The 60948-nt window shown below is 42.8% G+C and overlaps 2 protein-coding genes across 3 annotated transcripts; one reads left to right on the top strand and one right to left on the bottom strand.

The window, feature by feature from the left end:
* The first annotated feature begins 41141 nt into the window (after nucleotides 1–41141).
* On the top strand, nucleotides 41142–42408 carry LOC136665262 (ras-related protein Rap-1b-like). The gene has a single exon (XM_066642826.1). It carries the CDS (start codon nucleotides 41142–41144, stop codon nucleotides 41766–41768), a length of 627 nt encoding a protein of 208 aa, XP_066498923.1. The 3' UTR covers nucleotides 41769–42408.
* Nucleotides 42409–45575: 3167 nt separating this feature from the next.
* LOC136665460 (phosphoribosyl pyrophosphate synthase-associated protein 1) lies at nucleotides 45576–59866 on the bottom strand. Of its 2 annotated transcripts, none has more exons than XM_066643104.1 (10): nucleotides 59813–59866; nucleotides 56899–56951; nucleotides 56698–56764; nucleotides 56318–56490; nucleotides 55734–55849; nucleotides 55585–55640; nucleotides 54100–54245; nucleotides 50483–50553; nucleotides 49628–49774; nucleotides 45576–48034 (listed from the first exon to the last, which is right to left on the bottom strand). In XM_066643104.1, the coding sequence occupies exons 4-10, from the start codon at nucleotides 56469–56471 to the stop codon at nucleotides 47876–47878; spliced, it is 849 nt and encodes a 282-aa protein (XP_066499201.1). In that variant the 5' UTR covers nucleotides 56472–56490; nucleotides 56698–56764; nucleotides 56899–56951; nucleotides 59813–59866; the 3' UTR covers nucleotides 45576–47875. The 2 variants fall into 2 exon arrangements, with proteins under 2 accessions (XP_066499201.1, XP_066499200.1); XM_066643103.1 differs by lacking the exon at nucleotides 59813–59866 and adding an exon at nucleotides 59486–59805.
* Between the last annotated feature and the right edge of the window lie 1082 nt (nucleotides 59867–60948).

Raw genomic sequence — 60948 nt, forward strand, 5'->3', positions numbered from 1 at the left:
CAAACCCAGGATGATTCTGGCAGGTGAACTGACTGGCGGGAGGTTACTGAGTTCAGCCAGAGAAGTGGACTTGCACTGTGGGAGATCTGAGTTTCTCACTAGAATATTCAGACAGGGGAGGTTCAGGGCATCAAGTTCTTTGACATGTATTTGTCTTGAATTATGGCCATTTATTTTGGGGAAAATACATTACATGATCAAAGGTTTGGAAACAATTTAAGAGTCCTGGAAATTTACGGTGCTCCGGCTGAACACAGATATTCTGTAGGTCCATAAACACGCATTCAATTCATTATTAAATTTTAGAAAAGCTGTGCCTGGACCTGTGTGTGCCTGGTCAGTAAGGTCAGAATGTCCAAAGCCAGAGGTTTATAAAGCCCTTTAACACTGAAGCATTTTGGAGCTTGATTGAAATGGTGCTGTTTTAATATAATTGGAAAGAGTTGGAGTGCAGGTCAGATGTTTTTGTTCAACATAAATAAGAACCCCACTAATGTCACAGGAATGAATGCCATCAAATCTTTACAGAAATGTTCTAACAGCTAATATAAAATAATATAAAATTGAGTCTCCAATCCACCTACCAACGTGTGTTTTTGGAGCATGGGAAGAAACCCACGCAGACACGAGGAGAACGCACCACACTACTCACAGAGAGTCACCCAGAGGAAACCCACGCAGACACAGAGAGAACACACCACACTCCTCACAGACAGTCACCCGGAGGAAACCCACACAGACACAGGGAGAACACACCACACTCCTCACAGACAGTCACCCGGAGGAAACCCACACAGACACAGGGAGAACACACCACACTCCTCACAGACAGTCACCCGGAGGAAACCCACACAGACACAGAGAGAACACACCACACTCCTCAGAGACAGTCACCCGGAGGAAACCCACACAGACACAGGGAGAACACACCACACTCCTCACAGACATTCACCCGGAGGAAACCCACACAGACATAGAGAGAACACACCACACTCCTCACAGAGAGTCACCCGGAGGAAACCCACACAGACACAGGGAGAATACACCAACTCCTCACAGACAGTCACCCAGAGGAAATCCACGCAGAAACAGAGAGAACACACCACACTCCTCACAGACAGTCACCCGGAGGAAACCCACACAGACACAAGGAGAACACACCACACTCTTCACAGACAGTCACCCGGAGGAAACCCACGCAGACACAGGGAGAACACACCACACTCCTCACAGACAGTCACCCGGAGAAAACCCACGCAGACACAGGAAGAACACACCAACTCCTCACAGACAGTCACCCGGAGGAAACCCACGCAGACACAGGGAGAACACACCACACTCCTCATAGACAGTCACCCGGAGGAAACCCACGCAGAAACAGGGAGAACACACCACACTCCTCACAGACAGTCACCCGGAGGAAACCCACACAGACACAGGGATAACACACCACACTCCTCACAGACAGTCACCCGGAGGAAACCCACACAGACACAGGAAGAACACACCACACTCCTCACAGTCAGTCACCCGGAGAAAACCCATGCAGACACAGAGAGAACACACCACACTCCTCACAGTCACCCGGAGGAAACCCACACAGACACAGGGAGAACACACCACACTCCTCACAGACAGTTACCCAGAGCAGGACTCAAACCCACAACCTCCAGGACCCTGGAGCTGTGTGACTGCGACACCTACCTGCTGCTCCACCGTGCCGCTCCATGCCCCACGTATCACAGCCAATTCATTAAGAAGATAAGATTTAAGTGCTGATTATTTTTTTTAGCTCTGTATTTTCAGCAAAATAATGTTATACACTCATTTTACTGTATTATAATCCCCCAAGGAGTCTTAGGCCAAACAATGTTAAGAAAGCACTTATTTATAAAATAAAAACCTTTTAATTAGGCAGTTGTATTCATTTTGTACGGGTGATTATAATGATTTCGTGCCAACTCTTCTCCTCCTCCGGTGTAATGAACTAAAACTCACAGGTAGAAGCACTGACTAAGGGGAGACCGAGTGGGGAGTTCTTCTCAGAAGTGTCCCTCGCTCCATTAAACATGTTGTCTCAGGAATACAGCTGCTCACCGAAGTGACAGGCCATCACAGAGCCTCTCAAAGCGCTCCCAACAATCCTGTCTCCGCTTCCACTTACGGACGCCCGAGTCCTGTCTTCTTAGAGTGGGTCATTACGCATGCACACTGCCCACATACATCCACAGGCAGCTTGAAGACAGACACAATGACTGTGATTGCTGTGACGACTAAGAGCACAGGGAAACTAATTGCGATACATCTGCCAAAGGGCAGTTTCTTTAACGGAAAGACAAATCCCGCTGTCTCTTGCAAATGTCTGTGTAATTGAAAAATTCTTAGAACTGAGATGTCAAGGCGTTGATGGTGTATTGTCTGTGGAAAGGAACCATGCTGAACTTTCTTTTATACCCCTCCTCTCCCTGTTCCTAGAAACCTGCAGAAACTTCAGGTGATATACGGCTACAGAACACATACACATCTATACACAAATCTAATATTGATTCCTAAGAGAAAAGAAGTACACAGGCTAAGATTCTAAGTGTGAACTGGTGTGTACCTGAGCGAGAGAGTTACAAATCAGTTTAATTAATGTGCTCTGTGCAAATGTCATATGCAGAGGACAGAGAATGAAGGCTTCAAACAAAAAGAGGCTGGGTGATTTCTTACAGGTAAATGAGATATGAGGTCGGTGGATGGTGTGGGATAGCATGGTTGTGTAGCATGGCGTTAAACTTCAATTTAATGGTGTTTAGAAGTCACTAGTCTTACATGAACGCTGACAGAGCACAAAAGAATTTCGGTGTGAAGCACCCAGGGGTGTTAAAAAAGCAGACCTGACACAATAGCCATTCTTAGTGGTGGATGTATTGTCCCAGAAATAATTGTGATAGACGCTAATACTGTCATTTTCAGCCCAAGTCATGCCACTGTTTTAATAACAATACCATAATAATGCAATTAAACCCCTTTTAAAAAGCAATTCCTTTTTGGCAAACAGGTATATGTCTGAACTCTATTATATTAAATATCTTAAATAAATAACAAAAAAGCAATATTAATAATAAACAGAAATAATAATGGTAATGTCAATATGTTTTATGATTAATCGATAATGTCAATATTGTGACAGGTACATGTCAGTCACCTCTGTCACATGACTGAAGCAGTAGGAACATTAAGCAATAGCTGAGCTTTTGAACACTTTATGCTTTCAGGGTAAAGGGGTGAGTCAAACTGTTCTAGGATCAGTCCTCAGTAGGTTAATATACACACATTGTTTATGGATATCACATTTCACACAATGATTTCAAAGTGCATATTGAAACCTGAGCCCTTTAAACAAATAAAACCCAGAGCCCAGGACTATAGAAAAATAAAATACATGTACTGGCAATTTTAAAAATAATTTAGCTCTAGTTTGAAACTTACTCTCACATACTTTCCCTCGTTCACTCAACGCTTAACAAAGAGCTTCACCGGGGGCATTACTGAGAGCTTCGTGTCAAAGACACTCTGTGTCCGTGTTCTACGTTATATAACATGCTCAAACATTTGTTTTTTTGCATGTCATTGTTTACACATTAAATACAAGCAGCAACAGCATTGGTTTAATCCTTGCCTCGAGTCTGAGAGGAGTTTGGCTTGTTCTCTTCAAGTCTGTAGGGAGAACACATGTTGCCCTACAATGTTCCTCTCTGGGGTGTTATAGAAGCTGAATGAAGAAATGAATGAACAACAGCATTTTGAAACTGAGCTATTAATGTAAAGTATGACAAACAGAAGCAGACATTTGTGTCAGTCTTTGGGATTATTTTGAAAATCCTTTCCAAATGTGACAAATAATCTCTATCACACGAGACGTCCACAATCCTCTACTCCTCTGGATGCTCAACTTGAACCTGATTTAACCAATGTAAAGAGTGCACGGGAAAGAGATCAGGCTGTGCATAAACATCGCCTTTGAGATTCAAATGACTGGAGAGTGGAGGGGATAATTTCCCTGTGCTGAGACTGAACACCCAGGTGGGTAAACACAGGGCTTTGTTGTTGGGTTGACACGGCCTGTTTGTCAAATAGCACAAGGTGGCAAAAGTCAACATTAAGCGCCATTAAGACGGCCACAACTCTACTTCTTTTGAGGGTCGTTATCCGCTTAGCGGTAATCCTCTCATTCCTCGACTGGATGTTACGCAAGCAAAAGATTACCTTATGTAACCGCTGCTCATTCCCCTACCTTTTCTGCAGCTCACCTTTCCATTATCTTTCAATTCATACAGCCCCCGCTCCCCCCACCCGGCCCCCTTCAGCCGTTCATGTTCAGAATGTTCCTCTCATTTCACTCAAGGCCTTGAATGAATAGAAGAAAATGGGGCTCGGACAGAACAATAGATACATCCAGCACAATGGTGGCTGCATAAGGAGACTGATTGGGCTGGAGCAGCACATGTGGATCCAATTAAGGTGCTTAAAAACTTCTAAGTTGCTTTGAAATGAGTTCATGTCTGAGTACAATTCAACTTTACATTGGCTTCATGCCACAAAGATGAGACTAGAAAATGAATACCAGTTTCTCTTTGGTAGTTTCCATCAGAGATAATACACATTGGAAGAGAGGTCATCCACGAAACCCATTAGGCATTAACATGGCTCAAAATATTTAAATAGATATATAAAATATGAATATCAGCTGTTACACAAGCTCACATCATGTTAAATGTTGAAGTTAACCTGGAGTAATTACTTGACAGCTAAGGATACAGGCCGTTCATTCATTGTCGGTAAGCTCTTACACAGTTAAGGGTTGTGGTGGTTCTGGAGCCTACCCGGAATCACTGGGCGCAAGGTGGGAACACACCCTGGAGGGGGCGCCAGTCCTTCACCGGGCAACACACACTCACACATTCACTCACACTTACGGACACTTTTGAGTCTCCAATCCACCTACCAACGTGTGTTTTAGGAGCGTGGGAGGAAACCGGAGCACCCGGAGGAAACCCACGCAGACACAGGGAGAACACACCACACGCCTCACAGACAGTCACCCGGAGGAAACCCACGCAGTCACAGAGAGAACACACCACACGCCTCACAGACAGTCACCCGGAGGAAACCCACGCAGTCACAGAGAGAACACACCACACTCCTCACAGACAGTCACCCGGAGGAAACCCACGCAGTCACAGAGAGAACACACCACACTCCTCACAGACAGTCACCCGGAGGAAACCCACGCAGTCACTGAGAGAACACACCACACTCCTCACAGACAGTCACCCAGAGGAAACCCACGCAGACACAGAGAACACACCACACTCCTCACAGACAGTCACCCGGAGGAAACCCACGCAGACACAGAGAGAACACACCACACTCCTTACAGACAGTCACCCGGAGGAAACCCACACAGACACAGAGAGAACACACCACACTCCTTACAGACAGTCACCCGGAGCGGGACTCGAACCCACAACCTCCAGGACCCTGAAGATGTGTGACTGCGACACTCTTATTATATAATTAATTCTGATGAATAAAAATTATTTCTCTTTGAGTATTGACATAAGAGACGTAGAATACCTTTCTGATTTGTCTGATTAAATTAGTTTTAAACTTATAACAAAGCAACTTCCCTGTTGTCTATAAATAATTGAATTCTGTTATAAAAAGCTACTCCAGAGGGGACTGTTCAGCTTATGAAGATGAAGCTTATGTCATATGAAGATGTTGCATGAAACAGCAACTACTGGTCAGAACTATTAGTATTTGTGACCAAAAATGAAGCAATAATTCATGAAAACATTTAATTCATTATCAATATCAACTGGATAAAGGCAAGGCTTTTATCCTTTACATTCTGCACGTTTAATAAAGCCAGAGAAGTGCATTTGGAGATCCTTCACAGCATTTACCCAAATAATCAGATGCAAACAAGATTCCAAAGGAACAAGCTGCACCTTCTGCCGAGTGGAATGTGAATCTGTACGTCATTTATTTGTCAGCTTTTCCACTGAATTTCTTTACAAAGAAAAACAAATGGTAAATACACCTTTGATTTGAACCTGGTAATTTGTTGATGCAATCTGCGATTTCTTGTTCACTCTTTCAGATGTGAAATACACTGTATATATTATGATCCTAATGGGAATATACCGTATACACAAATGCAAATGGTCTCCCTTCTTACTTGACTGGGCCACACTTTTATAGTCTTTCTGATCAAGGACTGATAAATGTTTAGACACCAACAGAATGCATGATATTATAAATCCCATATGAATATTATTATTAGCAAACCATTCTTTTTTCCTTCTCTTTCGTCTTTCTCTGTTACTGTATTATTCATTTGAAATGTAACTGAAATTAAATTTTTGTTTGTTGGTTTTTATTATAGAATTATAGAATATACTGTCATTCAGTATGTGATGTGTTTCTGTGCATGTTGGAAATTGTTAATTACAAAAAAATAAAATTAAATTAAAAGGTAGTGCAAGTTTTAACTGATTATCCAGTTCAGGGTCGCGCTGGGTCCAGAGCCCACCCGTAATCACAGGGCACAAGGCGGGAATACACACTTGAGGGGGCGCCAGTCCTTCACAGGATGACACACACACATTCACTCACACACACAGACACTTTTGAGTCTCCAATCCACCTACCAAGGTCTGTTTTAGGAGCGTGGGAGGAAACCGGAGCACCCGGAGGAAACCCACGCAGACACAGAGAGAACACACCACACTCCTCACAGACTGTCACTCTGAGGAAACCCACGCAGACACAGGGAGAACACACCACACTCCTCACAGACAGTCACCCGGAGGAAACCCACGCAGACACAGAGAGAACAAACCACACTCCTCACAGACAGTCACCCGGAGGAAACCCACGCAGACACAGGGAGAACACACCACACTCCTCACAGACAGTCACCCGGAGGAAACCCACGCAGACACAGGGAGAACACACCACACTCCTCACAGACAGTCACCCGGAGGAAACCCACGCAGACACAGAGAGAACAAACCACACTCCTCACAGACAGTCACCCGGAGGAAACCCACGCAGACACAGGGAGAACACACCACACTCCTCACAGACAGTCACCCGGAGGAAACCCACGCAGACACAGGGAGAACACACCACACTCCTCACAGACAGTCACCCGGAGGAAACCCACGCAGACACAGGGAGAACACACCACACTCCTCACAGACAGTCACCCGGAGGAAACCCACGCAGACACAGGGAGAAAACACCACACTCCTCACAGACAGTCACCAGGAGGACACCCACACAGACACAGGGAGAACACACCACACTCCTCACAGACAGTCACCCAGAGCGGGACTCGAACCCACAACCTCTAGGACCCTGGAGCTGTGTGACTGCGACACGCTAGAGCAATGACTGTTAGTTACAGGTCACATTCCTCCATTACTTCCTGAATTAACCATGGCTTTTACCCTGAACTCCTAACCTTTGTTTTACAAAAGTCATTTTCCAACAGATCAGTGGTTCTCAGTCCTGATCCCGGTGGGCCACTGTCCTGCGTGGTTCAGCTTTCTTCTCATAACACCCACCTCAACTTTGCAAGGGGTTGTTAATGAGCTCATTAGTTGCATCAGGTTTGTTGGGAGCAGAGGAGTTTCTAAAATGTGCAGGACTGAGAAACACTGCAGTAGACTGGTCCAAACCAGTCTATTTCTAAATGTTTCTGTGAGAAAAGATATATCACTGATCAGGCATTAGCCAGGGGAAGCTATTATCACCATCAAAAAACATCCCAAAAAAATTATAACAAAATAGAGGCATCTTAAACAGTGTTCGATACAAAGAAAAGAAACATCAGCAGTGAAAACTGAACTAAAAAGGACTGAAAAAAGTATTCAGCTTGTGGAAATGTGTGAAGTGGACTCCTTAAAAAAATCATACTAAACTATCTCTGACCTACAATATCTATCCATCCCCAACTGCACAGATTCTACAGCTCTACACACACAGGCCACTGATCACGAGTCAATGAAATCTCATTTTCTCTTATTTATTTTATCATGTCATTGACAGAAATAATACAAGCTCAATGTCGTATATCCTTCAATGAGTTCAGCGAACAAATCAATTCAAAAGACTTCCCCAACAGGCTTCAGTGAGGAACTGCTCTGTAAATGAACACCAGCCCCAGGACCCTGGGAAAATATGCTGCAAATCAATGCACTGCCTTCTAAATGTGTATGAAAATTAAAAGCACACAGGGCTCTCATGTGGGTGAGACTCACTCAGTGAGAAAAGCCAACCAGATCCATGGAAACCAGCAACGTAGGATATCTTTAGAATCATAATGAGAAGCCACTTTCACACTCCACAGTGAAATTACCAGTGTTAGAAACCCCCATAAAAAGGTGTAACATTGACTTTTAACACGTTTTATTTTAATTTAATAACCATCATATATGGGTGATTTAATTGTGCATCTTATATTATAAATAAATAAAAAACCCGGTGCCCAGTGTAAAGTGTGGCACAGCCTTGAAATACATTAAAATAATGACTTGGCTTTTCATGATTATGACTAGCATTGTACACTTTTGCTGCTTCAGCATATCATCGCTATTGTATACCTACGTTATCGTAAAAGATATTGCCAATAAAAAAGACTATATTTTGTGCTCCTTCTCTTTATGTTATCACAGCCATAACATTTGAGATGACACGCTCCCTTGTGTTCTGTCAGTCCAAATATTTTGCATGACTTATTAAATTGCTGTATATTTTTTCAAGTGGCAGAAAGGGCCTTTCATTGCACAGTCTATAACACCCATATATTCATTCATTGTCCGTAACCCTTATCCAGTTCAGGGTCACGGTGGGTCCGGAGCCTACCCGGAATCACTGGGCGCAAGGTAGGACACACCCTGGAGGGGGCGCCAGTCCTTCACAGGGCGACACACACATAGACACATTCATTCATATATTAGTTTGTTACATTTTTGTGCAGATTTATTAGCTGATGTTTTTCACGCTTTCTTTACACACACACACATACATATATATGAATGGAATTTGCTTAAAATAGAGCACTGTAAATGTCTTTACTAATATTGTAAGTTGTGTGACAATGTCCTAACATGACTCTGTGTCTTAGAACTCAATGTGCTTCTGCACTGTGTACTTTTAGGATCAAACAATCACATGGAACAACTCCTTGAACAAGCAGTGGAAACTGCAGGGTGAGAAGGAAAACAGACTTGGGGCCAGCATCTCATCACTGGTTCCTCACCAGCCGTGAATGTCAAACACTCATTATTTGCACATTTGCCACCATCAGGGCCAGTTTGTCTATGTCCATGTCTCTCTCTCTCTCTCTCTCTCTCTCTCTCTCTCTCTGTGTGTGTGTAAAATTATTGAAGCTATTTTCTGCAAGCATCTGGAGGCCAGAAGAAGAAGAACAAAATGGTAAAAGCCACTCGTGGCTGAATGGCTTTATTTGTTCTTGAGCTACTGCAGTTAAAAAAAGACTTGACACTTTGTCGAAATCCTCAATAAACCGTGGCCTGCTGAAGGTCCCTCTCTTTATATTCACTCCATATACTTAACTCCTGTTAATAACTCCCACAGTTCAACAAGCAAGGGCATACTCCACACTTCTTCTGAGCAGTAATCCAACGAGAAACAAATACAACCAAAAAGCGTTCTCTAACACCAACATATCCCTTCACTGCATACACTGTTTATATTCAAAGTGCCCAAATTCACAGCTTCTGTTTGAGAACTGGAGGAAAACTACCCTGAGTAATCGGAGTAGTTTAAAATGTAGTAAAGTTGTGCAGTGTTAAAATAAGGCCAATTGCTTCATTAGGTGAATCCATCCATCCATTATCTGTAACTGATTATCCAGTTCAGGGTCACGGTGGGTCCAGAGCCCACCTGGAATCATTGGGCGCAAGGCGGGAATACACCCTGAAGGGGGCGCCAGTCCTTCACAGGGCAACACACACACACTCACACATTCACTCACACGCTCACACATACGGACACTTTTGAGTCGCCAATCAACCTACTGATGTGTATTTTTGGACTGTGGGAGGAAACCAGAACACCCGGAGGAAACCCACGCAGACACAGGGAGGATACACCACACTCATCACAGATAGTCACCCAGAGGAAACCCACGCAGACACAGGGAGAACACACCAACTCCTCACAGACAGTCACCCGGAGGGAACCCACGCAGACACAGGGACAACACACCACACTCCTCACAGACAGTCACCCGGAGGAAACCCACACAGACACAGAGAGAACACACCAACTCCTCACAGACATTCACCTGGAGAAAACCTACGCAGACACAGGGAGAACACACCACACTCCTCACAGACAGTCACCCGGAGGAAACCCACGCAGACACAGGGAGAACACACCACACTCCTCACAGACAGTCACCCGGAGGAAACCCACGCAGACACAGGGAGAACACACCACACTCCTCACAGACAGTCACCCGGAGGAAACCCACGCAGACACAGGGAGAACACACCACACTCCTCACAGACAGTCACCCGGAGGAAACCCACGCAGACACAGGGAGAACACACCACACTCCTCACAGACAGTCACCCAGAGGAAATCATTTTTGTAAAAGTGTCTTCTCTGTTATAAACATAAGGTTCTGATTTAAAAACATTTGGAAATTCATAACTGTATCACCACCAATTTGTGCTTTTTTCTCTCTTTTTCTCATTGTTAAAAGGATATACTAGGTTATCTGACCACAAGTGGCTGCAAGCATCTGGAGGCCAGAAGAAGAAGAACGAAATGGTAAAAGCCACTCGTGGTTGAATGGCTTTATTTGTTCTTGAGCTACTGCAGTTAAAAAAAGACTTGACACTTGACAGTTGTGTTCCCTAAAGGTACATTACATTCTCAGCTTTCATTATACAAACCTGATTCCAAAAAAGTTGGGACACTAAACAAATTGTGAATAAAAACTGAATGCAATGATGTGGAGGCGTCAACATCTAATATTTTATTCCGAATACAACACAAATCAAAAGTTTAAACTGAGAGAATGTATCGTTTTAAGGGAAAAATATGTTGTTTCAAAATTTCATGGCGTCAACAAATCCCCAAAAAATTGGGACAAGGCCATTTTTTACCACTGTGTGGCATCCCCCCTTCTTCTTACAACACTCAACAGACGTCTGGGGACAGAGGAGACCAGTTTCTCAAGTTTAGAAATAGGAATGCTCTCCCATTCATGTCTAATACAGGCCTGTAACTGTTCAATCGTCTTGGGCCTTCTGTGTTGCACCTTCCTCTTTATGATGCGCCAAATGTTCTCTATAGGTGAAAGATCTGGACTGCAGGCGGCCATTTCAGTCCCCGGATCCTTCTCCTACGTAGCCATGATGTTTTGATTGCTGCAGAATGTGGTCTGGCATCATCTTGTTGAAAAATGCAGGGTCCTCCCTGAAAGAGATGACGTCTAGATGGGAGCAGATGTTGTTCTAGAACCTGAACATAGTTCTCTGCATTAATGGTGCCTTTCCAGACATGCAAGCAAATCGTGACTCATCTGACCACAGAACAGTCTTCCATTTTGCCACACTCCATTTTAAAAGACCCCTGGCCCAAAGCAGACGTCTGAGCTTGTGGAGCTTGCTTAGAAATGGCTTCCTCTTTGCACTGTAGAGTTTCAGCTGGCAACGGCGGATGGCACGGTGGATTGTGTTCACTGACAATGCTTTCTGGAAGTATTCCTGAGCTCTCTCTGTTATTTCCTTGACTGTGGCATTCCTGTTTGAGGTGCAGTGACGTTTAAGGGCCCGGAGATCACGAGCATCCAGTAGAGTTTTACGGCCTTGACCCTTACGCACAGCAATTGTTCCAGATTCTCTGAATCTTTTGATGATGTTATGCACGGTTGATGATGATAACTTAAAAGTCTTTGCTATTTTACACTGGGTAACACCATTCTGGTATCGCTGCACTATCTTTCTGCGCAACAATGGTGGAATTGATGATCCTCTTACCATCTTGGCTTCAGAGAGACACTGACACTCTGAGAAGCTCTTTTTATACCCAGTCATGTTGTCAATTGACCTAATTAGTGTTAATTGGTCTTCCAGCTGTTCATTATATGCTAAATTTCCTTTTTCCAGCCACTTATTGCTACTTGTCCCAACATTTTTGGGACTTGGTGACACTGTGAAATTTTGAATCAACACATTTTTCCTTTAAATGTTACATTTACTCAGATTAAACTTTTGATCTGTCATCTATGTTCTATTACAAATAAAATATTGACATTTGCCACCTCCACATCATTGCATTCAGTTTTTATTCACAATTTGTTTAGTGTCCCAACTTTTATGGAATCCGGTTTGTAGAACAGTGTCAAACAAAATAAGCACAATCAATACAGATTGTACATTTATATATCTACAATTAATAGAGAATATGGTACAGTTAGTGACCTAACTAAAATGACAGCCTTGAGGGTACCACCACAGTTTTCTGACAAAATTGGACAGAATATAGGGTTTAGTTTTTTTTTTTTTTAAATAAGTACATAACCTGTTGTTGGTGTCAAAAACAATAATCACACTAATTGTATAGAGCTTGTTCTGTGCTTGTTATTACACAATAAATATTCTGTTCATTTAAACAGCTGTACTATGATATGTGACTCTGAACTCAAGCAGAGTGTTCGCTTTGTTGTGTGACCGTGTCTCAACTCAAAAGTTTGCATCACAGCTCACAGAGTCCATTTATACGCCACATTACACAAGCAAACATCAAGCATCTGAAAAAACCCAAACATGAGCCACTAGGGTCCACAACTCTGTTTACAATGACGCAAAAGCAGAGCTTTCAGGAACCTCCTCACCTCTACAACCGTGGCTGTTTGTTTTGGTGCTGATCACACGCCATGTGTCGGTCAGGTGACTTTAGTATCTGATCGTGAGCATGTGCTTGTGTGTCAAAGCCCTTCAGACTGCCTTTATAACAATATCCCAAAGGTAAAACCCTAGGGCTATGTTTCCTAAATATAAATGTTTAATTTTCTGGTTTATTTTGACAGAATTCAGATTTATAAACTCCATTTATATTCCATTTACTCCATAAACAGCACAAATAAAAGATTGTGTTTTCAATGACCAAGTTGATTGTATATTTAAAATATGAACCAATTGAGAATCTGATGCCTGAAATGTTATGATAGGTGTTAGATGTTATTTGGAGCATGTTAGTAAGTAGGCAAGTATAAAACAACAGTTATTGCACCTATGCACGTGAAGGTTAGTGACTAGTAGTGACTCTAGCTCTATATTTCTTTGTAAATAAATTAGATAACAAAAGAGCTATCTGGGAGCTCCATGGTGACAAAGGGAAGTAAACACTGCCTTGTTTTACGGCTGACCAGATGTGGCCTTTCTCTCTACTGTCATCAACCCTGACCCAAATCAAAGACAGCACTCTAGCCAATCACCAGCATCAGCTCATATCACACACTATACGTATCAAGACAATATTTACTCACCGTTAAGAATGAGGGTAACATTAGGCCTCGGGAGTCAACAGGTCGGGGTGAGATATGAACTGACTTTTATCTCTGAGGCCATCTTTAAAGCAGAGAATTAAGAGCGATCGACGTAGTGTTTCAAACCCTTCATCGATCCCTACATATTTCATGTCTTCCCTCTTTAGTCACAGCACCTGTGCGACTATAAAAGCAAACCAATCTATGCCCTTACACCCATTATCTACATTTCATTCTTGCAAAATATTATATAGAAATTGGAAACAGAGTAAAAGCCAGTTGTAGGGCTAAAGGAACTTGAATATAAACTGGAATCTGTATGTGTCAAATGCGTATTGAAAATCTTGTGTAAAGTAAAATAAACATAAAATAACAGCCACTGATATCGATAACAAGAAATTATCCTTTAAAAATACTGTAGATTTACCCACAGCCTGTGTAAAAGGAATAAAAGGTTGTGGGTTTGTTTCCCACTCCGGGTGACTGTCTGTAAGGAGTGTGGTGTGTTCTCCCTGTGTCTGCGTGGGTTTCCTCCGGGTGACTGTCTGTGAGGAGTGTGGTGTGTTCTCCCTGTGTCTGCATGGGTTTCATCCGGGTGACTGTCTGTAAGGAGTGTGGTGTGTTCTCCCTGTGTCTGCGTGGGTTTCCTCCGGGTGACTGTCTGTGAGGAGTGTGGTGTGTTCTCCCTGTGTCTGCGTGGGTTTCCTCCGGGTGACTGTCTGTGAGGAGTGTGGTGTGTTCTCCCTGTGTCTGCGTGGGTTTCCTCCGGGTGACTGTCTGTGAGGAATGTTTTGTGTTCTCCCTGTGTCTGCGTGGGTTTCCTCCGGGTGACTGTCTGTGAGGAGTGTGGTGTGTTCTCCCTGTGTCTGTGTGGTTTTCCTCCGGGTGTTCCGGTTTCCTCCCACAGTCCAAAAACACACGTTGGTAGGTGGATTGGTGACTCAAAAGTGTCCGTAGGTGTGAGTGAATGTGTGAGTGTGTGTCTGTGTTGGCCTGTGAAGGACTGGCGCTGCCTCCAGGGTGTATTCCTGCCTTGCACCCAAAGATTCCAGGTAGGCTCTGGACCCACCACGACCCTGAACTGGACAAGGGTTACAGACAATGAATGAATGAATGAATAGTTATGGGAAGAATTTGTTACAACACACACAATGCAGAGCACCCTGCTGTGTGTATGGAGCTGTGTAGCCACACACCAGTCTGAGAGACTATGCTGAACCCACTGTCAAAATCACTTACTATGGATCTATGAGCATCAAAGCTGGAGCTTTTGAACAGAACAAGGGCATGGTTCGACAAGTGCTTTTTCCTCTTCCATCATGTGGACAGCTGAGAACAAGCCCAGACACTCATCATGTGAACGTCAACTTGACACACGGCACTGATTTTAACATGACAGGTGGTCTTCATTTTTTCGTTCCTCAGTATATAGGCAGTGTATAGTGGTATGCCCGTGTCAGGTATCAGCTTTTCATAATATGCAATTATTTCTCAATTTACAGCTTGCAATAAATTGTCTTCACACACAAGTGCACTAGGGGGAGTGAACACAACCCCGGGGCAATGAGCAACCTTTTAGTCCCAAGCCCAATTCTCTAACCATTACACCATCACTGCCCCCAGGAGAAGGAAAAACAATTAATATTTTAATTCATTCATCGTCTGTAACCCTTATCCAGTTCAGGGTCGCAGTGAGTCCGGAGCCTACCCGCAATCACTGAGCGCACGGTGGGAACACACCCTGGAGGGGGCGCCAGTCCTTTTTTCTGCTACAGGAACTGACTATTCATTTTCTGCCCAATATCTCACCCCATGACAGGTGCCATTTTACTGAGAAAATCAATTATACCTGTGTCACCTTTTAATGGCTTTAATCCTGTGGCTGATTTTGTAGCTCTAAATCTGTTGTGCTTCCAGGTCACAATAACAGAGTAACTCTGTAACCTCTAACAGCAGCAGAACTCTCCTAACCCCATTATGTCACAGATCCACAATTCTCACTTATTATAAAACACACTGATTCAGCAAAGTGCACTTTTAGTACACTCACAGCACAAAAATATTCATAATAAACAGGCTGCGTATGACTGACTGCAAATTGCTCTGAGAGACATAGGGCATTGGTAGCTCTGGTCTCAAAGCTAAACTCCTTTAGAATGGCATAGATATTCATAGAGTGTAGGGTCTGGCTAAATCTGCCGTATGTTCGCTCTGGCACAGTAGGTTAATTTGAATTGGAAGCAGTATTTATACCCCATCCTTATTGTTATTCCAGTGGCATGCAGCACAATGGAAAGGCTAAGCCATATATCTGCATGTACCATGCTATTCCTCTTATGCGTGATTATCTTATGTTGTGATAGAAGACCTGCTGCCTTTGGCCATGCCAGGATTAAAATCATGCTGACAACTTGCCATCAGAGGGCTAAATGAAGCCCTGGTGTGTGTGTGTCTGTGTGTGTGTGTGTGTGTGTGTGTGTGTGTGTGTATAAACAATGAAAATATACTTGCAAGTACAAGAAGCATCAAATCTCAGAACTCATGTTTGATTTATGACATGCAACAGACTCTGAATTTCAAATGTCTCTGGGAACTTGGGGTGTGTTTGAGTTTATCAGGTGAACACACGGTTAAGGTACATCAAAGTCAAACAGATGTTAAAGACCACTGAGCTCCAGGTGAACATGTCAAATTCAAACAGACATTAAAGACCCCAGGAGCCGTCCTAATGGCCTCAAAGGGAAATATTAATGAAGCACCACTACCATAAATGGATCTGGTTTTCACAGAAAAATGAGCTGTAAGCTTTTTACCTCCTTGAAGAGCCAGTCTTTCTTCTTTAAAGAAAATTCTGGGAAGATAGAAACTGGTAAATTTGGTCAGGGCAGGGCAAGTAGGACAGCTGAAGGGGAAATGTAATGTGTTCAACATGCTAATCACCCAAGCTCATTGTGGTAGGTTTATTGGGATTCTATAGGATTCGATGTTCTCCAGGTCTAGAGTCCAGTACGTTTTGATTGATGTAGTAGAGCACAGCCTAAACAAGGGTGGCAAGAATAAAAAGTGCATCTCCATCTGGATCTTGATGGAATATAAAAAGCTGTTATATAAGAAGCAGACAGAATGAAAACATCAATGATTTTTCTAAATTCATGCAAGCATCCACACTGTTGACATGATTTACCATACCTCCTTAACAGCAATCCACATTCTACATGCATTCTGTCAAAACATGGCAGCATACCACATGACAGCAGTGATTTACATATCAACAGCTCGTATGACATGCATATCAATGGAGGGAAAAACCCTTTAAAAAGAACAGAGACTGGAGATGGAATGTTTCAGTAGGAAGAAAATGACACTTCTACATTGGGACATAGCAATGGTCAAATATAGCAATGGTCAAATCTTTATAAATAGCACCTTATTTCAGTATTCATGGCATGGTGTGGTGATGTACAGGGTGGGCCATTTATATGGATACACCTTAATAAAATGGGAATGGTTGGTGATATTAGCTTCCTGTTTGTGGCACATTAGTATATGGGAGGTGGCGGGGGGGACTTTTCAAGATGGGTGGTGACCATGGTGGCCATTTTGAAGTCGGCCATTTTGGATCCAACTTTTGTTTTTTCAAAGGGAAGAGGGTCATGTGACACATCAAACTTATTGGGAATTCCACAAGATAAACAATGGTGTTCAATGGTGTTCTATCACAGGCTTCCAGTATCCGTAGTTTCAGGTGCTGCACGTCTCGTATATTCACAGTATAGACAATTGCTTTCAGATGACCCCAAAGATAAAAGTCTAAGGGAGTCAGATCGGGAGACCTTGGGGGCCATTCAACTGGCCCACGACGACCAATCCACTTTCCAGGAAACTGTTCATCTAGGAATACTCTGACCTGACACCCATAATGTGGTGGTGCACCGTCTTGCTGGAAAAACTCAGGGAACATGCCAGCTTCAGTGCATGAGGAAAACACATCACCATGTAGCGATTTCGCATATCCAGTGGCCTTGAGGTTTCCATTGATGAAGAATGGCCCCAATATCTTTGTACCCCACATACCACACCATACCATTAAGATGTGCAGCACCTGAAACTACGGATACTGGAAGCCTGTGCTAGCATTTCTCCTGCGGTGTTGCTATCGGTGTGTGAAGAGTGGGAGAAGAGGGTTGCATTGACAATCCAACACAATGGGCAGCACTTTGAACACATTTAATAAGTGGTCAGAAACTTGTAAATAACTAATGAACGAATAAAGTTACATTGAAACCATGCACACTATTGTTTTCTTGTGACATTCCCAATAAGTTTGATGTGTTACACGACCCTCTTCCCATTGAAAAAACAAAAGTTGGATCCAAAATGGCCGACTTCAAAATGGCCACCATGCCACCACCCATCTTGAAATGTTTCCCCCCTCCCATATACTAATGTGCCACAAACAGGAAGTTAATATCACCAACCATTCCCATTTTATTAAAGTGTATCCATATAAATGGCCCACCCTGTACAATGAGACATTTTATTAAATAAATAAACATGCGGATATATTAAAGTATCAGACATTTGGTTTGTTTTTATTGTGTTCAATACATTGCCAAGTAATGTGACCAATTATAAAATAAAAAGTTTGCTTGAAAGCTTCCTATTTGAACAAATATAAAAGGGAAAATCCTCACTTAATTTTGAGGGCCTCCATCTATATGTTGTTCATAAAAGTGCTATAACTGGAAAAAAGTTCATGGGTTCATATCAACAAAATATAACTCATTTTATAAAATATCAAGGTGATCATTAGTCAGTTCTTCATGAAGGCTCAAATATTGCTTTATAAACACATTCTTAGGTGCTCAAACCCTCCTGAGAGTGTTGAAGGTCAAACGTGGGCCATAAGAGAACTGCAGGTATGTCATATTTGGGGCAGACATTCATAGGTATGTTGGTCATGACTATGGAAATTTCACAAAGTCAGCTGACCTACAAACATGGCCCTGGAGCTGTGTGACAATGGCGCTACCAGTTGTGCCACTATGCTGCCCACTCAACAAATCTGTGGGGCTTTATACCCCTCTGGCCAACAACTAGCATTGGTCATTGTGTCCTTAGGTTAATCCCCACCCAGTCATCGATTAAACCTCCTTACAAGTCCCCTTACGCCCTTAAGGTGGTTCAGATGCAACTCCAAACCTTCACCTTCAATTCAGTATGCGCAGCTTTATGAATATGCAATTAGTCCCCACCTCCACCCACCCCTTCACCAATCCTCGGCTGTTTGAAAGCCCCGCCCACAAGTCGATGGAGTAGATCTCTAAGCTTTATCACATAAAAAAACCTGTTTGAGCTTGGCTTTGGAATGCTGCAGCTTCAAAGTGGAAATGCTCAGTCGTGGCTTTGATCTCTTATTCCATGCATTGTATTTTTAAAGCAAAAACACAGCGTTCACATCTTAACAATAAAAAAAAACACCTTAATGTTCACTGAATATCGAGATATCGAGAATAAAAGGAACCACTACAGACATCAACCTAAGTGTGATACTTGAAAGTTTGTGAGCGTGTGACCACAAAAAATTGTTTTCAATGAGAAAAATGGACTCCAGAGGGAAGAATATTTTGTAAAAGTGTGTTTAAAAAACAGGAATAGACAGTGATCTCCAGAGAGGATTATTATCAGATAGCCTCCAATTTCCACAGATTTTCTGGAACATTCCCTGAAGGAGGGAGTGAATCACTAATAGCTCTGTCCTGTAGCGAACAGAAATGAATAATCCTTCACTGCAGGATGAAATACAAGCTTCAGTGTAATGACTAATGTAGGGAAGCTATGAATATAAAGCATAAGCCCCAAGCTTCGGATCAGATACAAATATAGGATAAATTTGATCAGATACAAATATGATAGCTATAAATGAAATAACATACACTGCTACTTCAATTTCAATCAATGTGGCAGTCTTTACACAAGGATTATTCTTTAATTACTGACTGCAGCTGTATTACACGTGATGCAGGATGATCACAGCCTTTAGGGGGGTCTAAAGGCACACAATCTGATCAGAACTATCGAGCGATTGCTGTCTTTTTTACACTCTGGCTTCAAAGTTTAGTCTGAAGAGACTTTATTTATTCCTGGGGCTGCAGAAATGAACAAAGTGATGAAAGACAGCTGCTTAGCGATTCTCTCGCTCTGCTTTCATCTGGCAAACAATTCAGACTAAAAACAGGTGCCATGGCAACAAACAGTGCTTTCTCTGAAGAAATGCCCATGAAAAAGATACTCTCTCCATCAGAAATCTTCTTGTAAAGAGAAATTTCAGCTTTTATGGACAACAATCAGCCGGTAAGTGCACGCCAAATCGTAGTCAACTATCTTCCATTAAGAAGAAAAAGAGGTAAACAACATGATCCAGCACGACCAGGACAAGCCTAAGGAAATATTTATGAAATACTATGACATGTGATGATAGAAGTGAAGTTGGTTAGTTTTTATTGTGAGTTTCTTCTGAGCACAGTGCTACCAGCCTCAACCAGGAGGGTGGGGTGAGGATGCGCTTCCCGAAGCCAAACCAGCTGTTGTTTGCTGTCAAAGAAGAAAGAAAACTGCTCAGATCTGTCATATCAGGCGACAGACACTTGTGCTTGCTAGTCATTCTCACAGCTGCTCATGGGTCTCCCAGGTCTCTCAGGCTCCGATGGTGACATCCAGATGATAAGACAAACACTGGACAACCCGTAAGCCTATAAAGCGTACCTCTTAAAGGGGAGCTAGACAATACCTCCAGAGATGTCAGAGGTTGAGCATCCCAAATCCTGACCAGTGCATTAATGCAGTGCTTTCCAAAATGTGGAGAGCTCCAGGGGGGGAGGCAAGGCTAAAGTACTAAGGCATGTTTGAGCATTGCGAGCACTGTGTGTTGAAAAGGAAGACTTGAAAATTCTCTTATCTACAGTCATGGGGTGGTGCTGAAATATTTTGGGAACCTATGCACTAGGCACCCTCCAACGCCCCAGATGACATACCACAACAAAGAGTCAAAAGGAGGTTTCAAAAAACTACATGGACTCTCGTATCTCTGTCCTCCATGTTTGTTTTCTGGAGAAGGCTTTTCATATGAGACATTTGCCAATAGCATTCAACAAGTGCCTCTGTGAGCTCCTCTGATTGGTCAGAAGGGTTCGCTGATCTCTGAACAGTCCACATCCCTGGCTTTACAGATGCATAAATCATTTTTGCACCATGCTGACTGAGAGTCTGTTGTGTGTGAGAGGGAAAAAAAAACAGTATTCGAGGCTCGTAGCAGCAGAGTCAGGCAGCTGTAGAAATTCACTTGTGAAATATCCAAGAAAAATAAAACCAATATTTGTGACACTTATTTCATGAATTCACACACTGATTTGTAAATGTGCAAATATTATCCATGGCTTCACGTTTTTATACAAGTGTGTGAATGTGTTTTACACTATATCCACCCCTGCAGCTGCAGCAAAATGCTGCAGAAATATATATATATATATATATATATATATATATATATTTTTTTTTTTTTTTTTTTTTTTTCTCTCTGTGATTTCAAATGTACTGATAAAAGTGACTGCATTCTACAACTACAAAGTTCACTGTCACTGGAGCTCATTTGTTTTGCCTCAAAAATACCTCCACAGAGCCATTCCAGTCTGGAGAGGTGTTTTTCTTTTTTAATATTTTATATTTCAGGTTTTACAGTTCATTATGTTTGTGTGTTATAAATAATATAATAAAACAATACAATCACCTAATGCCCCTTTAAGAATACTTCACTTATTCAATGGCTCTTGTTTATAGAACTTTAAGAAATCTTCAAATGAACAAAACCTTAACATTGTGTGTATTATTCAAATGTTTATAAACTCTTAATCATCCAACGATTCTTCTGAAATTTTGACTTCAATTACAGCTTCCAAATATTGTGATCTTCACTGAGCACTGAAGAAACTGCACTATGTAACTTTTGGACGATGGTAGGAAACCAACCCCCTCCTCCTTGACTTTCAGGACAGTGCTGAAAAAATGTGTTACATCCTGCAACTGTGGAGGGAACCCATACGGAAGCAAACCCCAACCTTACCTAGTGTTCCTTTAACAGAGCCCCCCCCCCCCCCCCCCCCTTCACTTCAATCACTGCTTCTACTCGTCTGGGGAGATTTTATACTTGATCCTGAAACATTTCTGTTGGCATCTGATGGTTATCAGCCACAAGAGCATTACTAAGCTCAGCTACAGTTGTAGGATAATTAGATTTGGATCACAAATGCTTTAAAGCCATCTAGACCACAATTGGTACTGAGCCTCTTCTCGTGACAAAAGAAGCAAAGATCCAACGAAACGAGGACAAGCCTAAGACAATCTAACATTTATGAGACTGTTCTGTGCTATGACTGATATAAAATTGGTTATTGCTTCTTTTATTGTGCTGCAGACGCATGGAAAACTGAACAATGATGTGAAGGGACAAAGTATTAAAACCTGTGATTAAATCAGTCTTTGATAAAGATAATACACTCTCACTTCTGCACTGTTAAAGGGGTTCGGCTCCTGGAGCTGATGGACAAATATAGCCACTGATCAAATTTGTTTTTAATATCAAACATTAAATGTGTTAAGATTTAACGTAATGTTATGAGCTCTAAGCGGTGTCATTTATTTGCTCACAACAAAGCAATATCCCCAGAGCACCGTGGAGCAGGAGCAGCTGGCATGAGGATGAATGATGAATTTAATTAGTTAAAGATCAACTGAAGTATAACAGAAAATCACAGCTCCAGGTTTTGGAAAGTAAAGGGTCAATTCCTCTGAAAATGATAATCACATTGTAATTTATGCTAAGCATCCCGCCACAAGGTTCCTCAAAAAAGATGAAGCTTCAACTCACGGCAAGTCGCACTTGTAATGAATGTTGACTAAGCAACATCAACCAATATAATTTTTTAATCAGAGTTCATATGATTAAGAGTTCTGAAATTCTTGCAGCCTTAAGCCAAACTTGTGTGGTGTTCTGAAATAACCTCGCAAAGGCTCGCTCCTCTTCCTCAAACAGAAAACTAGGTCGGTCTTTAAAAATGAGAACACATCTGACTTGAGAAATCCAAGTCACACACTTCACAGAATCATCCCTCTGCAGGTTTGGAATAAAAAAAAAAAAACAGGAGTACAAACGGTGGGAATGTACTTAGTGGTGCTTTCTTCATTACATTTTCTATTTTGTACTTTTATGATGAGAATGTAGGGGCGGCACGGTGGTGTCTCTGTCACAGCTACAGGGTCCTGGAGGGTGTGGGTTCGAGTCCCGCTCTGGGTGACTGTCTGTGAGGAGTGTGGTGTGTTCTCCCTGTGTCTGTGTGGGTTTCCTCTGGGTGACTGTCTGTGAGGAGTGTGGTGTGTTCTCCCTGTGTCTGCGTGGGTTTCCTCCGGGTGACTGTCTGTGAGGAGTGTGGTGTGTTCTCCCTGTGTCTGCGTGGGTTTCCTCCGGGTAACTGTCTGTGAGGAGTGTGGTGTGTTCTCCCTATGTCTGTGTGGATTTCCTCCGGGTGACTGTCTGTGAGGAGTGTGGTGTGTTCTCCCTGTGTCTGCGTGGGTTTCCTCTGGGTGACTGTCTGTGAGGAGTGTGGTGTGTTCTCCCTGTGTCTGTGTGGGTTTCCTCCGGGTGACTGTCTGTGAGGAGTGTGGTGTGTTCTCCCTGTGTCTGCGTGGGTTTCCTCCGGGTAACTGTCTGTGAGGAGTGTGGTGTGTTCTCCCTATGTCTGTGTGGGTTTCCTCCGGGTGACTGTCTGTGAGGAGTGTGGTGTGTTCTCCCTGTGTCTGCGTGGGTTTCCTCTGGGTGACTGTCTGTGAGGAGTGTGGTGTGTTCTCCCTGTGTCTGTGTGGGTTTCCTCCGGGTGACTGTCTGTGAGGAGTGTGGTGTGTTCTCCCTGTGTCTGCGTGGGTTTCCTCTCGGTGACTGTCTGTGAGGAGTGTGGTGTGTTCTCCCTGTGTCTGTGTGGGTTTCCTCCGGGTGACTGTCTGTGAGGAGTGTGGTGTGTTCTCCCTGTGTCTGCGTGGGTTTCCTCCGGGTAACTGTCTGTGAGGAGTGTGGTGTGCTCTCCCTGTGTCTGCGTGGGTTTCCTCCGGGTGACTGTCTGTGAGGAGTGTGGTGTGTTCTCCCTGTGTCTGCATGGGTTTCCTCCAGGTGACTGTCTGTGAGGAGTGTGGTGAGTTCTACCTGTGTCTGCGTGGGTTTCTTCCGGGTGACTGTCTGTGAGGAGTGTGGTGGGTTTTCCCTGTGTCTGCGTGGGTTTCCTCCGGGTGACTGTCTGTGAGGAGTGTGGTGTGTTCTCCCTGTGTCTGCGTGGGTTTCTTCCGGGTGACTGTCTGTGAGGAGTGTGGTGGGTTTTCCCTGTGTCTGCGTGGGTTTCCTCCGGGTGACTGTCTGTGAGGAGTGTGGTGTGTTCTCTCTGTGTCTGAGTGGGTTTCCTCCGGGTGACTGTGAGGAGTGTGGTGTGTTCTCTCTGTGTCTGTGTGGGTTTCCTCCGGGTGACTGTTTGTGAGGAGTGTGGTGTGTTCTCTCTGTGTCTGCGTGGGTTTCCTCCGGGTGACTGTCTGTGAGGAGTGTGGTGTGTTTTCCCTGTGTCTGCATGGGTTTCCTCCGGGTGCTCCGGTTTCCTCCCACAGTTCAAAAACACACGTTGGTAGGTGGATTGGAGACTCAAAAGTGTCCGTAGGTGTGAATGTGTTTCTGTGTTGCCCTGTGAAGGACTGGCGCCCCCTCCAGGGTGTGTTCCTGCCTTGCACCCAATGATTCCAGGTAGGCTCCGGACCCACCGTGACCCTGAACTGGATAAGCATTACAGATAATGAATGAATGATTACAATGATCTGTTCACAATCGCTTTTCACATTGTTTCCCAATGGGTTTGGAACTGAGTTGGTACTTTCCAGCGAGTGTTCTCAAACTTATGACCAGCAGAGTCCACTAAACTGTCTCTCTCATCATTTTTATGCCACTAATAAACACTGACTGCTGAGCTCATGCTCTGTCAAACATGTTTGGCTTCAATCAACATCCAAAATGTCAGCTTAAGACTTAACCGTCAACTCAGACTCGTGGAAACTCCACTGAACATCCTTGCATTTTAATCCTGGTCTTAGTTTTTTAAAAATAAATACATCGAAAAATTCAAGATGCTTCTTTGGAAGAGGAGTCTTTGTTGCTAAAGGCAGGTTAGTCGCTGCAAACAGAGGTTGCACTACACAAAGTTACACGCTCCATTTTCTTGTTTAAATGTAAAATACTGTTTGAATTTCAAGGACAATAAACACATACTCTCCTGGCTGTCGTGCCAGCTCCATGACCTTGAATGTGCAGGAAACTACCGTAACCCCAAACGTGTCGTGGGTTTTATTTAAAGGGCTTCTGTGAAATACAGGATGACGTTCATTTGAGATTTTATAAACATGTTAGATAACTCCCTTCATGTATTCCATTAATTTCACCAGTGTAACTCTATTCTGAAAACGGTATTCACTGTATTTACATTTCAGTTAGGTATCAATTCCTGAATCCTTCTGTCTCACTTCCGATTGAAATTAATAAACAGTAAAAGTAATCCTGTATAAGTGTAGTTTAATTATAAATTAAAATATAAAAAGGAAAGAGCGAAAACAAAAACATACAAATTAGGTCAATCTCAGAGTGACAGCGAAATGGGATAATTTTAGAAGCAATATCTGGAGAGTGCGATTGAGCACTGGAGACAGAGGCTAGTGGTGTAGGAGGAAACTTGTCTCTGCAGCATGTGACTAAGTGCAGAGCGAACACACTTGATTGACACGTATTCTCTAGAAGTCAGACACGGATATCTGGGTTATAGATTGTGACAAAGATTGCAGCCGGTTCTTCGTAGGCCTGCGAGCGACAAAGTTGAGCTTCGTTCTGTCTTCTGGATGTTCCCTCCTCTGCTTCATGGGATCTCCAAGGTGGCAGATGGGAAGGGAGGGAGCAGAAGGGAGCGGGATAATGCAAGCGAGGGTAGGGGATGGAAAGACCAGAAGGCGCATCGTGCTCTGATTTGTGAAATCTGAGTCACGGTTGGAGCAGGGAGAAGGGATAAAAAAAAAAAAATGAAACAACACATCACACACATTGCTGCATTCGATTTCTCTGCATTCGGATGATGGGCTTTGTACAAGGTTGCGTTCTTCAATCTCCGTGTTCTGTGGTCAAACTGACCTCCACCAAAACGGCAAACTTTAAAAGAAAAAAGAAAAAGGTGTCACTGCAAACACAGCTTGGCGGTGTGTCTCACATTAAAAGGTCTGAGGTCATAGAGTACCACATTAGTGTGTCCATCCATGCGTGTTGACTGGTGAAGCTAAAGTCCTTCAGGCGTACGGTATTCAACAAGGAAAGGTGAAAGCACAGTGGACTCCTGAGTCTGACACTGCTTTCACACATGCTCCTATTAAAGAGGAACACCAGGGACCTTTCTCTGAACAAGCCACAGGGAAAGGTCAGCAGAGTTGGACCAGTGGAGCACAGGCAGACAGCCAACAGAGGAGTAGTTCAGTTCTAACATTCACATATATATTCATGCCATTTGATGTGTGGCACAAATTCTGGACAAATCACACAAATAGGTAACTGCAGTTTTATGAGTCTTGCCCAATATGATCCAGAGCAGTGCAAATAAAGGACTCAGCCCCAGTTTGTAGCAGTGCATTAGCAAAACTGCCAGGTATAGAGACAGATGCTCTTTAAAAAACAAACAAACAAACAGACACAGCAAAATGAAAAACCGTTCTCCCTGTGTCTGCGTGGGTTTCCCCCGGGTGACTGTCTGTGAGGAGTGTGGTGTGTTCTCTCTGTGTCTGCGTGGGTTTCCTCTGGGTGACTGTCAGTGAGGAGTGTGGTGTGTTCTCTCTGTGTCTGCGTGGGTTTCCTCCGGGTGACTGTCTGTGAGGAGTGTGGTGTGTTCTCTCTGTGTCTGTGTGGGTTTCCTCCGGGTGACTGTCTGTGAGGAGTGTGGTGTGTTCTCTCTGTGTCTGCGTGGGTTTCCTCTGGGTGACTGTCAGTGAGGAGTGTGGTGTGTTCTCTCTGTGTCTGTGTGGGTTTCCTCCTGGTGACTGTCTGTGAGGAGTGTGGTGTGTTCTCTCTGTGTCTGCGTGGGTTTCCTCCGGGTGACTGTCTGTGAGGAGTGTGGTGTGTTCTCTCTGTGTCTGCGTGGGTTTCCTCTGGGTGACTGTCAGTGAGGAGTGTGGTGTGTTCTCTCTGTGTCTGCGTGGGTTTCCTCCGGGTGACTGTCTGTGAGGAGTGTGGTGTGTTCTCTCTGTGTCTGTGTGGGTTTCCTCCGGGTGACTGTCTGTGAGGAGTGTGGTGTGTTCTCTCTGTGTCTGCGTGGGTTTCCTCTGGGTGACCGTCAGTGAGGAGTGTGGTGTGTTCTCTCTGTGTCTGTGTGGGTTTCCTCCGGGTGACTGTCTGTGAGGAGTGTGGTGTGTTCTCTCTGTGTCTGCGTGGGTTTCCTCCGGGTGACTGTCTGTGAGGAGTGTGGTGTGTTCTCTCTGTGTCTGCGTGGGTTTCCTCTGGGTGACTGTCAGTGAGGAGTGTGGTGTGTTCTCTCTGTGTCTGCGTGGGTTTCCTCCGGGTGACTGTCTGTGAGGAGTGTGGTGTGTTCTCTCTGTGTCTGTGTGGGTTTCCTCCGGGTGACTGTCTGTGAGGAGTGTGGTGTGTTCTCTCTGTGTCTGCGTGGGTTTCCTCTGGGTGACTGTCAGTGAGGAGTGTGGTGTGTTCTCTCTGTGTCTGTGTGGGTTTCCTCCGGGTGACTGTCTGTGAGGAGTGTGGTGTGTTCTCTCTGTGTCTGCGTGGGTTTCCTCCGGGTGACTGTCTGTGAGGAGTGTGGTGTGTTCTCTCTGTGTCTGTGTGGGTTTCCTCCGGGTGACTGTCTGTGAGGAGTGTGGTGTGTTCTCTCTGTGTCTGCGTGGGTTTCCTCTGGGTGACTGTCAGTGAGGAGTGTGGTGTGTTCTCTCTGTGTCTGTGTGGGTTTCCTCCGGGTGACTGTCTGTGAGGAGTGTGGTGTGTTCTCTCTGTGTCTGCGTGGGTTTCCTCCGGGTGACTGTCTGTGAGGAGTGTGGTGTGTTCTCTCTGTGTCTGTGTGGGTTTCCTCTGGGTGACTGTCAGTGAGGAGTGTGGTGTGTTCTCTCTGTGTCTGCGTGGGTTTCCTCCGGGTGACTGTCTGTGAGGAGTGTGGTGTGTTCTCTCTGTGTCTGTGTGGGTTTCCTCCGGGTGACTGTCTGTGAGGAGTGTGGTGTGTTCTCTCTGTGTCTGCGTGGGTTTCCTCTGGGTGACTGTCAGTGAGGAGTGTGGTGTGTTCTCTCTGTGTCTGCGTGGGTTTCCTCTGGGTGACTGTCTGTGAGGAGTGTGGTGTGTTCTCCCTGTGTCTGCGTGGGTTTCCTCCGGGTGACTGTCTGTGAGGAGTGTGGCGTGTTCTCCCTGTGTCTGCGTGGGTTTCCTCCGGATGACTGTCTGTGAGAAGTGTGGTGTGTTCTCCCTGTGTCAGCGTGGGTTTCCTCCGGGTGACTGTCTGTGAGGAGTGTGGCGTGTTCTCTCTGTGTCAGTGTGGGTTTCCTCCGGGTGACTGTCTGTGAGGAGTGTGGTGTGGAGTGAATGTAGAAGAGTGTGAGTGAATTTGTGAGTTGCCCTGTGAAGGACTGGCGCCCCCTCCTGGGTGTGTTCCCGCCTTGTGCCCAATGATACCAATTAGGCTGTGGACCCACCGCAACCCTGAACTGGATAAGCGGTTAAAGACAATGAATGAATGAATGAATAAATGACACTGAAAACTGAAGAGTAAGGGCATTAAAAGATATATCTTCCATTTCAGTTCAGTTACAAACATTATTTTTTATATTAAATATATAGAAAACTGAGATGAAAATTATGACGTTAAACACTAGAAGCGCAGAGCGTCACATGCTTGTGAACAGTGTAATGTCCTACTTCCACCCTGCTTTTACACCTATTAGCAGCAAACACCTGCATTTTAAAGCCCATTTCACACGACGAGCAGAGCGGGACTCTAGAAGCTTCGGAACCATTCGTTGTTTGTTTCATACCGGACGCAGTGTGTGGTGAAAGCAGTTTACCTTTGCCCTGCATTTTCTCTTGATAATGACATTTACAAAATGTTTATTATTTGTATGTTGCTTACATTAGTTTCCTTCCAAAAGTTACATAGTGCAGTTAGTAGTGCACAGCCAGACAGAGAAGCATCATGATTTTGAGGCTGTAATTTTCAGATATGAACATTATGTACTGCCCCTTTAATGCAGTTAAACTAAATAACAAGAGTTTTCTAGTTGACATTTTTTTTAGAAAAGAAGAGCGGGGAAAGAGCACACTTCCCTTGAGTGTCCTATTGTCACACACTAAGTTAAAAGTGAAGTGAGATTAAAGCTACACCTATTTGCCTGAATTCCTCTGCACTATTACCCTGAATGAGAAATGAACCGCCAAGGCCAATTCCTAGCTTGAGGAAAAGTCAACAGCAGGGCTTTCAAGTTCCTTCTAGCACCAAATCTGTGCGCTTACCATTTGCAGTTTCAGACTGCACAAAAATCCCTTGAATGATACAAATCCAATTAGACTGCATGCCTTCATAAGACCCCAAAAGTGGGCCAGTGGTAAAGGCGCATTGGTGCACAAAAAGAGAACTAACGTTAGCATTCAGCATGATTCATATGGGTCAATGGCTGGCTGACTACGCTGATGGAGGCAGGGAGCAAGCTTCTTGTCTATGAGCTCTATTGCCCATAAGGCAGGCAAACAGTCCACGGTAGCTGGCGTTCTGCAGAGCTGGAGTGTGAATGATGACGCACACTATTCTCATTAGTACAAATAACTGTCACTTGGTTTTGCCGTTCTCTGAGGAAAAAGGCTGGCTCGGGACATCTGTAAAAGAGGAAGAACTGCGCTGTCCCCACTTGCCTCTGACTGTTTGCAGAAATACAGCCCAGGGGTCAGTACATTTGTATTTATAAGGCAACTATTACAGGCCTAGAAGACACATGCTCTCATACATTTCCCACCGTACCAACTGTGCTTCTTAGTCTCCCAGCTGGGATTTGTTTCCTTCAGCCTGACACTGTAACCAAGCACATTCAGCTGAAAGATCACAACAGCTTGTTATTTTTAAAAGGCTCAGTAATAAGCACCACCACCACCATTGAACCTTCCAAACTGTCAAAAAAAAAAACCTGACGCTTCTGTTGTAATGCATTTTGCATTAAAGCACTCAAACCTCTGCCCATCACAGAACATTTCCTGGATTTGAATGGCACCTGACCTTAGATTACACAATTAACTCAAAATAAATAAGAAAAGGAAATAGAAACTGACATGAAAACAACGTCAGGTTGCGATTTCTGGGCTGGCTGTGTCACTCCAGACCGAGCTGCTAAACCACTGCTGTCCTGAGTCATTAACAGTGACATATGATTGAAGGAAATGGGCTTTGTGTTTCAGGAGCGTTCTTCATTCAGAGGTTTCACTAGGTGAAGGGATGCTGGAGGTTCTGTGTTGTCCAAACAAATAAACGTGTCCAGTGTATGGATAAAGTACAAAGGAGGTCAACTCCTGTATGAAAAACATGTCAGAAATACTGCCATCCCTTCATTGTACCTTTAATATTTTATATACTATATTTTTTTGCCTTTTCCAAACTTAACGGCCCTCCAGTCTGCCTCAGTCGCCAATGTATGCAGCCCATTCAATCACATTTTAGTTAACCTGTAACCTCATATATATATATATAGTTTGGGTGACACCTTCTCATCAGTGATTGGTGGAGTAGAGCTAGTCACTGTATAGAGCTGTGTACCAGCCCCTACCTCTGTACAAACCCCAGTTACAGTCTCAGACACATTCAGAAGGGAGCGGTTCTACAGATTAACTCTCGACGAGGCCACAGCTGTTCACTGAAAACCGTTCCAGGTGACGACCTCATGAAGCCGACTGAGAGAACGGAGAGAGTGTGTGAAGCTGTCATCAAAGCAACAGGGGGCTACTGTGAAGAGTCTAAAGTATTAAACATATTCTGCTTTGTTTAACACTTTATTTGTTCACTACATAATTCCATATGTGTTCCTTCATAGATTTAATGTCCTCCACATTCATTTACAACGTAGAAAATAAAAAAAAAACACTGAATGAGAAGATGTGTCCAAACTTTTGACTGGTGCTGTATATTCACAACATGTGGAAAACGACCCAAAACAAAGGAAACCCTCCCTTAGTGGGCGTGTCCAAACATTTGATTGGTACTGTATATATATAATGTGTTTACCATAAAAATTTGAATGTGTGCCTTAAAGGCTAAGCACCACTTAATGGTCCTCCATGTATATTTCACATTATTGTAGTTACTGACATATATAAGTATGAATTAAAATGAAAATAGCAGCTTAATTTGCTTTAAAACTGACAATTTTATTAAATTGACGGAAAAACCCGAGCTCGCTACGGAAATTCTCGAACGCAACCGTGACGTCACTGGTGGACAACAGCTGAACAACGCCGCGTTAAAACACCGTTATGACTGACTGTTATGACAGTATCTAGCTAAATAACCAACATTATTCATGACAATAGCCTAGCAATAAGCTAAACTCAAATATAGAGGTACCGTTATTCTTGTAAATGTGATCGAAGTCGAACTCGAATTCATCCGACACTATAAACCTCCGTAATGCAGCTACGTAGCCGAGTATAATCTGAGCCACCGAGTTTAGCGAGTCAAGCTAACGTTAACTAACACCAACTAAAGCAGGCGAAGTGAGTGTCCTTACCCTGTTTACCTCCATGTTACAGAGGCTCTTGAACACCTTTCGTTGGTGTCCTTACATGCCCATATTGTTGGAAAAGCACCAGTGAAATGAGCTACAGATAACGGAGTGAGCGGATGGTCCTTTCCAAAGTGCCCATTTAGAGTTGACAAATTTAGTCCATTTTCTGGATATTTTGGGATCTTTGGGCCATTTGTTCACAGATGTCCCACTGTACATTGAATGATTGCAGCCAAAAACAACACACCTTTTCCTCATTTTGCATTAAATTAAGTGCAGCTTCTAGAGTTGTTGTCCACCATCTACGTCACAGGCAAGACGCCTATTAGAGTTTCCCAACACCGTTGGGGGGGGGACCAACGGTCTTTTAAACCTTATTCCTTCAATTAGTAAGAAATAACATGTTTTCTGACTATCAATAAACACAAGTTAGGAACTCAAATTCCACTGTATTTATTTGTTTGACACTTTCATATCGCTGCTGCTTAGCCTTTAAATGAGCCCCCTCATGTTTACTGGGCTTTTTTGTTTGTTTGGTGTTTGGCCCAAGTCAAAGTGCCAGCGACAGAGTGAAAATGGCATAACTTGCTTTGACCTTTTAAGAGAATTTTGAATTAAGCCCCCCCCCCCCTGTGGTTTCAGATGTGTCTTGTTTTTAGCCAAATGTGTTTTAAAATGTGTTTTTGTACCTAACTGAAACAATCCTCCTACTGTCAGTGAATGCATAAGAAAAACAAAGCTGCACTCCACAGTCCACCCCACAATACTAAACACTGAAAATAGGAATGACACACTATAAATGGCTATAAATTTTAAATAGTGTACAGATTTGAAGAAGGCTGAGTCACCGTCACTGACAAGCTCAAGGTTGGCGCTGACACCTGACTATTTATAGTATGTGGTGGTAAAGGATGGGCCCAGTGCTGGTAATAAATATGGAGGACTGTGGGTTGATAATTATTACTGCTTTTGGTCTATTGCTAAGGGAATGTGCAGAAATAAAAGGAGGCATCAAGCTGAGATCTCTCTGTTAATTTGGCGCAAGTGAATGCAAAACTGAACATACATATACGTATATCATATAAGAAATATTTGATGACACATCTGAGCCTCAGGCTGGCGATATACTGCGAAGGAACAAAAGAACTGAAAGAATTCAACCTACTGTCGAACAAGTATCTGGAAGAGACCTCAGCAAACATGGCATTGACTAAGACCACTCACTGTCAGGGGGAGGTTTCTGAACAGATATTAAGATCAGGTAAAGACGCCAGGAGGTCTCAGGACATCACACAGCTGCATCAGCTATAACACCACCTTATGGCAGTGTGCAAACTACTCAAATATCAAAGAAAGTTTAAATAGAGACATTAATAATTGTATTAAAATCAACTTTTGGTAGGAATTCAGACCACTTTTAAAATATAAGACATTCTGGATATTCATTCTACTGTACCATAATGGAATTGTAAATAATGTTTTACAGCTCCATTATTCTGTACACTTCTTAACTGTAACTTTGATTAACAGCTTTCTAATGTTCTGCTAAATTTGTGAATACAGAATCAATAAAAGTAGTCTATTTATGAGACCAATGGATTTAAACTATTCACTAACAATTCTAAATATTTCAACATTATTGTATCAGCTTGTGATGTATGAAAGTGGCTTTAAATGTATTCCCTTTATAAGCATCACCTTGGGTTTAGTCTGAACACCGGACTCTAAACTTTCACTAGTTAAATAATAAAATATATATATTTTTAAATATCAGCATCAGGAATAACAAGGTAAATCAGCTGAAAGTGGCACGCTCCCTGTACATCATTTTAGCTGCAAGAACAGGATGTACTTGCTGCTGCTGTGAGTGTGTGTGTGTGTGTGTGTGTGTGTGTGCTTGCGACACTGAATCTCTAGGTTTGGAGACAGCTGATGAGGAATTGCTGGCTCAGTATCAGGATATTGTGTTCAAGCTCACGGCCTCCTCAGTCACATGGGAGTGTGTAAATCAGCCGCACAGCTCGCATCTGGAGACAAAAAACCTGAGTCACGACTGTAATAATTGACACATTTTAATTCATATTTACACACTTTCTGATCCACGGTGAAGTATCGCTGCTTCGGTTAACGCTTGCAAGAATGGGTGCTTGTGCAAAATAAATAAATTAAATGTTTCTTACATCAGAATTGTAGAGGCACATTACTGCAAACGTGCTCTGTTAGTAATGAGATGAATCCAACCATTAAAATGATTACAATCCTACGGAGAACAGCAGTTATAATGTTAGAGGTTTCATTTTCAGAACAGTCATTTGAAGTTGTTAATAGCAGCTGTGTTTTGGTACATAACTCACAGCACCCAGGCAAGCGCTCATTAGCAATGGCAGAATATTGTGACAGAAAAAAAGCCTTAGGTGTCGTATGGGTGGGTGGAAGGATATTGTAGTGTTACACAGTGCACTTTTAATGATAAAGAGTCCTAAGCTCTTGTTTCTTTTCAGTGTTAGGTATGAATAATGAAACCTCCACACACTGCATTATCACAGCGAGGCCAAGACTTAAGCTACTTCTACGAAAATCAGTCAACAGCACTTTAAAAAAGTACAATATTTTATATGGCACATACAGAAATAGTTAAAAACTTATAGAAATGAGAGGAACAAATTTGATCTCTCAAACGCAGCTCGTGTTTTGTAACAGTGTTAAATCAAACACTATACTCCACTCCACATTTATCAAATAATATCAAATATATCCTCTTTAGCTGAGAAACTATCTGAGTGAACTCTGAATGTTGAAAAGCATGAAAAGAGATGAGGATGTTGCTATATTTCTGCTCCATAGGTAGGTAATATTGAATTATTTTGCTGTTTCAGATGAATTATTTAACTTAGAGAACTCCAAATTGCAGCACAGCAGGTAGTGTCACAGTCACACAGCTCCAGGGTCCTGGAGGTTATGGGTTCAAGTCCCACTCCGGGTGACTGTCTGTGAGGAGTGTGGTGTGTTCTCCCTGTGTTTGTGTGGGTTTCCTCCGGGTGACTGTCTGTGAGGAGTGTGGTGTGTTCTCTCTGTGTCTGCGTGGGTTTCCTCCGGGTGACTGTCTGTGAGGAGTGTGGTGTGTTCTCTCTGTGTCTGCGTGGGTTTCCTCCGGGTGATTGTCTGTGAGGAGTGTGGTGTGTTCTCCCTGTGTCTGCGTGGGTTTCCTCCGGGTGACTGTCTGTGAGGAGTGTGGTGTGTTCTCCCTGTGTCTGTGTGGGTTTGCCTTTTTACCCAAACTTTCCGTTCCACCTTAAAAGATGCAGAACCTCTGAATGAACACAGACAGAGGGGGAGTGTGTTTTACTGTGACAGGTTGTCTTTAACTCCTCAGTAAATAAAATCCATTAGTGATGAGCAAGCAGGTGTTTTCCCATCCACTTAGTTTCTAAATGTTTGCTTACATTGATACTCACAAAACGTCTAAGTTGCTGAAGCCACTCTCCAACAGGTTCAAAATGCCCACGTCCACCTTAACACCCACATATATAACCTCCAGGATTGCTCTGTGTTATCATTACTCCGTCCCTGACAGCAGCACACCACTGACTCTTTAGTTCTGCTTTAAATGTCTAGTTCAAATCCATAACATTAGGGCAATGTCTTTGTTTAAAAAAACATTCATTCAAATGTCCTTTAAGGAACAAAAAGTGATTATTTTATGGCACAGCTCCAAGCAACACTTTTAAGATTTGAAGCACCTAACTGAACTGACGTGTAACTCACACATTTACAGGCATACTCACTCACTCACTCACTCACTTACTCACTCACTTACACTCAATCACTCACACTCAATCACTCACACACTCACTTACTCTCACTCACTCACTCACTCACTCACTCACTTACTCACTCACTCACACTCAATCACTCACACTCAATCACTCACACTCAATCACTCACACACTCACTTACTCTCACTCACTCACTCACTCACTCACACTCAATCACTCACACTCAATCACTCACACACTCACTTACTCTCACTCACTCACTCACTCACTCACTCACTCACACTCAATCACTCACACACTCACTTACTCTCACTCACTCACTCACTCATTCAGACATACTCACTCACTCTCACTCAATCACTCACACTCAATCACTCACACACTCACTTACTCTCACTCACTCTCACTCATTCACTCATTCACTCTCACTCACTCACACACTCACTCATTCAGACATACTCACTCACTCTCACTCACTCACTCTCACTCATTCACTCATTCACTCTCACTCACTCACACACTCACTCATTCAGACATACTCACTCACTCTCACTCATTCACAGACATACTCACTCACTCTCACTCACACACTCACACTCACTTACTCACACACTCACACTCACTCACTCACTCACTCATTCACATTCATTCATTCACTCATTTACTCACATACATATCATCGCTTACAGTTTTTTAGTTTGCTACAGAACTTCAACACAACAGCTGTCCTTTCACTGCGTGAAAAATTAATGATGAGTGAACCAATGTGCTCCTAAATTACTGGGAATAAAGTCATTTAACATTGACTTCCATTAGGAAGTTAGGAAGGTTTTTCCTTCCCCTGTAAAGTTACTTTTTTTTCTTTTTTTTTTAGCAGTGATGATATGCCTTCATGGTTAACTTCAAATCCCTCACAATCCCTCACAAGGTCATGCTACTAACTGCTAAAATCTGCTCCACAAGGGAGTGCTTTACATCAAAGACACTGTGTGCCCTTGTTTCAAGGCTGTATTATTCATTATATATATATATATATATATATATATATATTTAGTTAGGATTTTAATGGCTTTTTTATTGCTTTTTGTTTTACCACAAATATTTTCCTCATCATATACTGTTAGCTCATATGTCCATGTGACAACAAAATGCAAATTGTATAATTTCATTTGTTGGGTTCTGTTCATTTGTGAATCCCTGTTCCTTAAAAAAAGCAGAAAATGGACCTTTAAAGACACTTCGGGGGTCTTACAAAAAGATTTTAACCTCTGACACTGAGTGTGATTATATCATTGTTTCATGTTTGAATATTACAGCTTTAAGCTGCGTGTTGTCTTTTGGGAGCTATGGTCCAGTAGAAGGGAAGGTTGCTAATCAGCCAATTTGCCTGCTGTGGGCTTCAACATTAATAGCTGCACCCAGAAGCAAAAAAATAAACAATACATTTTAAAGGTAATCACAGATAAGGCAACAAACTGTCAGCTGAAATGACATGCTTGTGACAGGTCCATAGTGTGCTGTAGTAAGGCACAGTTATATGTCACTAGAATTCATATCTATAAAATATTATGAGGTGTCATAAAGCCCCTGAAAAAGTTTCAGTGAAAAGAATGACGCAAGACCTGAAATCCATGAAAAGGAGCACAGTGCACATTGAAATAATGTCATAATGTTAGTGTTCTCAGGCTTCTTTACAGAGACAGGGGATGGATGATGGTCTTCCGCACCGTGAAAGCTTCAGCGCTGGACGGTCCATGTGTGTAGAGGAAAAGAACTGGTACAGGATTAATATAAACCAGTGGTTCTCAAACTTCCCCATCATGAAACCAAAACTTCCAAGTACCACCTATGATTTTTACAGAAACGTACGCCCTGGTTCTTCCTCTGTTCCAGGGGCGTAAGTCCTTCTTGCTGAATTTTTGCATGGTTTTGTTGCTTTTAATTTACTTGAAATTGGCTTAAAATTGGCACAATATTATCTAAAATAATTATTAAATTTATAGAGAGAATGCAAATAACTCTAGGCTTAAACGGAATGATTTAAACGCAGTTATACATTTATGAGAACATATCAAATGTATGGACAATAAGAGTTTTCAAAGAAATAGAAATGAGAAGAGGACAGTTTAATATCAGTTATGTGCTGTAAAAGGCTGTAGGTGAAAACAGTGAGGCGCCGGGAGCCGGTCACAGCAGCTCTCTGCGCTTGTAGCAGTAGGTGAAGGAGGCGCTGTGTTAAACATTGTTTTAGGGCTGTAATGTGCCGAAGAATGGCCACGTTGTCCTTCAGCCGAGTGTTTTCTTCTATTTTGTCTTCACGTGTACAGAATTCTCTTTAGTTTTTCTCTTTTTTGTACTTGGTGCTGCTGCTGCTGTGTGTGTGTGTGTGTGTGTGTGTGTGTGTGTGTGTGTGTGTGTGTGTGTGTGTGTGTGTGTGTTTGTGCTTGCGACGTTGAATCTCTAGGTTTGGAGACAGCTGATGAGGAAGTGATAGTAGTTTTTTCGCCTCTGGATTTAGTCCTTCTGGGCTCCGGAGTATTTCTCGAGCTTGGTCTCAGCTTGTTTTTCTTGTTTTTGCTTTGCCCTTTTTATAATGAAATCCGCCGAAGTGCTCACATCTGTCTCTAACCTTTGCTTACGTCCAGTTAACAACTGAAACTTGGCTTTCTTCACGGGGATTTCTCAAAAAACTGGGGGATCACATTCCCTCCCTGGAAAAAAAGTGGATGAACGCTGCGCCCGCCACCCGCCGTTCCCTCACAGACGTAACCAAGTACGATGTATGCGTAGCACATTGTATTCTTCTACAACACAAATGAATTTCATTCGCGCATAGTTCTGGAAACTGTGAAACATTATGTAATTTACAGATAACAATTTTTGAGGTCATTTGGCGTACCACCTCTTGCTGCTTTACGTAGCACTAGTGATACGCGTACCACAGTTTGAGAACCACTGATGCTAGCAGTATATATGTTTTAGAAACAGTGATACGAAGTTTTGACTGGCAATTTAAAACATTCAAACACTAGTGTATGAAAGCACTTGTAGCTGGTAAAGATTTGTGTACCATGTGACTGCTGAACCATTCAAGGACGGGACTATGTTTATCGTTGTGGGACCACTCTGCTGACCTGAAATCAATGAAACGGAGCAGACTGAACATTGAAATAATGTCAGCTTATTCACCTCTGGGAGCATATTACGGTGATGTGAACAGAGCCAGAAAGAGAGGACTGATTATGGTCTGATGAGAGGGGCCAAGTGGCTCTTGTATGGGGCAGCGTGGCCTTACATGTGAGTCAGGAGGATGGGTGGGGGATAGCTACACAATCTCTGATGAACTCAAACCATGATTAAAGCTCTTAAGCCTGGAAAGAGAGGGGAAGCACAGAAAGGTGTTATAACTGTAAGTGGAAAAGAAAGACAAGGGGAAATGTGTATTAAATAAACACCTGAAGAACACATGGTGTCAGTAGAGAGAATACAGAATAGTACATGCAGTGGTTTAGTGTCACCAGGGGGGCATCGCAGGCACAGGAACACAAATCAGAGAGCTACAGCACCTATGGCTATGGCTTGTACAATTGTTTTGCTGTGGGGAGGGGGGCTAGTTCCCTTGCAGTGTCAGAAAAGGACCACAGAAATGAGGCACAGTTAACTGTTAGGTACTGAAAGCGGAAAATGAGATGGGATGTCGTAAAAATGAACTGGTATTTGTCACAGTTTAAGGACGTGTAGCACCAAATATCTCACACATTTCCAACACCTAAACTTTAGATATTATTCAGATTCCTCTAATAATCGTTAGGTTTTACATCTTTTCAACCTGTTATTTTTTAATTTTATAAACTTATTCACACACACAAAAAAAACAGTTTGGTGGAACCACTCACTTTTTAGCCCCTATGACTTGATCATTTAATTAAAGTTTTCCAGATAATCAGAAGTAAACAACAGATGGCTTTAGAGATTCTGCTGAAGAATACTAATATTGTAATATACAAACCACCCCTGCCATCAGTACTATTTCATCATATTCAGTGGATTCGCTCCGGGTGACTGTCTGTGAGGAGTGTGGTGTGTTCTCCCTGTGTCTGTGTGGATTTCCTCTGGGTGACTGTCTGTGAGGGGTGTGGTGTGTTCTCCCTGTGTCTGCGTGGGTTTCCTCCGGGTGACTGTCTGTGAGGAGTGTGGTGTGTTCTCCCTGTGTCTGCGTGGGTTTCCTCCAGGTGCTTCGGTTTCCTCCAGGTGCTCCGGTTTCCTCCCACGCTCCAAAAACCCACGTTGGTAGATGGATTGGCAACACAAGGTGTGAGTGTGTGTCACCCTGTAAAGAACTGGCGCCCCCTCCAGGGTGTGTTTGCACCCAGTGATTCCAGGAAGAGACAGTGAATGAATGAACGAGGATTGTTGATGCACCATATGTCCAGAAGCATTGTAATGAGGTCGAATCTGTTAGATTTGTGTGAACAAAACTTCCACTGTTTTTTTTTATTATTACTATTTTACTTTTATGAAAAATCTTGTAGAACCTCCTTAGCAAAGTTCACCATGCCCAGTGTCAGCTAGAGGCTTTAAACCCCAACATAGGCCTGTGGAACAGTGCAAATGTGATCTCTGAAGTGATGCTGGAGCATCCAGCACCTTTGGAATTAAACCCAACGTCAGCAAATGGTCCTGTGGCTGTCATCAATCAAATCCTGACAGCAAATGTTCCAACATCTAGTGTAAAGACTTTCTAAAATAACAGAAGCAGAGTATATATATATATTTTATAAAACACCACACTTCCTTTCCTTTAATAAAATAATATACAAACGTTTGAAAAGAATATATTTCTAGAACTGGCTGGATTTTTTTGATGATATTCAACAAGGATTTTCAGCTACAGAAAAAAACAAAGCCCCCAGTGTTTCATACTAGAGCAGTGTTCAAATGCAGCAGAAACCTCCTTTCCCGATATATAGTGTGGAAATTATGCAGAACAGTAAACACAGACATAGTAAAGATCTCAGTGGTGATCTCATGTGTGCATACAGTGTGGTGCACATGTAATGTCTTAGTTAAATATAATCTATTCTGCCCTCAGAGCAACAGCTCTCATTTGTAAGCGGCATCTAATCCTCAACACTACTGCCAGGCTCTCATGCATTTAGATGAGCTGAATAAAATGCGTGTTAGTAAAGAATCTGTTTAGAAACTCTGGGTCTTTTTTTTTTTTTTTAAAGATTGGTTATGGAAAGTATTAAGAAAGCAATTGTATTTTTAAAAATGAAGCACAAATTCTATTTTACTTTTAAGTTTAAGGCACAGAAAGGTGCTACACATTCCACATTATTTCCCTTTACATTTTAGCATCTGTAGGATTTTTAAGGACAAATTTTTCATAATTAACATTTAAATAATTGTGACATCACAAAGCATCAAATTAAAGTACATACACACATCTCTTTACAAAGCCAAAAAGATTTGTGCTGCTCCAGTCACTGACAGCCACTTCAGTCCACAAGCACAAAGCTATATAATCTCTCCTCTGAGGGCATCATAGCAGTTCTCATCTGCATGCTTCTTTATGATTGGCTAATGATCTAACAATACAGGATCCTACCGTGATGTGATTGGCTAAAACTTGGAGGAGGCATGCAACCGCCGTGATTGAGAAAATCTATAAATAGGACGTGCAGGGACACAACACACAGAAGCACCTGTCAGCTGCGCAGCGTACACTACTACAGCCTCTCGATGTCTGGTCTCATGCTGTGAGGCAAGTGTTCAGCCTTCAAAGTATCTCTGAGCTCCATTTTCTGAGCAGTTGCAGAAGCTTCCGGCTGAATCTCACCAATGTCAATTCCTGCAACCTTTGAGGTCGCAACTTAAAAAGTTTCACAGAGTCCACTGGGAAGAGAGGGGTGAACATGTCTCTGGACGTGAAGGAGAAGACAGAGGTACGTCTGGTGTTCATGGGAGCAGCTGGAGTGGGGAAAACGGCTCTGATCCAGCGCTTCCTCCAAGACAGTTTTGAGCCCAAGCACCGACGCACGGTGGAGGAGCTTCACAGCAAGGAGTACGAGGTGGCTGGCATCAAGGTGACCATCAACATCATGGACACCAGTGGCAGCTACTCTTTCCCTGCCATGCGCAAGCTGTCCATCCAAAACGGGGATGCCTTCGCCTTGGTCTATTCCATAGATGATCCCGAGTCACTCGAGGCTGTCAAGAGCCTGCGCGAGGAGATCATGGAGGTGAAGGAGGACAAGTTCACACCCATCGTGGTGGTGGGCAACAAGACCGACCGTCTAGATGAGAGGCGGGTGTCGTCTGAAGACGTGCTAGCCACCGTAGAGCTGGACTGGAACAACTGCTTCCTAGAAGCCTCGGCCAAGGAGAACGACAACGTGATGGAGGTGTTCCGTGAGCTGCTCCATCAAGCCAACCTTCCCAGCCGTCTGAGCCCTGCCCTCTGCCGCCGCCGGGAGACCTTCCCAAAGAACAGTGGAGCTCGGCCACCAATGAACAAGACCAACAGCTGCAACGTGTCCTAAAGCAGGCAGGAGAAGAGAAGAGAAGAGCTGAGCCGTGTGGGGGGACATGGGGAGAGAGTTGCTACAAAGCTCTAAAGCAGGGAGGGAGGGGGGGAACAAAAGCAAAAAAACCAAGCTTCTCATGCTACAAACTCCTCACAATCCTTCAAACCTTCCAAACTCAGCATCACCAACATAATCCCAGTACTGACAACAGACAAGTTAATGAGAGACTCTGAGGGGGAGGAATGAGGAGAAAGACTTTTACTGTGAGGACATTTGAGGAACATCGTGGCGCTTTTTTTCAAGTTGCGTTTGTGAAGCTCTGATGAAAGGTCGTGGTTTACAGGACTCAATGGTGTACACCTCTTATATAAAAATAGAAAAGTGTTCTGATCTTAGTCACATTACACGCTCTGTAGCAGAAACTAACCTTAATGCAAAAACTCCATTCCATTTTATTCTTGCAATTGATTGTATATTTGCATTGGTTTTTACAAGAAACACTGCAACAAAGTACTGAGCCATGGTATTTGTTTTCATTTTAGCTCCTGTCAGAAACCCATGCTTGTCTCCATTCACATGCACTTTTGATATTCGAAAGACTTCTAATAAGTTGCACATTATTTTTATGTTTTGTTACTCTGTAAACGAATAAATACGTCAATGTTCAAACATATGTCATGGTGTGATCAGTGGAATATTCTTGTGTGGAGGGGGAGGGCTTGTTGTTTTCTTTTTATGTCTCTTACATTCAGAAGCACATGGTTTGTGGGTTGGCTGTGCGGAACGGTCCACAGGGGTGTGTGTATGTGTGTGTGTGATGAACTAGTGCTATAATCCTGGACAGGGACCGTGGTCGTGTTGAAGCTAATCAGTTACAGACTGAATGTGACAGGGCAAAAATACCTTGATACTCATGATTTGCATCTTATTAGTTGTATTTTCTGAGGTAAGATCAACTGGAACTGACAGAAATAACCTCTTTTAAAGAACAAACACAAGGAAAAATGGAGTACAGCTATTTTACTCAAAGGTTTGCGCAGCTATCTTGGGCTAATTGCTAACTTCCTGTCTGAAACATGTCATTTTCACTGATGATACAGATATGATAATTATAGGTTTATCGTTGAAGTATACAGTGACAACAAAATTGATCACTATAATTAAAAAAAACATGTCAGAATCGGTTGAAGCTCTGGATGACCTCATGCTTATAGTGTCCTATATCAATGTATTATTTAAAAATATGCATAAATCACATTACAACTACCCATAAAAAAGAGAGAGAGAAAAGGAAGAGAAGTGCTAATCATCTCTGTGCTAAGAGAAGTCTAGAAACTACACAAAGTAAACATAAGAACCATCTATGAGCCGACTGCCCTCTAGTGGTAACCGAGGCCGCTTGCATCTCCTCACCACTCACTGCCCACACAAGATGGCAATTGTTAGACGCTAGTCAAAGCAGAAACACGGTGAAAGGGAAGCTCACGCTTTGTTAATCAAATGCCTACTTTCTCTTCTCCTCCTCTTACAGGATGTCAGTTAGTTCCCGATGCTTTTACAGAGAATGGCCTTTTTGGGTGGAAATATCTGCTGAGGGAGTTTCTTTGGAAAGTGGAATTTTGGGCCTGAGAAAAAGTTCTAGTAGTGCGTCCGCCTCCGTGTTTAGCTGAAATCAGTTACTCAGTATGATTATACAAACTTACAGCGTCCATATATTTGTTCTGCAAATATACCTGCTGAAACCAGTTCTCCTGTAACACTTGTCAAACCAAAATACAGTGCTACTGTTGTGGGTTGTTTGCCAACTATGGCTACATTATGTATGTCCAAGGTTCTACCCAGTTTAATCAAACTTTACAGACTGAGGACTTCAGTTGTGCACACATGGCTTAAATAATATATATATATATAGGACAAGTAGTGTGTAATGAAATGAGATATATTTGAACAGCATGCGTGGTCGTGTTTAACGCTTAGCACTGAGGTATTAGCCTGTGTGCTACAGAGTGATGGAGCCCTGGGTGACGTGGTGGCACTGCAGGTAGGGTCTCCTTCACACAGCAGGGTCCTGAAGGCCTTTGTGTGTTCTCTGTGCCTGCATGGGTATCCTCCCACAGCCCAAAAACACATGCCTGTGTGTTCCTGCTTTGCGCCCATTGATTCGGGGTAAGGTCTGGACCCACCATGACCCCGAAGTGAATAAAGCAGTTACATGAACGTACAGATGTCGGTTTATGATCCACAACTAATCCCCTGACATCAGTACCAGTGAATACATGGCTGAATGTCCTTAAATTCCCATAGCAATTTCCCAATATCTACTGTAAACCCTTCTCAGAAGTGTAGGAGCTGATATTGTAGCAAAGAGGAACAAACTACTGATGACTACCTTTGATATCAGAAGCGATGACAGATGACGAGTGTCCTACATAAAGGCCTGGCTTTAGAGTGTGCGCTGCACATGATTTCCAAAGTAAACTTGTCGATAACATCAGATGCAAAAATGTGTGGACATGCTCTACATGACATATAAAGACAGACACTTATTCATAGCAGGCACAGCCACACACACACACACTGAGTATTTCCCCTTTTGAGACAAGGTGTATTGTTTCCCCTAAGCTGAAAGAGGGAAGTGACCAAAGTGCCGGTGCTCTAGTTCCTCTTGAAAGTTCAGTTAAAACACACAGCTGCTTGTACTGTCCACCCAGCTCATACACACACTCCGAGCCCCCAGGACTGCGCTAACCATGTTCACACATTTAGGTAAGTAGTGGTGTTAAACCTGGATAAAAATCTAGTTAAATGACTAACGGCAGGTAAGAGATTTCTGCTGATATTTGTTCATTCTTGAAAGCTTTATTTTTTAAGTTATTGTACAATTCAATTCTTTAAATGTCTTCATAGTTTAAAAACTCAGATATAAACCATTATTCAAAGTGGTTTACTCAGAGGTTAGGAACCAGGGGCAGCGATAGCTAAAATGGCTAGTGGAGATACAGGGCATTAATAATGGTAAAATATAGTGGTGAATTAAAAGTAACTAAATACAATTAAATAAAACAGAAAAGAACATTTACATTGGGAAAGCTTTTGTGTGAATGTATCTCTATTTATTTTATTAATTCTTATTTAAAAATCTGTTTAAGGGCAAAATGTACAAGTAATTCCTTTGGCATCAACTTTATATGCTTATATTAAAAGCCATTGATGTCAGGTTCCCACCACCATCACTGTGAGAACAGGGCATGCCACACACTGCTCTAAGGCATTCATTTCACTTTCGGAAGAGTTTGATAATGAGCAGCTGACTGTGTTACAACATAAAGGCAATCTAGAGAGTTTAGGATCTCACATCACTGTTGTAGCACGCCTCTAACTGTACGTAACGAGGCCTGCAGGGGATATGAACTTCTGTCCTTGCCCCTGGACTTGGTCTAAGCTCCTCAGTGTCTTCTGAGTTAACCTGAGGAGTTCTGAGCAAGTAAAGGGTCTGTGACCAAATCAAAAAGTGAGATCCAAGTACCAGGTCCAAATAATATTCATTCATTATCTGTAACCCTTATCCAATTCAGGGTCGCGGTGGGTCCAGAGCCTACCTGGAATCATTGGGTGCAAGGCGGGAATACACCCTGGAGGGGGCGCCAGGGCAACTCCAAATAATATATAAATAAAATTAGTTTAGCTGTACGTCTGCTACGAAGATGAATTAATTTGTCTGGGATTTCTATGTCAAAGTTCTCTGTGCTGTATTTAAGGAAGTAACTTTATATATATTTGGTTCAATAAAGAGACAATGGAGCACAAACAGATTTGAGCAGTTTCTTTATTTATAAAAATATTGTTGCAAATCAATATCAGTGACATGTGTAACATCACAAACAAGAATTTTGTTGCAAAATGTTGGAACACAGAGCACATCTGCTACGCCAACCAAAATTAGAGTAAAATAATAACAACAACAACAGTGGACTAATACAGCGGAGCATGGTTGTCATAGCAACCACCATCACTCTCACACAGACACCGAAGCGGCTCCTCTGCCTGGCTGGACGTTATCTGCCGTCAGATATGACTGAGCTCAAAACTGGAAGTGGAAGTCACCGGGAAGAAAAGATGAGGTACACTGCATAGACCGTGTGTGCGCGGAAAGACCTGTCACTGATGAGGAACAGTGGGATGGCAGAGCAATAAGAGGCTTCAGAATCAGGATGTGAGATACGCTTAGAAATACGCTTGGACCTGACCACAGTAAAATAGAAGAAATACTGGGCATAACTCTGTTAGTTACACAAACCTGCCCTGTTCATGTCTAAAGCAAGCTTTTAATGTGAAAAGCTAAGGATAGCTCTCCTAATTTGAAATGATAAGTCGTAGACTTCATTGCCAGTTGAACTGCTTAAATTCTACCTAGCACTGACATGTTCACTGTCACTCAGCAACACTTTCCATGCAGTCAGTTGTATCTGTATCCGAATACCAGTCTGTACATGTGCTTTTATCCACGGAATCACAGATCACTGTAATTTGTTGTCAGCAGCAAACCACTCACATTTGGTTTTTAATATAAAAGGAAATGTCGAAAAATAACTACCAAAATGTACTATCAAAATGTTTAGCCTGATACTGAAGCGCCTGGTAGTCCTCTTGGCAACACCTTCAGGTAACTCCAGTCATACAAGACCCGCCTACCATCTTCACCCATTTTCTAACATGTTTGAAATTGCTGGTATAATTCACAAATACTTACAATAACGCTTGGCTCAAAAACTCGCTCTGTCCAACAAGAGTGGGCTTTTCTCTATCGTGTCTTAACCAGTAAGCTGACCAGCTATTTCTATTCAAGAATAGTACTTGCCTGTAAACAGATATACATATACCACTGAATCAGGAACACCTACCAAACGGGACATTGTCGTTCTACACTTACAGTCTGTGGTTCGCTGCGTACTTTCTTGTCCCCTTTCCACCCTCCTCTTCACATGCTCAGAACCCCCACCGTACCCCACAGATAAGGTATGATTTGTTTGGTGCTTTGCAGCGACACTGGCGTGGTGTGTGATGTGCCAGTACGAGCCAGAGTCTCTGACAGCACTGCTGTGTCTGGTCCACTAACACACCACCGCCAGCGCTGAGAATGAAACATCACCCAAATCATACCTGCTCTGTGGCCATTGAAGAACAATGTGAAACGGGATGAGAAACAGGCGGACAGGTTTGGAATTGTAGAACTACAAACTGCTCAGGTATGGAGCGAATAAAATGGACGATGAATGTAGAGTCAAGGTAGGTGTTCCTAATCCAGTGATCGTTTTGTGCGTGTGCATTTGTGAGACTATATATCCCTTTGTTTTATGGTTAAACAAAAACAATATGAGCCGTAACAACACTTACAAGTGCATGGATTGGTTTAAGTCACAAGCCTACGGCCCTGGAAATCTGGTGTACCCCAATAAAACAAACAAAACCACACACGATGCATTTCAGTCACGTATATTGTTCCCTTCACTTTGGGAATGCGTGCACAGCAACTCTTAAGGAGTTGACCATCTTGCCCACTGCTCTTATTTAGTAGCTTAGGGCACTTTGGCTCAAGCGCAGGTACTGGACACAAACTTAATTAGGCTGTGAGAAATCAAAAAGCAAGCAAATGGCTGCTCTCGCACTCAACAAGAGCATCTCATGGAGGTCTTACGCATGAACATCAATTTTGAGCAATGCTTTCATTATGCGGACTATTCAAGCAATTATTTATGACTGCATACAGCATACAACGAATGGAGGAAATACAAATTAATGAGTGCAAACAGAAGGAATAACATTCAACATTTTGGTACTGCCACAGCCAATGAGAGCAGCACAGTGTAACTGACTTGAAAAGGTTAAAGGGGAACACTCGCATACTGACACAATGGTAAAGTCAGTTTCCTAAAATTAAACTTAAAGCTCTATTTCACCCTTCAGCGCTTCTATTGAGTTGTTGTTTATATGTTTGTACTTCTGTTGAAATAGCTGTGTTGTTGAGTACTTGGCACTAATAGCACATCGAGATGAGGAAGGATTGGCTCCTCAGCCCTTCGGAAAGACATCACTATCAATGCAAACACAAAACCGCTCGACTACTAATCGTCTACGGTGATGTTGCGGAACAGGTAGGCCATTGATTCTCCGTTGTGGATGCGACGGATGGCCTCAGCCAGGATCATGCTTACGTCTACTGTCTTAATCTTAGGGCACTGCAGCTTCTGCACTTCATGGGGAACAGTGTTGGTCACAACTACCTGAAAGCAAACATAATCACACAGAATTTCAGATACAAATATTGTATATGGAAAAATTAAGATATGATTTCTTGGGGGCGGCACGGTGGCGCAGCAGGCAGTGTCGCAGTCACACAGCTCCAGGGGCCTGGAGGTTGTGGGTTCGATTCCCGCTCCGGGTGACTGTCTGTGAGGAGTTGGTGTGTTCTCCCCATGTCCGCGTGGGTTTCCTCCGGGTGCTCCGGTTTCCTCCCATGCTCCAAAAACACACGTTGGTAGGTGGATTGGTGACTCAAAAGTGTCCGTAGGTGTGAGTGTGTGTGTGTGTTGCCCTTTGAAGGACTGGCGCCCCCTCCAGGGTGTATTCCTGGATTGAGCGCCCAGTGATTCCAGGTAGGCTCTGGACCCACCGCGACCCTGAATTGGATAAGCGGTTACAGATAATGAATGAATGAATGATTTCTTGGCTTCGGCACAAAGGTTAGTAACCCATCTACAATTTCATTCAAATTTTACTGTGAGAAATCCTGCAGGCAAATAAATTTATTTCATTAAGCATTATTTATTTTATTTTTATAGCTCCATCTTTAACGTTTTTGTCAAGCTTGACACGGTGTGTGATACGTCATTTATGGTATACAGGAGGTCCTCCGGTTACATCAGTCCCGAATTACGATGTTTCGTGGTTACGACACATCTCCCATTTACTGTATAAAGCCTTGTTTCGACTGAAGTGGTTTTGCATCGTAAACGTCATAACGTGAACTTCGTGTTTGGTGTGCGCGGCGGAAGAATACACGGTTACGCGGCTCGGGACCGAGAAGGATAGGTTATTTACGTACAGTATGTATGTATGTTCCGACTTACACCGAAAATCGGTTTACGACGCGACGTAGGAATGGATCAATGTCGTAAGTCGAGGACCCCCTGTATAGTGTAAGCCTTTAAAGTCAATTGAGAATGCGCATACAAAAAGAAATATGTTAAGTAATTCGTGGTACTGTGGCAGTATCTTTGTTGCCATCAAATGATGTGCTCAGTGATAGTTTAGTAAGATACTAATACATTTAAAAATACCAACATCGTAGGCACAAAAGTGGCTTGTAATCAATATTGAATAAAATGGACTCCATCAGCAACTATTTATGGGAAACACATTCGATATTTTGTAGAACTCTAATTCATGAAGCTACCAGTCCAAGAGAAATGTAAATGAAGCTATAAATACTTACAGTCACATGGCGAGCATCTTGTGATCAATCGGTTTAAGTGAGCCATTGTCTACTAAACATTTGCAAATTATACTAATAATGAATTTATTAATCAATACCAAAAGATCAGCATGGACAGCATTATAAATGTAAATCTGTGTATTATTATTATTATTATTATTATTATAAATACATGTATTATTATTTACATTTTCATATCTATACCTTGAATCCATTGTTCTGGTTCTTGTAATTACATGTGTACTAGTGGTGACAAACATTTCAACTTATTACCAGCGGTTACAAAACACAGGACTGGACAGCAGATGCAAGACCTCTTAATTATACACAGCCAAGAGGGTTATGATATGAGCAATGAGCATGAAGTGAGCATGTGACTCACCTCATCTATAGCAGACTCCTCAATGAGGCGTGGAGCATCCGCAGACAGCAAGCCATGAGTGGCCATGATATAGATCTTATAGGCCCCTCTCTCTTTAAGGATCTCAGCTGCAGCCACAAAATCTTCCACATCATCTATGATGTCGTCCTAGAAGCAAATTTACATTTTGTAACGACATGGAAAGTTGGACAGTTAAACCATATATGGCTTTAAGAAAGATTACATTTTACATAGCTATTACAGCTAAAGGTCTGTCCCAAAAAAGTCATCTGCCTAAGTAGACACGGACTATGGAGACAGCAGTTTAAAAATGTCTGATTATTGAGACACTATAGTTAGAGAGTGATTGTGTCACCGCTTGTTCACGCCCGCTGAACACACCCAGTGTTTACGTCCCTCAGCTGCTAGCGTCGCCTCTGCGTTTTGGCGCGGTGGATTCTAGTCTTCCTGTTTTTATTGTGATTTTATTTATCTTTGCTCTGGGAGAAGAGTGAAATAGATGGGAGTTGTGCTCGCGTTGCATCATGGGATTGCCATCATGGGAATTCGCCAAGATTAAGGTATCTCAGTAGGCAGCATAATGAGGTATCTAAGAATTGGGACAGTCTACGTGTCACGAGCGTTCACACAATGATGTAAAATGCTCTCTATTTAGACAGCTCACTAGGTTTTGGCCTAGGGTCTACTTTTGTTTGAACACTTGAGAGAATTGTATCAATGCCTTGAAGGGAAATTCCCACCACTGGTGTCATTTGGAAGCTACAAACAGCGTAATTATTGGTTGTAATGATTCAAGTAGTGGTTCAACAGTACTACTGAAATGTTCCCGTATTTAACGTATACACCTCTACTTACGATAATAATGGCGATGCGCCCTCCAACGTCCCCCACTACTGTGATGGGTGGCTTCTCCTTGGCCATCATTACTACGAAGAGAAATACCAAACAGTCCGTTAAAGAATCACCACAGAAGGTTCTGAAGAGGAACACTAGTAAACAAATCAGGCTCTGTTGTCTGTGTATGTTGGGTAAGATGGGTTCAAGTGCATATAATAACCTGACATATTCCAGATGTAATCCACATTATATGTTCTCTAAATGAGATAACGGTCATTTGAGGAGTCACCGAGACCACTGCTGGATCGCAGTAGCTCATGCCTTTGTTCCTTTACACATATTTTAGATGTTTCATTATTAAAACTACCCCATTTTACCCCACCTACATACCAGCTTCAATTTGGAATGGCAAACTCAAGGCAGCACATGCCATGCAGAAACCAACATACCCAATCATAGGTTAGAATAGCTAAGAGGCTTCCACACAAAGTCAGTACAAATAAATTTCAATGATACACATAAACCAATCTTGTCCTGAAAGCCAACAAGTCTGACTCTGGCTGGGGCAATGTTCAAGTTCAGGGGGCGGTCAAGATTGCAGGACCATTCTCATTCAACGTTCAAGTCTTCAGTCAGAGGAGAGGCACAGGAGCACACAACCAGCAAACACACTCACACAATCGCACGCCTGCACACAGGGAGCAGATTGCAGGTTCTGAAGGGTTAACAGAGTTAAACATGCCTTCAACACATGCCTTTTTTTTCTAGAGAGCAAAATTAACTAGTGACTTATGGGTTAGAATGCTTTCTTTGAACTGCACTCAATCACCAATACTTATGATTGCCAGTCCTGAGGGAAACTACATGATGTTACCTCTGCAACTAATGCCACGTTGTTGTATATATGTGTGTGTGTGTGTATACAAGACAGCTGTGGCTGGCCAATAGAGGGCGCTAGAGCTCTCTGGTGGATTTTTTTTTAGCTTGTTACATGTGTAAAATAATGTGTAATAAAAAAAAAAAAAAAAACAGTCCTTGAATCGGATACCACAGGGGCGCAACATTTATCGCCCCAAGAAAAGTCAATTAGTTAGAGCTGGAGTAAGGAGCTTGACGGATATTGGTGATGTAGTACATGCTTCCTGCTGCCTTCAAACTCAAGTTCTCTTCTCCAAAATCCAGTATTCAGTCCAGACACACACAGCCTCAATGTTTTTTTATTGATCACTTTGGTAACTATTAGTCTGCTGATATATATTTACTGTCAATTAAATATTAGAGATTTGGTGTCTGGCAGTATGAGCTAAATTGTATTTGAATGGTTGTTTATACTGACGAATAGCCCCATCTAAAATGTTATTTACCAGCAGCCACTGAGATGTAAGCATGCAAAATGTGCTTGTAACCAAACAGGAAAGGGATTTCTGCATAATTTGGATTTTGGTACCTTATGAACACTAGTAAATATAGTATAGTAACTATATGTCCAAAAGATTAAGATGAACCCTTTGTGGACTATAGGAGTATAAATCTCTCTAGCATTAGGATGTACAGCAATGGAACTGCATTTTCTGAAGTAATGGAGGAGAAGTTATACTGTAATTTGTGTTCCATAACTATCCAACATTTTCCAATATCAGTATCTGACCTTACAAATGTAATCTGATGTCTCAATGCAATTACATTTTCATAGAAATGTTCCAACATCTGGTACAAAGCCTACCAAGACTTAAAGCTGCTGTTACAGCTGCAAATGCAGAGAAATAGCCTATTAATACCGTTAATTGTAAATCTTTTCCTTAAGGTGATGTGTTTCCAAGGCCTGGCAGAGGCCTTGATTACAAGCAGCTACAAGACAACTGTCCTAAAAGTCTATTCTACACAGTTCTCCACAAGCAGGCACGGATGTGTTGACTGGCAAGATGGGCCCTGAGTGAAACCGGACGAATGTACATATCTTGGACAGATATTCAATGGTTCCGTTTGAAAGGATGTTGATTACGGAGTATTAAGAAAGAAGCACTTCATTTGAGGTTTCTCAACCCTGTTTGGAAGCACTCTGAAGTCCGTGGTCCCCGTTACAAAGAGTACACCTTAATTAATACATTATATTAAAATGAAGTTTAGTTTAAAACTGCACAATGTAAGATTAAGGCTAACATTTTAAAGTAGAAGGATTAGGAGTCAGCTCTGTCAGTCTTTGACCCTCTACAGTCCAACAGTTTGAGCTGCGAGGTGAGATCTTTACGTCATATTCTACAAATGCAAACTCTAATCTTATGACAATAGCTGATAATTCACCTACATCCAAACATGTTTTCACTGTGTTCTCTTTGAAAATCTCTTCCAAAAGGCTCACAAACATCATATTCATCAACTCGGGAAAGGGGTCTGAAGAAAAACCCATGATAAAATACTTTCTGAAGGTGGCAAGCAATTACAACACTCTACCAGAGAGGTAAAGTTACATAGTGCAGCTTTAAGATGTCGAAGCACACCGAGAGTGACGTTAGTTAACTACGACTATGGCAGTGATGCATGTATTAGCACAGCTTCACATCTACAGTCCTCAGAATGCTTTTGGCTGCAGGTTTTGAGAGGCCTCGATAACGGCATGCACGCACAGAGGAACCATTTTAAAGTGAGGTCACTGCTGTGATTGGAAGCAAAGAGAGTTAACCATCATACTTGGGAGCTCTATGCCTGGAAATGGAGCTTGTTGCTTGCCTATTATCAACAAATAAACATCACATTAAATAACGGCCACATAAATACAGCTTTGAAATAAATAAATAAACAAATATATATTGGGACTTTACCAATCCCCAGTCTTTACTAATGACATCCATTTCTTCTCAGAATTTCCAACGCTCATTAAGTTCATGGATCAATATAATGATACATATGCTACTGTTAGCAAAAATTTGCAATCAATATTTGGGTGGTATCACGTTTAATTACTTCAGCCTCTCCAAGTGTAATTATATGTTTATTTGTTATTTTTATGTAATGTATTGTTTTTAATGCAAAATTAAAATCGAGATCTTTTTTTCAAAGCATGATCAAATCTTGGATTTACTGTAATATACAGTTAAATATTTTCTTTGTGCTGCTCCCCAACATTTACAATAGTGACTTCCAAAACCGTAACCCAACTGAGGATTGTCAAAAGTCCATAAGATACACAAAAAACATCAAACACAATTTACTGAAAGAAATAGCAGTCAATAATATTTACCTACACCAAAAAAATGGCATTACCCCTAAATGTAATTTGTTGTAAATATTAGAAGTTATCAAAACATGAACAAAAGTCCGGGATAGATACGTAGATAAGGATCAACTTAAAGTGAATAGAATAAGCACATACAAAATTTTGTGATGTTACTTTATCATTTTTCACATGCAAAGCAATGCAGCAAGAATAAAATTGTGTTATGCAGACAGGGCTTCGGATAGGCTGTTAGTACTCAGATACACCCTATCCCCACCACTTTGTAGGTGAATTTAGAGAAGGTGTAGGTTCTAAAATACAATAACTTCAAATATTTAACAAGTACATGTAGAGACAACCTATTGTGTATAGCCCTAAAACCCTCTGAGAGTGTTTATTCAGAAGCAATAGTTAGTCTTACATGGCAATTCTAAGCCCGGGTGGCCGAAGATGTTGCGGACGCATGGTGGAGAATGTCTTCCATCAGCCATGTCCGATTCAGAACACTGGGCCTCTCCATGAATGACGGCCAGGCCTAGACGCAGCCTCTCTGCATACGACTGAGCCCTGTGATCATCACACAGAAAGAGTCAGTCGAAGAAAGTAAGTCTCTTACTGTGCTCTCATGTGCTAATCATTCATTCATTCATTCATTGTCTATAACACTTATCCAGTTCAGGGTCGCAGTGGGTCCAGAGCCTATCTGGAATCATTGGGTGCAAGGCGGGAATACACCCTGGAGTGTGTGTTGCCCTTCACAGGGCAACACACACACACACATTCACACCTACAGACACTTTTGAGTCACCAATCCACCTACCAACGTGTGTTTTTGGACTGGGGGAGGAAACCGGAGCACCTGGAGGAAACCCACGCAGACACAGAGAGAACACACTACACTCCTCACAGACAGTCACTCGGAGGAAACCCACGCAGACACAGGGAGAACACACCACACTCCTCACAGACAGTCACCTGGAGGAAACCCACGCAGACACAGGGAGAACACACCACACTCCTCACAGACAGTCACCCGGACGAAACCTACGCAGTCACAGGGAGAACACACTACACTCCTCACAGACAGTCACCCGGAGGAAACCCACGCAGACACAGTGAGAACACACCACAATCCTCACAGACAGTCACCCAGAGGAAACCCACGCAGACACAGGGTTAACACACCACACTCCTCACAGACAGTCACCTGGAGGAAACCCACGCAGACACAGGGTTAACACACCACACTCCTCACAGACAGTCACCCGGAGGAAACCCACGCAGACACAGGGAGAACACACCACACTTCTCACAGACAGTCACCCGGAGGAAACCCACACAGACACAGAGAAAACACACCACACTCCTCACAGACAGTCACCCAGAGGAAACCCACGCAGACACAGGGTTAACACACCACACTCCTCACAGACAGTCACCCGGAGGAAACCCACGCAGACACAGGGAGAACACACCACACTCCTCACAGACTGTCACCCGGAGGAAACCCATGCAGACACAGAGAAAACACACCACACTCCTCACAGACAGTCACCCAGAGGAAACCCACGCAGACACAGGGTTAACACACCACACTCCTCACAGACAGTCACCCGGAGGAAACCCACGCAGACACAGGGAGAACACACCAACTCCTCACAGACAGTCACCCGGAGGAAACCCACGCAGACACAGGGAGAACACACCACACTCCTCACAGACAGTCACCCAGAGCGGGAATTGAACCCACAACCTCCAGGCCCCTGGAGCTGTGTGACTGCGACACCTACCTGCTGCGCCACCGTGCCGCCCGAGTACAATCTCAATTACTTTAAGTCAATCAGCAAACAATTTTTTAAACTTCTAAAAGTGTTTACCAGTTATACTCATGCTGTGGGCCCAATACCTTTTTGCAGCAGAGGGAGACTTTGCAACAATGATGGCATTTCTGTAATCAGGGACCTGAAAGAAAAAAACAATATACACAATTATGGAATCACATGCGACATACTGAAACTGGCACTAATTTAAGTAGTTAACTAGGGACAAACTAACCTCTTCTTGAATGTACTGTAGCAGGAATGGAGAGGCACGTAGGTTGTCTACAGGAAAACTGAAGAAGCCCTGAATCTCTTTCTGATGGAGGTCCATGGTGATGATATGACTCAACCCTGGATTATATTAAACATTGTATAGGGCATACTGTTTAAATTCTTGTTAAATACTTAACTCACAAAACTATTTAAGGCCTGCAACACACTCCAAAATAGTTGTGGCAGAGGCAGGTTTAGAAGCACTACGTACCCCATATCACCTTTCCTTTTACTAATACTTTCTATTTGTTTGGAAACTCTGACTGTGACTGAACATCTTCGGAAGTCTGAGCCTCTGTTGGACACCCAATCATGAAAGCCTTACATATAACCAGTGTAACTTGAATATTCTATAAACATTTCACTCTTATTTTGCCCCTGTCCCAACGTTTTTCAGTGTTGGAGAGCTTAAATTCTAAATGTGTTAATATGTAAAAAAAAAAAACCCAGAATGAACACACTGAAATGTCTCAAAAAATCAATACAAATAATAATAATAAAAAGCTATAACACATTAAAATCTCACAAATATATACAATCAAATACCTGCTTTGGCAAGCATGGATGCCAAGAGTTTACACACTATGGATCCCCTTTTCCTCATCTTGCACTGCTTACTATAGGGGAAGTACGGAATGACTCCAATGATGTTTTTGGCACAGGAGGTCTTGAGTGCATAAGCCATTACCAACAGCTCCATAATAGCTGTGTTAACATCTCTGACACACACACACACACATATATATTAATTAGACTGAAGCTCATACCAACACAAGGCATAAAACATTAAAAAACAGCAAACAAAGGTGAAACTCTAATGCTAAATTTCTGACTGACATTTTCTGACTCAGACTGACATTTAGGAAAGTTTAATACTACAAACAAAGCTAAGCCTAAGTGTTGCTAAGTTGAAAGATTTGCATTACCTGGGAATGGTTTGGATGATGAAGATGGTTTGGCCTCTAACAGACTCTTTGACGTCAACTCTGGTCTCTATCGTATTAAACATAAGATGTCAAGGCATTAAAATAATATTTTTACTTTGTAAATTCCTACAACAAATTGCTTTGAAATAAGGAAATGTCTAATTATGAAGTCCTTTAAACCAAAAGATTAACTCCTTTCACCTCTGTTAGCCTCCTGGTAAACCACAGACTTCCCCAACTCCACTCCAAGCCTCCTAAAAAAAGTGGGAAAGAAAACATGCTTGATATAGAGCGAATGCAAGCCGAATTAAAGGGCGAAACTCACCTACCAGGAGCCTACCCAGTGTTTTAGGGTGCAAGGACGAAACACACCCATCTCAGGGCACCACAAACTCACTCACACCTAGGAACAATTTTTACACAGCCAATTTACTTACCAACATGGGGGAAACCCACCCAGACACTGCAGGAACAAACCAAGCTCCTCAAAGACAGTGATCTGACACCGGGATTGAACCCAAAACCCCAGGACCCTGGAGCTGTGCTGCTCCAGGTTTGTGCCTCATGCTGCCCAAGTTATTACACAGAATATAATGATCACTCCAGAATTAAATTGTAAAAGTACACAGGAAATAAAATCCAAATACAACTTTGGCTTTTTACCCCTTTCACGGAATTAAAAACCAGGGTCTGCGATGTTTTATTTGACTTTTCAAAATCAATACACACCAGGTCTGATAAAACGTGGACGAAGAATGTAACGGAAAAAAATCAAACACCATTTTAAAGAAACCACATTCAACGAATAAAACATCTCACTTCCTAACACTCTGTATACATTTACATAGCAATGAATCACTTATGCAGAAAATTTCCCCTTTAATTTCTGCATATGAAAAGATAAGGAAAGCATGACTCAGCACAGAGTTGTATAAACATACCACAGCCTTCCCAAGGTCAGGTCAAACCCACTGCCAAGCCGTAAAGAGTCTAAAGAGTTCATGTTTTCAGCAATACACCAATCACAATAATTGTGGGCTTATTACCCCTTTCACTTGCAGCAGGTTTTAAAAATGATGTGCAGGTCTGACCAGTAATGTTTGTGGCTGCTTCAATGTCAGAGATAAAAGATTTATTTAGCATATATCAATAGAAAAATGAATAATAACAATAATAATAGACACCACATAACTGTAATTCTGCTCATACTGGTATGAAATACAGAAATATACTGACATGTGACTAGCCGGACAGTTAGCATACTGTGTTAAATATCACACTGGGCATAGTCTACTATGACATTAGTCTCACATTGCTAGACTCTCGAGGGAGAGTCTGGTACCTTTCGCCACGTAACCTGGCCAAGAACCGCCTACAACCCCAGAAAAAGGATTTTGACAGACATGGAAAAGAACTAGTCATACGTCTGCTGATGTATAGAAGGCCAATCAGCCAATCAGAATGCAACAGGTAGAATCCAGAAAATGAGGCCAACTTAACGCACTGAAAGTATCAGTCTCTCCGTCAACTTCTGGGCAGAGTGTCTGTGGTTTACGAGAGACTACTTCAGTTGTCATTCAGACTGACATTAGCTTTATTTGACCTGGTTCATCGAGATGTTGGTTCCATTACTCCACACTCAATATATCTGTATTTTTAAAATATACAAATTTGCGTTTGGTGATAAACCTCTCAGAATACACAAATCTGAAGAAGGGCGGGTGAGAAGGTTATACACTAAACTATGAGGCTAATGACAGCTACTGCTAGGCCATTGGCAGCAGTAGGTGGACTTTATTTGTGGCAGGTGTTATTGACCAGTTAGCGCTTGTTGCTCTCCCAGTGAGACCCAGTGGAGTTCAGCTAGTGGCTGCTCTCTGACCAGTTAGAGGCTGCTGAAAAGCTAGTGGCACCTGTCAATGCCTTAGAAGCAGCAGAAGCTCAGCTAATAAAAGCTGTCGCCGACTACTTAGAAGCAGCTTTAGTTTGATTAGTGATTAGTGGCAGCTGGAGCTCAGCTGGTAGTCTCTGAGCAGTTATTGGCTGCCTTTCAGGTATCTGGAGATGTTTCTGACCAGTCAGATCCTGGCTCTCTATTCCCATGCAGGTTATTTTTGACAAACAACACTGTGGATTATAAGAAATCTGCTATTGTACATGGAGAACAGGGCACCGTTTCTGACTCACCAAAGGCAGCTGGAGTTCAGGTAATGCCAGCTGACCCCCAGGAGTTAGAGGCAGCTGTGGCAGTCATCACTGACCAGTTAGAGACAGCTGTGGTAGCCTTCATTTACCAGTTAATGGCAACTGCAGTTCAGCTAGTAGTAGCTGTAACTGACCACATAAAGGCTGCTGTCCCTGACCAGTTAGTGGCATTTGAAACTAAGAAGCTAGAGATCGTTAAAATGGCTGAGTGGCAGCAGCCATTAACTAGTCTCTAAATAGGTCAGTCAGGCCTTGGCACCTATTTCTGAAGAACTGGCACCCGCCACTGGTCAACTGCCACGTACTGCCAGGTTATGTCCTGCTGCCAAGGAGAGACTGAAGGGGGAAGGGTTCAGACTTAATTATTCAAGCTGAAGTGAAGGTATTTAAACATTTAAGTTTAAGTTGGAACTGAAAAAAATATTAAAAAATAAATAAAAACGGAAATCTGACACTGAGGCATCATCCGTGTGTGTAAGCGCGGCACCACAGCAGGCTAATTTTACCGTACTGGGACAAACCGGGTTTTATTATCTACACTACAACAAAACAAAGCCAAACGTGTTCCTGGTGGAGTACGTACTCTGTGATCTTCTTGGCGAGTTCAGTACACGCTGCGGTGGAGTTGGCGGAGAAGACACGGTAACCGCTTTTCGGGACGTTCATCCTCTCGAAGTTTGTTAGCTCTTGTGCTAACGGTTAAGGTTAAACTCACTTGCCCTGAAACTGTCCTAGTTTAAAGTCCACAGGGCTCCTTTCTTGTCGCACACTTGCGTTTATTCGTTTTAGAGGAAGACCTTCAAACGTGAAGAAAAGCTGTCATTAAAATATCACATTAAAACACGAACCAGACCGTTAGACGCCGAGGAGTTTGTTGCCAAACAACGGTTCCCCGCATCAGCGCTCATACCTCAGTGAGCTCCTGCAGCGCCGCCTGCTGGACTGGAGCCTTCACTGCGACATGGAGGGGAGCTGTATACAGCAAAGGTCTTCATCTGTTAGTAAAATTTGTCAGTATAACTGTGAATAAGCACTCTGTATAATCTCTAAACCCGTGAGACCATTGCACATAGGGTTAAAAAAAAGACTATCGAGGTTTTAAAATACCTCGAAATAAAACGTTTATGTAAACAAAAACCCAATCTGTTTACTACACAGGTGGATTGGGGACTGGCGCCATCCCCTGGAGGGGGCGGCACGGTGGCGTCGCAGTCACACAGCTTGGGGGGCCTGGAGGTTGTGGGTTCGATTCCAGCTCCGGGTGACTGTCTGTGAGGAGTTGGTGTGTTCTCCCCGTGTCCGCGTGGGTTTCCTCTCACAATCCAAAAACACACGTTGGTAGGTGGATTGACTCAAAAGTGTGTGTGTGTGTGTGTGTGTCGCCCTGTGAAGGACTGGCGCCCCCTCCAGGGTGTATTCCCGCCTTGCACCCAATGATTCCAGGTAGGCTCTGGACCCACTGCGACCCTGAACTGGATAAGGGTTACAGATAATGAATGAATCTTTACTACACTAGATCACACACAAATAGTCAATAATAACTGTCTTCTAAGTCCTGAAAGTGATTAAGCAGCAAAGATGATGATATCCATAAGTTATAAGACTCCCAGTGCACTAAAACACACTGGACAGGGAGTGCCATTTTAGTTTCATAATGAGGTATTGTTTTTCATTTATTTTTGAGATATGGGTTTAACGGCAAAGCCATACCCAGGAAATATTTTTCATTTATTCATCTTCTGTAACCCTTTTGTCCTGATCAGAGCTGCATGGTTCTGGAAGTAACAGGGCACCAGTTTCACATAGCCAACAGACGTGTGATTTTGGACTGCGGGAGGAACCCAGGAAATAAGCTTTGTCTCAAATTTACAATAATTCCCTCATTGTCTGTAAGTGCTTATCCAGTTCAGGGTCACAGTGGGTCCAGAGCCTCCCCGGAATCACTGGGCGCAAGGCAGGAACAGACCCAGGAGGGGGCACCAGTCCTCCACAGGGCAACACACACTCACACACATAGGGAAACTTTTTTTAGTAGCCAATCCACAT

Source organism: Hoplias malabaricus, chromosome 13 (genome assembly GCF_029633855.1).
Source record: "Hoplias malabaricus isolate fHopMal1 chromosome 13, fHopMal1.hap1, whole genome shotgun sequence".
In the NCBI taxonomy this organism is placed as follows: Eukaryota; Metazoa; Chordata; class Actinopteri; order Characiformes; family Erythrinidae; genus Hoplias; species Hoplias malabaricus.

Excerpts from the sequence above, each read along its gene's own strand:
- LOC136665460 (XM_066643103.1), bottom strand. The coding sequence starts at position 59,568 with ATGAACGTCCCGAAAAGCGGTTACCGTGTCTTCTCCGCCAACTCCACC. Across the intron at positions 56,765-56,898 it reads TTACCAGGAGGCTAACAGAG|AGACCAGAGTTGACGTCAAA; the intron begins GTGAAAGGAGTT and ends TTAATACGATAG. Across the intron at positions 50,554-54,099 it reads CCCGGGCTTAGAATTGCCAT|TAATGATGGCCAAGGAGAAG; the intron begins GTAAGACTAACT and ends TTCTCTTCGTAG.
- LOC136665262 (XM_066642826.1), top strand. The coding sequence starts at position 41,142 with ATGTCTCTGGACGTGAAGGAGAAGACAGAGGTACGTCTGGTGTTCATG.